Raw genomic sequence first — 69,013 nt, forward strand, 5'->3', positions numbered from 1 at the left:
TTAAAAAAACTATTTTTAAACATTTCGCTCTATCATTCTGATAGAATGATCTTGCAGGAAAAATGTAAGGCCAGAATATATTTTGCCATAATTTTGGCTATCAAAATTAATAATATATTCCAATGTATTGCGTGATAATAAACAGAACACATTGTCGAAATTTCGAATAAATGCATTTATCACGAACACTCTCGACATAAATTGTAAAAATTGATTGTGTAAGATTTAATCATAGCATTTCTTTAGGCCCTCTAAGATTCTGTTGTAATTCTTCTTCCCTTTTTCATAAACAAAATGCACAAACATTTTCACTTCAGCTATATGTATATAACAAGGCGCAACATTATTTAAAAGCTGTCAAATTGACATGATATTTTTTCTGAAGTATTCATTGCAGCATAATGCAATATAATGGTGTTACGATCAATTCGAAGAATAAATAACATGTAGACATAATAACGAATTTTCAAAAAAATGGGATTGACAAAACTTATATTTTGTTTTAGTGTCAAAGAAACTAAACATAGACTCATATATTTTATTCCAGGCAGATTATAATACATATCGTAAACATTAGGTCTCAACAGAGTTGCGTATGTCCCTTGTTTTACAGCAGTTTGGGTTTTTACATTTTGTCAGTTAATAATTTGTATTTTAGGAAAATATTCCAAACATTTATAGATTCTTTTTTTTTCATTTTCATACTGATATAAACATGATGTATCTTTTCTTTTTTTAAATTGTAATCCTTCTGTATTTTTTCTTACTACACTTCATTTCACAATTAACATTAATTTAACTTATAAATTGTTATACCATTTAGTATGTACAATGTCTAGCATTATATGAATATAAGATTATAATCCACACACTAATTAACAATTAACACATACTTCAGGACTTTTATAGACAATGATAATCGGTGGGGGATTTTATATGTAAAATAAGGAAGACAATATTCGCAGGAGAAATTCGGAGTGTTATCATTTTCTCCATTTATGCTAATTCCTTTCATTTTGTGTACAGTTAATATTCCTCTATAGCATTTCCTACAATCTGTTAATATCACTGAAATAAAATGTGTATCCCGTTAGGATCGACAGAAGTCACAATTAATATACGTACATAAACAAATCCCTAGACAATCCGATCTTTGATTAAGTTCAAACATAGATTTGACTTTAACACGAAAGAACGTTATCATTTTATAAACCCGTTGCTCTTCGAATTGTCATTATCTAGTTTGTGCAAATTTCCAACATTGCTGGTGAATAAAGAATATTTCACAAAAAAATAAAAGTTTTAGATATCTGTATTTAAAAGAGGCATCTTACCTAGCCGGTGCTAGGGAGCATGAGAGACGTTGCACCCTCTATTATCTCTCATTAAACATTCAATAAAACACTACAACTTTGCACTAAATTTTGTTTATAATGCTCTGGAGAGACTTTCTTGTTTTTTAATTGTTTATCTAATTAAGAACAATTTCTTCAGCCGTTGCTTTCAATTTTAAGCGTGCACAATCTTACAATTCAACATGACTTTGTGCGTAAAGACGATTTTAAATTGTCAAATATCTGAATTGACCAGTCATATTTAAACTATTAGGAACATTTGTAAACCAATTAACGATGCAAATAACAGTTCTTTTTTTTACATTTCTTCAACATGTCTTATGTGATATTATTATTTGAATATCTTGAAAAAGGGATCCCTTATTAAAATCAGCCAAATAAATGAAAATGGCAGTCTCGGTTCGAAGTTGATTGTTTTTCATTTAAGGATGTTATAAGGGATTGATTTATATAACATTTGTTTACAGTTTGGCGTATGTTTGTAAGCCAGAGGATAATATAAGCGCAAATGTATTGTAAATTTAGAATTTAGCCACAATGTAAATACACAACACCACGTTCATAGTAATGCAATTCTAAAATATAGTCCATTGTAATTTTATAATAATATTTTGTTATATTATTAAATTTAATACATAATGATAATTTGTCCTTGGTTAGAATAATAGTTTTTTTTTCATTATAATTTCTTAATATGTTTACTGCAAATTTGTTACATATACCATACAACTGACATGCAATATTTCCTTCAAAAAGCACTTTTTCGCAACCTAAATATTGCAACGTTCAAACTTGTAAATTTTCAAAAGGACTCATAACAGCAAATTCATGTTTGCCTTTACAATTGTTTATAACGGGTGAATAAACACACAACCACTCGCCCCATTAAAGCAAAAAGGTACCAAGCGACATGTTGGCCAAAAATGACTTTTTAACATTTTTCATTATGTTTTAATGTTATCTTTAATCTGTAGAAATATCTCTATAGTATCATGTTTATTTACAGACATATAAGGTTATGTAAAAAGGTACTATGTCAATATTTTCCCATTTAGTAATGCAAAAAGGTACCATATGCATATCAGTTTGAGCAAAAAAGGTACCAAGTGTCACATAGTACCTTTTTGCATTATATGACTATATATTTTTTGAGCATTTATTTTAATGCAAAAAGGAACCATGTGTCACATGGTCCCTTTCTGCACACAAAGAATTTACGACACTTAAGATTATTGTATATATTAAATTGTTTGCTTGGTGCCTTTTAGCTTTTTAATTAAAACACAATCTGTTGCTAAGGACATCAAATATAACAATAAATCCCAGAGTATTGTTTCTGTTTTAAATTGAGGAATGATAACAGTGTGAAGATAATGATAGTGTATAAATGACTTCTTCACAAAAATGTGGACGTAAAAAGAAAAGTAATTGACTGTACTCTTGCCAACAAGATACATGGGTTATATGGAAGGAGAAGCATAACAGGGAAGTGTACATCTGCAAATAAACTAGATTATGATACAGTTAAATTGGTGAAACAGCATAAAGAGTAATTTCCTAAAATGAAATCTCATTATACAAGGAAAAAAAACTGAAAGAAACAATACCTATCTCATGACTATGACTTAAACATTAAAAAGATGTGGAAACTGTAAACTATTGAAAGTGAATAGAAGGAAATAAAACCTGTTAAGCAACATACATATAGGAAGGCAGTAGGCACACTAGATGGCACGATCAAGGAACAATATATTGAACATAAAAAAAACAGAAAGAAAATTCACAAGAAGAAAAGATTTAAAATAAAGTTGGAGCAAAAGGTGACACATGCGTTTATGTTGCATGTTTTGATCTCAAAGCCGTTGTAACAACCCCTTGCTCATTAGTGAGTGAGCTTTACTATTTAAGAAAACTCTGTTGCTACACAACTTGACAGTATATTCCTTATGAGACAAAAATGTTGCAGTAATGTATGGGATAAAACCAACTGCAAAGAGAAGCATGTGAAATAGCTTCCTGTTTAATAAAAAACCCTTTTCTACTTGCCAAAGTGGTTATGTCAAATAAGTCATATATTTTTCAGATTCATACGGGGGACAAAACAGAAATTGATTCATAGCTGCGTCTCCTCTTTTATATTATCACAAGTTCCAAGTTTAAGATTGATCACAAATTTCTTGTATCGGGTCACTCACAGATGGAGTGACAACTTGACTCTTGAAGGGGCAAGGAAAATAATTCCTGTATAATAATGTATCATTTAGTTGTGTTCTCTTATATCACTGGCCTGAAAATCACAGCCATACATTGCTGTGCCAATGAAATATAACCATGTTTTTGATTTCAAATATTGTACTTCATTAAAAAACAGTGTCCGAGACTCAAAACATCCATTGACGGACAAAGAGTAAACTGGCTACAAGTGGAATGGATACAGGTACCAAAGGAAAGCCCAAAGTCAGTATTTGTAAATTAGAGCTTTAATGCTGAAGATATTATGGAAAAAGAAGTTCAGAATACAGAATCTAAAGTATTATTGGACAAATGGTGAACAATATATGAAGTTATGATACCAAACCTCCAGTTTCTATTCAAAAGAAAAATAACTTGGTTACTTTGTGTGCAAAGAAAATTATCCAAAAAGAGTTCCATAATTATAATGCCACTTAACCAACATAAAGGAAAGAAAAGGATTATGTCACAATGGAATCGGATGAGAATGATTCTGATTTTGACTAGCAATGTAAGAGATTTTGACAAAGGCATTGAGATTGATCACAGAACATGCAGTGTGATAGTTGTATCAGACATTTACTGAAAACACAAGAATTTCATTTTACTATTTGTATCATTGTAGAATAAAAGTGTAACCAAATGATGCTTTTTGTTAATATTGTTGGACAAAAAAGGTGCCAACTGCCATATGGTACCTTTTTTGATATCTTCGACAGCAAATGTTAAAAATCATACAATGCAAAAAGGGCCAAGCGTTCGTATGGTACCTTTTTCATTTGTCGGTCAAAATATTTATTAGTGCAAAAAGGAACCATTTCCTTTAATTGATTAATTATCACTAATTAGTAATATATAAGCTTTCAAACTTTTTGAGCATGTACATTCAAATATTATCTAAATATATGTGAAGTTTCTTTGCCATGTTGTAAAAACCTGATTTGATATGGAACTTCAAATCTTTAAACGCGATTTTCTCGAAAACATGAAAATGTCACTTGGTACCTTTTTGCTTTAATGGGGCGCACTTACAAAGTGAATCTAATTTTATCAATTGAGAAAAAACAAGTATACCAGGGAAATAAAGAACGTTTATGTTGTTTCGTGTTTACATACCTAACAGAATATAATAATAGATCATTTATGTTAAAGAAGATGATATTAGTCGCTTACCAGTATAGACTTTCCAGCTAATATCCCTTCTTTAGTTTTAAAGCAATCAAATGAATAAATGCATAACTGCATAAATAAAGTTTAATGAAAACTCCCCAGTCATGAAATACTTAGTGTTGCGCAAGCTTATTTCATTGCAAGTAATATATTATACCGATCATGAGTTTGTTATACTGAAATACTGTGAACTCGTTACATATTTCGTACCAAATTGTATGTTATTAGTTTGAAGGTGTAATACTTAAAAGCAATTATATTATTCGTGTATACTACGAGTACAAATTTAATTGATTGATATTTTGTGGAAATAGATGTAGTTGACATAATTGCGTTTGATGATTAAGAAATATCTTTCATTCTTGTTGATGTCAGCCTAAGGCTGTTTTTACCGTTTTAAAGGTAGATATACATGTGTTATCATACATAAAATAATGTTAATGACAAATAGGGAAATAGTATTTTAAAAATTATATAGAAACATTCAAAGCCACACTTTTCATATATTAGCAAAAAATAAAAAACATCACACATCATAATTATTTAGTGACAATATTTAAGTTATTGGCAATGAAATATTTTTGAAAAGTAGCAGCTAAAACGTGCATGTCTGGCATCTGTTATCAACAAATTAAATCAAATAGAACCTGCAATTTTCTCTGCTTTAATTCCTTTGTATTGCTTTCAAGGGATCTTCCCTTTAACAGCTTTTTCGTTATATATTCTAAATACAATCTTGAGGCAAATCAATGCCATGCATTTCAACACATCTATGGATATTAAACATTATTTAAGACCTCATTAATATGAAAAATTATCCATAAAGTGTTTCCCTTTCTAGTTACATATTCCGAATCCAGCAATAATTATCAAGTAAACACTTATGATTTCTCATTCTTTATTCATATTTTGACATTGATTTACATAAATCGCTTATTTCTGTTCCTTGTCTCGTAATGAGCATAAATAAAATCAACACTTAGATACAAAATTAATGAAGATCTAATCTTTTAAATACAAAAATGTATCTTCACATAAGTCATAGTTAAATACATTACTTTGACTTGACAGGTTTAACACCCATGTGAAGAAAATAAATGTGTAATAAACAATTGAGCATATTGTCTGAAAACTTTATGACAATATCAAATATCTCAAAATCATTTGTTTGTTTTATTGCACTGTATATTCTGTACATTATAGTATTCTAGAAAGAATATATCCAAGGACCTAGTTGGTATTAAGCCTTCGGGCTTTCAATAGCAATCTAAGGTTATTGCACAGTACTTGACGCATGCTTTTGTCCACATAATTCAAATTTCATTCTTCTTAAAAAAAAATTACTAGATTTTTAAATTGAAATCTGTATAAAAATTATATTTAGGAACTTGGTTTAATTAGGAAGAACTTACTTTCTAGTAGAAACATTTTTATAATATATAATTATTGCTTGGAAATAATAAATTGCGTGGACTGCGGCTCCACTGTCCATATCTTTATATTTGCGTACATGTTTTTACAAGAGACAAAATTGGAACATATCCTTAATTTAAAAAGACGAAATCAATAACAAATTTGCGAAAATAACAAATAACAATGGGTACGCAAACCGGCGCACGCTCATAATACAACGAAATAACGTTTATGGCGTCGCAATATAAATGAAAAAAAAAATGTCACCAACATCATTGTTTTTGAAAGCTCTCTCTTGAGTTTTCAATGTCTCCGGATCATGTAATCATATCTAGTTTTCTGTTTGTAATGATGAAGCGAATTGAAAGCAGTCATCTATTCGCTCCTTTCTCCACACAAAGGTCCAATGCAAGAGCAAGCCATTATCCGCTTTTTATTTGGATAATTGAGAAATTTCGACACTTAATGGATAATATTATCTAGTGAGTTCATTTGATGATTGAAAGTATCAAAGACATTTATTCATTGAAAATACCGATATATATATATATTCTGATGAATTTAAAAAAAATGTTTTTATTTCTATTGATTGGTCAGAATTGAATGTGTTGAACCGACGGAAATTATACATACCTTTGCAATTGACGTTATTAACGTCGCCCTTGCAATTGACGTTACTAACGTCCTGACAATTCGCCGCTTTCTCCCTCGCCCATTTCTGTCTGTGATCGTGTATTTATCGTCTTTAAATCGCTTGTGCCATCTGAAACCGAGTGACTTGCTTGGACCTTTCCAGTATTTAGGGTTTGGTGTAAATTGGCTAACATGTTATCCATTTGCTACACTGAGATAATATATAGTCACTGGTTGATCTAGTTTGCACAAAAGAACACATGGCTATGTTTGTGATACTGTTTGTGAGCACTTGACATAGCGATGAATGGAAAAGATGTGGCTAAATGTTCCGCTACGAAAAACCGGAAGGGTCCATTACCCTATCAAGTACATAATATTTTACTGGTTTAGTAAGTGATAAGCTATAAGGGCATCATTCATTGTTCAAAATCGTGATTTGTTTTTGCCTTTTAAATTCGTTCCAATTAACGACTCTTATCGTTTTATTTTTGTATTGAGATTTTATCTCTTTGAAGCCATCGTTTAATATATTTATCAGTAAATAAAGAAACGCACTGTTTTATAATTTCCCTTGAGCAATTACAATTGACTGTTAATAATGATTTATGTTTACAAGTCTAACAACCGATTGTTCGAAATATGGAGTACGTAATAAATTCTGCTCTGACAATTTTAGCAAAACATATTATCGTTTATGAAAGATATGGCACAATAAGCTATTATTCAGATGGTGTTATCATTTCAAACCTGAAGACTTAAAAGAAAAAGAAATTATTTATTTGGTTAATAATAAGAGGTTGAAATGATATTTGTGGTTAAACATTGATTTTTTACAATTACTACTAGTATCATTTCAAACTCGGTTACAATTACTTTTATTATTATTCCAATTCTTTCTGAATTAATGTACCTTTAATATTATTGTTACTAATACATGCAATACAAAATGTATAACAAAATAAATGTTTTCAATATTCATGAAAAATGATCAATTTTATTATTGTTGTTTTGTATATTTTAATAATAATAATAATAAATAATAATAAATAATAATAATAATAATAATGATGATTAAAATGATTATAACAATAACAATCCCATGAGTGTTATGGTATACAATCAATACTTATACTCAATACATAATTTCTCCTTTTATAGATTTAATAACTAGAGTGCGATATATTTGCTTATTAGAATGTGTCATACAATCAGGTATGAGTTATTCAGGAACATCAACAAATTCGCAGTTTTACAAAACTATAAATAACATCTCACTTTAAACGAATCTGATTAAATCAGATCAACAAAATTCAAGTTATACAAAGTCATATATCTGAAATGTTGCTTTTACCAAACCTTAACCTATCAGAACCCATAAACAATTTGTCTGATAATATATTTTAAATAATATACTCAGGGGAGATATAAAGAACACAAACAATGTGAAGATGAATAATCAAATAGAAAATCATTGTACAAATATTGTCTCTTGGGGACTAATTTATCATTTACATCTGATACACAGTTTTAAATAGACGTAGATTATCTTTCTATACTGAATGATTATGGTAACATTTGTTAACTGCTTCATAATGAGACTATATGAGTATATTTTATTTATTGTTACCGATTTCATAAGTTTTGAAAATGTATCACTAATCAAGATGGTGCCTTTGGAGAATTTCCGCATTGTATACTATACCTTAGGAACATGTAAATCAAATAAGTGTTTATTTTTTCTTCAATGGGTGTTCTTTCAACGCTATTCATAAATCCCTCTTATCTAAAATGTTTAAATTTTTTTTTATTAAATAAATGACATCTGTCAAATGACAACCATGATTAATGTTCATGTGAATGAAACATTTGATAGCAAATTTGTCTAAAATACTCAATTATATTAGGGTTGATATATAAGAATTACCATAACTATACAACAATAGCACGAACGTATTAAATATGAATGTTCTTGAAGAATAAAACACGTTTTTGAAATAGTTACAATTTATCTTTACACTTGCAAATGGGAAGTTGTTTCATTACATATTATTGCAGGTAATATGGCCGACATATCCACCTAAATGTACGCGGACCAATTAATTACGGTAATGGCTTAATTTTGTATTACTGCTTAATTATAAAAACTAACAATTACTATCAAGTTGTATTTCTACAAGGCTGAAATGTCGATAGTCACATATCAAGTCTATAGGGATTACTCATTTTAAGAAATCGTATTTTTTCCAAATTTGTAAAAACCCTTATTGCATCCGTATATCTTAATTTCCCTTTAAAATATATGCTTATGACCGACACCAATAGGAGTCAATATATATAGGCTTCAATAAATCATTTCTTTTTCAATCTTATTTGCTTGTATCAATGTTTCTGAATTTACTCCTTAAGAGCTGGAACAGTCACAACAGGTGGTAAAAGATACAGAAAAGTTAATCTAATATATTCCTTTAAGCAATTAACATTGGTTGTCATAAATAAAGTGGAAACATTTGTCTAAAGGAAAATAAAACTAATGAAACAAACCTGAATGGAAATAGTACTCGTAAATAAATAAAATAAACATTTACCTCAATTACCAATATCGTGTTGAGTGTTGAGATACTTTTGAAACATTAACAGTATTCAGTGTGTATTTTTCATATGCAGTAAATAAATTCATTAGTAATTTTAAGAACATAAACAATAAAAAAGAAATTAATAAATTTCAAAATTGTATCAAAAAGTGTTTCTGTTATACACGAAACATATTGTTATGATGTTTAAGATATTTTTCAATAGTGAATTATAGGCAATAAAATATAAATATTATAACAAGCCAGAGAAAATAAAACATTAAAATGTACACGCCCAACGGGGGACTCGAACCCACGACCCTCAGATATCAGAGGTTCTTCAGCCTTAAAAGTCTGATGATCTACCGACTGAGCTAGCCGGGCGCTTAATACCACACACATCCCTATAATTTATCATTAATATATATCAAAAAGTTAATCTGATAACCACGTGTGTACTTTGTGATACTATCAAGTTACTGTCAAGGCAAGTTAAATGTTAACATTCGTTTATAATTATAACTGTTATTTAACTTTTAACGAATATGAAGTTTTATCTGATATATGTACAACATAATATTTAAAAAATTTAATTTTTTAACTTTGCTATGCAAATACTAGTAGTAAAAAGTGTGACAGTATAACATACACTTTTAACTATTTGAATTAGAAATTATTTGCACAAATCATTACAAAAGTGACATTTAAGAAAATGAATTCTCTTCCTGAATGATATTATTCAGTGCATGTATATTGCTCGAATTTCCATTGTCACTTATTCGTTATAAACTCGGAGAAAATATAAAATTTGTAAAGTGACTATGATGTGTTTACATGATCAGAAAATGCTGCTGACTTTGTGATATTAAAATGCATTTAACATTGTACGACAATATTATTCATTTCATCAATTATAAGATACTTTACAACAGTATCACCAAATGTGTTGCCAAATTAGTTTGCTAAAATATTCAATGAAGTAACTTTTTGAAAAAGACGCCATCGTTTCTTCGTTTACAGCTAAACGTATGTCAATGTGATACTTCAGATAAACATTTTTCAAATAAATCAGTTCAATAAGGATGAAACATTATGTTAAAGCTAAGTTGTCAATGTTCAAAATTAAAACATAAAAAGACTAATAAAACGTTTCGCTCAATTTGCACATTTCAGGCATTTTCTGACAGAACGATATAGCAGACTGAGCTCATCTAAAACTACTTTGTCTATTTGCAAAATAAAAACGAACAAATAAGTCGTTTTGAAATCATAATTATATGTTCAAAGATTCTACTCCATTATTCTGATAGAATGATCCCGCAGCAATAATCCTTTAAAATTACATTATCTTTGTGCAAACGAAATACGAATAAATAGGTAGCTTTGAAATCATAATAACATTTTTACAAAATTTCACTCTATTATTCTGAAGCAAGAATGCATTTAAAGCTATACTGTCTATGTGCCAACTAAATACGATAAAAAGTCGCTTTGAAATCATAATATTATTTCTACAAAAATTCACTCTATTATTCTCATAGACTGATATTGCTGCAAGAATGTAAGCCCAGACTTTCTTTTGTTTAACAAAATATTATAAAATGTACCAATTATTGCCTGATGTTAAACAGAACACATTTTCGAAATCTCTGATAAATGCATTTATCACGAACACCCTTGAGTGTCATTAACTACACATAAATTGTAACAATTGATTATGAAAGAGTAAATCATAGCATTTCTTTAGTCCCTCGAGGATTCTGTCATTATTATTTTTTCCCTTTTCAAACACAGATGAGAATGTACAAAACCGTTCACTTCTGCACCTATGTATATATGCAATAACATTTAAGTTGTACGGGGACTGTCCAGAATGTTTGTAGATAAGGCTCAACATTAATTATAAGCAGTTAAATTAATATGATATTTAAATATTGCTAAATTATTTATTTCCTACATAATGCTGCATATTTCTAAATCAAAAACATGTTAACAGAATTCATAGTTGCTTTAATTGCCTTCAACGCAAACTTTGTTAACTTGTCATCACATGATATCATTGCATAACATTCATAGTTGCAGTCATGACGCCGAATGCAAGTAAACAACTTAGTCAAGACGGTTTGACACGTTCGAACCAGTTGTGTTGCAAAACTGACGGAGATCTGAATATTATCAAACTTGATGGCAAGCCTTATATGACACCGACTAAGATTAGATTGATTCGAGCTTAAAAGCCAAACAAATTAAGACGGATAAAGCTAGCTAGTAAAGTACTGTAATATCAACAAAATAATTTATACTATTGAAGTATGTACATTTTCTAGCATTAAATTAATCTTAAATTATATTTCACACACAATTAACTTTTTAATAAGCTTGTTTCCATGACTTTTATAGACAAGAACAATCAGTTGGGGATTTTGAATGTAAAATAAGCAGGACGATATTCGCAGGAGAAATATAGAGTGTTATCATTTTCTTCGTTTATGCTAATTCCAGTCATTTTATGGGCAGTTAATATTCCTCCATAATATTTCCTTCAATCTGTTAAATATCAATGAAATAAAATGTTTTACTCATTAGAATCGATAGAAGTCACAGCTTATATACGTACATAAACAAATCCCTGGGGACAATTCGAGATTAGGTTCAAAAATAGATATCAACTAAAGAAAGGTATCGATTTCTAAAGACATTGCTCTTCCAATTAATTGTCATTATTGTACGCGTGTTCAAAATATTAATTCCAACTTCGCTGGTAAATAAAGAATATTTCACAAAAAGTAAACATATCAGGTATCTGAATTAATCACCTGTATATAAAAAAGGAAACTATATGGTATATCAATAGCGATGAACATTTACAAACTATAAGCGGTTCTCTACTGCAAATAAGCCGTGTTCTACAGCATGAAACAAACACAAGAGACCTAATGATTTGCATGTATTCTTGTTTTTATATTGATTTGCATGAATTGCTTATTTTGTCTCACGTTTTATAATTAGCATGAACTAATATACTTTTAGATACAAATTAATGAAGATCTCGTCTTTTAAATACAAAAAAAAATGTTTAAACACATAAGTCGAAGTTAAAAACACACGTTTGACTTGCTCAAATGTGAAATAAACAATTTAGTGTATTGTCTGAAAACTTTATGCAATATCAAATTTCTCAAAATCATTGTTTTCCTTTAATGCACTGTATATTCTGTACATGCTAGTATTCTAGAAAGAATATGCCCAAGAAACCACTTAAAACTAAGCCTTAGGGCCTTCAAGAATAATCAAAAATTATTGCACAGTACTTGACATATGCTTTTGCCCACATAAATCCAATTTCATTCTTTTTTAATATATTTTGTTAGATTGAAAAATTAAACAATATACTAGGAAGAACGTACTCTCCTTGTAGAAGCATTTTTTAAAATATATAATTATTGCTTAGAAAAAATATACAAAGGATCGTGGACTGCGGTTCTATTGTCCATACTTTTTTAATTGAATACTCGATTTTACAAATGGCCAAAATTGGAACATATCCTTAATTTATAAAGACGAAATCGATAACAAATCTGTGAAAATAACAAATAACAATGGGTATGCTCTTAATACAACAAAATAACGTTAATGACGTCGCAATATAAAAGAGAAAATGTCACCAGCATCGTTGTTTTTGAAAGCGCTTTTTTGAGTTTTCAATGTCTCCGGATCATGTAACCATAACTAGTTTTCTGTTTGTAATGATGAAGCGAATTGAAAGCAGTCATCTATTCGCTCCCTTCTCCGCACAAAGGTCCAATACAAGAGCAAGCCACAATCCGCTCTTTATTTGAATAATTTAGAAATTTCGACACTTAACGGACAATATTATCTAGTGAATTTAATTGATAATTTATAGTATCAATTAAATTTATCAATTGAAAATACCGATATATTCTGATGAATTAAGTAAAATATCTTTTTATTCAATTGGTTGGTCAGAATGGAATGTGTTGAACCGGTGCAGAAATAAAACATTATTTTGCTTTTGATGTTACTAACGTCGGTTTTGCTACGGTAAGTATCTTCCCCTTTGCCCCTAGTTTTATTTTTTTCTATTTATTCCCCCCCCCTCCCCGGGTCTCGTGTCCCCCTCCCCTGTGCCTGTTGACTTCATGGGCCTAGTGTTCAATCATTTATTTGTTTTCTTTTAGTTCCTTATCCGTTTCTAATTATTTATTCTTAGGTAGTGGTTTGCCTGCCCGTACTCTGCCTTGTGCCCTTTCCTGTTTTTGTTTGGGGTCAACCTGGGCTCCTTGACACTGGCTCTTGTTACTTGGTCGGGTGGGGGCTGCGTTCATTGAACGCCGCCTTTCCTTGTTGATCTTGTTAATCATATTTTTTGCAATTGACGTTACTAACGTCCTGAAAATTTGCCGCTTTCTCCCACGCCCATTTCTTTCTGTGTTCTTGTATTTATCGTACATGTATTTAAATCGCTTGTACCATCTGAAACCGAGTGACTTACTGCCGATTCATTTCCCAATCAAGTACATAATATTTTATTGGTTTAGTAAGTGATTAGCTATTATGGCATCATTCATTGTTCATAATCGTAATTTATTTCCAAATATTCTTGCATTCATTTATATTAATTTGCCTTTCAAATTCCATTCCAATTAACGACTCTTATCGTTTTATTTTTGTATTGAGATTTTATCTCTTTTGAAGTCATCATTTAATATATTTATCAGTAAATAACGAAACACACTGTTTTATAATTTCCCTTGAGAAATTACAATTGACTGTTAATAATGGTTTATGTTTACATGTCTAACAACCGATTGTTCGAAATATGGAGCACGTGATAAATTCTTCTCTGACAATTTATGCAAAACATATTATCGTTTATTAAAAATATGGCACAATAAGTTATTATTCAGACGGTGATATCATTTCAAAACTGAAGACTAAAAAGAAAGAGAAATTATCTATTTGGTTAATAATTAGAGGTTGAAATAATATTTCGGGTTAAACATTGATTTTTTACTATTACTATTAGTATCATTTCAAACATTGTTACAACTACTTTTATTATTATTCCAATTCTTTATGAATTTTTGTTTGTTTGTTTGTTTGTTTGTTTCATTTCACGCCTTTTCCCAATAGTATTTCAGTCATATAGTCGGGTTTCCTACCCATCGTTCCTGGAGAGTTGCACCTCTTTATGAATTAATGTACCTTTAATATTATTGTTACTAATACAAAATGTATAACAAAATAAATGCTTTCAATATTGAAATAATGAAAAATGATCAATTTTATTATTGTTGTTTTGTATATTTTAATAATAATAATAATAATAATAATAATAATAATAAATAATAATAATAATGATAATAATAATAACAACAATAACAAAAGGTTCAAACTTATGAGTGTAATGGCATACAATCTTTAATTTTACTCAATACATAATTTCTCATTTTTATATATTTAATGTCTAGAGTGCGATATATTCGCTACTTTCCGACCGAAATTTGACAAAACCAGTGTTTCTCACAGTATCAACTTCTCTACGGTCCGAGGTGGACCTTGAAACATTTCATACACATTAAACAATTCTAAAGGATAATCTATTAGTACAATACGCAATCGTGTCCTCCGAATTCAGCGCAAGACCACTTTACATGAACAAAACATGACTGGAGCAAACATAATAATGATGTATATAAGTCATGTTTGAAACTTATTTATATATATCAGAACTGATTATACTCTATTGTATTGATTGCACCAACAAACGTCTACACAATCACTCGCTAACATAACGATTAAATTGCGTGTTGTCGGGAAAATATTAATATTGTATTGTGTAAGAAAAGTGGCTCGAAAACACAAGAAACTGTGTAAGTAAGAGATTATTTTTGTATAAATATATTTCAATTACTTACGCCGTGGTTGCATACTAAATATACCCACAGGGTAAATAACGAAAATATTTGACTATTGTTTTGGGAAAAAAATAGTTTCAGGCTTCTGTCAATATAAATGGATTGCTTTATTGGGCAATATTAAAATATGTGCAAAGAACTAAACTAAGTGTAAAAGGGTTGCTTGATTTATAATATCAAGAAACGAATACTTTAATGCCAACAAAATGTTTTCGATTTTTAAACCGACATTAAGCCGTGTGAAACTTTTAATGGTCGTTTTGTCCATTTGCTCTGTTATGAAGTCAGCATTACAGTGTCTGAAAGAGATATTGGATATCATAAATAAACAAAAACATCTGTGAAGAGGAATGCGAAAAACAATTATTCATTTTGGTACATGAGTTGTGCCATGCTTCTTGACAGTATAAGATCTGATACGGGAATGTTTTGTGATAAACACATTAAATCATCTGCACATTGATACAGAAATAGCAGAAAGAGTGGAAACATCATACTTATCCATGTTATTAGGGAATAATTGTTCATGTTATTTCTTATAGGTGAAGAAGACAATTGGCATTTTTAGTAAAAGCTCGCTAATGATAAGTCTCAGATATCAATGTCATTTATATTATATAAATGGTAATTCTGAACTATTTCTTTTTCGAAAACTCCTGGAATGTATATCAATCTGTTAAATACGTATATGCAGCAGATAATAAAAACCTTTACCCTTTTCCACTTATTTATTTCAGGATCTAATGTACATTCTTTTCATATATTAACCATGAAAAGTAAGTCATTGCTTTGAGACTATGTTTACTGTCGGTAAGATATCATCCACCTTAATTAGAGTACCTTCATCATTTTAATTGCTCGGAATATCACACGTTCAAACTTCAGAAAAGACAGAATCACTTCTTTAGTACGTGTTATGAGACAAACGATACGATGACGTTTATAGAATTTGAATCATAGAATCGCAGCCGCCTATTTACATCAAAATCTTACGTTATCATGATTTGGGATTTTTGGTATGTTTTGCTTTATAGTCAATAACTCGATTATCAGTTATCTAAATTACATAAACGTTGTCTATTATTAAATGAATATTAATTCATACTCTACAAGACAAGGGCAACGTGGCAGATTATTATCAATGTCTTAATTAAAGACAATCTATAGGCGGTAGCAAGATTGGAATTTGCCATTGATTCAGCAGCGCACGATTATAATAATGGGGGAATTTGTTATGTAATAACAAAAGAATATTTATGTATCGCAGGAAGAGTTCGGAGTGTATATTCTTACGAATATTGCTGAATCATTAGACTCGATTTTGCGGCAGTTGAGGAACTCTCTCCATAGTATTTCTTACAGGATGTGTTTATATCAGTGAATGCGAGAGAATAGCTTCTCATGGTGGGGGACTGATAAAAGTGTGACGAAATGTAATAATGTACAGGTATACAAGCGTCCAAGGGGCTGGAATATTCTCGGTGGCCATAGAGGGGGCAAATCAAGATTGATACAGTGTAGGAAATGTTCACATAGAGCACTGCATAATAAAATTCCCGTATTTCCATTTCAGTGTTGTATTTTCTGGTGTTTTCTTGATTAGTGATTATTTAGCTGTTTAGACCGTGCTAGGGAGCATTAGAGACGTTGCACTTTTATTATCTCGATACATATCAATTTCACTTTTAAATTTTGTTTCGAATGCTCTGAAATACTCTCATCGTTTTCAATATGTTTTTACTTAAGAGAATTTTGTTATTTCCATCCGCGTGCTTTTTAATTTTTAGCGTGCAAAAAATCTGGACTGTACTTTATCTTATCTGTCAATAATACATGTGTTAGTCTGTAACTATAGGTGAATCAAATAATTAGATTTTTAGTATATAGAATACAGTATTATTAACTGGGACAACTCAATAAAATATTAATAAGTGAAACATTAATTTGTAATAGCTTTAAACTAAATTTAATCCTAAGAAACGTCACACAATCATGTCAAGGAAAGTCAAGCCCTTATGTCTACTTACGTCTTTGAAGGTGTTTGGACATCTGTAGATAGTAATTATAGATAACAATCTGTATCTCTGCAAGTCACTGCCTACATTATAAGAGTAAGGTCAGTAAAATTAATCCAAACATTTGATATTAATCATCAACTTTGCATTTTATATCATGGCTACTCACTGAACCAATATAACTGTTTTCTTTAGAAAATAAAATTAACTCCTGCGTATTCACCAAATTAAGAATTGATTCTATCCAATTCATATTCTTACGAATCAGACTCATTTTTAGCCAGAACACTTCAAGATGGGGGTTCTACACATAATAACACTAAGAAATAAAAGTATAACATCTTGTTGTGCGACTCCTATACGCAGACTATTCCGCTTCCATGTAGAAGTGTGTATACTGAGGTTGAGATACATCGTTCTCTTAGAGATTCATCTCTTAGATAAGTTCTAAGTACAATGTTGAGACAACTAGTGTCATTTACTATTAATCTGGACCACAATGCCATAAAATTGTGAGAAATCTAATTTTTTTTCCTAGCATTGATATTAAGCAAGTTATGAGCAGCTAGTAAAGATTGTAGAAGGGTCACATGTATAGGCCATTTCTATGAGGGGTAACAATAGAGTATCATTACCAAGTGCGCGAATTAATTGTTTTTTGAACTAGCAGTAAGCTCGGATAAGGGCCATATTTTAAGAGAGTGTCGAGCCCCAAAGCCCAATAATTAATGTGCTATTTATTATTAACACGCAAAAATCTAATAGCCCCATAAGTGGCATATTTTTGGGCACATAGCTAAAAGATGCAACGTATATTGTCTAATAGCATAACAAGCCATGAAGGAATGATTTATTCTTGGTCTACAAGACAGGAAGGCATTATTTTTTCTGGACATCTATTCTATGAATAAGTGGTGAATAGCATTTATTTGTGAGCACAAGCATATATATCTATATTTATTCTACGACCGCTTAAGTTAGTTGTCGCGAATAACACACCGAGAAAAATCAAATGTATTCCCTTAAACCCATAGTTAGTAATCAAGTAACGGACGTGTATAATAGTACGAGAAACCATTTACCAGCACTAACAAAGTGAGATCTTAAACCAGTTTATTATATCTTATCGTTATGAAAAAAAGAGAGAGAGAGATCACTAACCGATTACTCGGGGGAGAATTCAAATTAAGAAAATCCTTAGTGTTGTATTGTGTTTGCATTAGGATATATGTGATAATCACTCTTAGGCTTTGATGTTATTATGTCCAATTAGGGTCATAGTTTTTGTGAAAAATGTGGAAATACTTGTAGAAGATTATTTTTCAAATATTAAGTGAGATATTGGAAGCGAGATTAATTCTCAATTAATTAAAGTGATATACGTTGAAAGGTGTGAAGGGGATTGTGCACACTGGATGAGGACAATTTCATCAATAAACTATTAAGCTTATCAATAGAAAGAACCGTCATGTCTTGGCATCTCTCGAGTGACGTAAGATAAGGGAACTTCGCAATTCTTCTCTGATTGTAAATTCATTTTATATTGCTTTTAAGGGGATCTGCCTTGTAAGCACTTTCTAATATTATATTATAATTCACAGAAGCAAATCAATAACATATGGCCTAATGCAAGGGGCAAATCTGGTGTAATCATGACAGTAAGATTAAAGACGTCTGCATTAGGCGTGAAGTCTTAATCTGGCATTAGAAAGCTTGGTGCTCCGCTTTTCAGCTTTCCTTGAGTGTTTATTTTCCAAAGGACCAGGCAATAATATATTTAAGTATACCAAGGGGCCTAATGATTTGCACGTATTCGTTATGTGAGGCATTCATAGATGCTGTATTTCTGGCCAAAGTCTCGTCGGATAAAGCATAAATAATGCTCACTAACGCATTGGACGGACAACATTGATGCAATCTAGTAGTTTTAGGATAAACATGTTGTTCTAACACATAACTTTGCATTAAATACACAGGTTTGACAGTACATCAGTTTTTTTACACTCATGGTCAAATAAACAATTAAGTATAGTTTGTGTATACTTTATGACAATATCAAATTTTATTGCACTGTATATTTTTATTATTCTAGTAAGAATAAGGACACAGTTGAAACTAAGTCTTCGGGCTGTCGATGGTAATATATAAATATTGAACATATCACCTTATTTCACCTTAAATATACCATTTATTCTGGTTGCCTGTTTTATATACAAAAACGGAATGTAAAATAAAGGAATTATGTTAAAGATGGGGTTATGGTCAAATAGCATTTCGTCGTTTATTAAATCATGCAGCGAGTTTGTGACACAGTGTGTGATCGTCAATTGAAACAAAATCCCACAACACTGATTGATTTGATATTAATAAAGCAACGTTGATTTGAATGAAACAACGTAACAGGTAATCAGGTGCGTAATAAATCGGACAAAAATGTTATGATAAATAATCAAATGTTATCGTAATTCGTGGATAAATGTACTAATTTCTTTTTGGATAAACAGTTTTTGATCGATCGATCCAGTTTAAGAAAAAATACTATACTATGTGTATAATTTAAACTTTGTATTTCAACTTTATCATAAATATATCTGAATTCTTCTATAATTCTGCAACGTTTATTATTTGCGTATGAGAGTCTGTAAGAAAATGTTAACATGTTTTACAATTGTTATAAAATTTATTCCGCTAATTGTATTCTCTATTAGCTGAACTAACAGTATCCTTATAGATTCTCATTTTCTACACTGTAGACGTAATTTCGTAGCTTTTAAAGAAAAAAATCGGACAAAAATCTATTTTCCCCGGACTTTCAAAAGAACTGGAGCTTGATAACTTGAATCTATTATCAAGTACATAATATGTTACTGGTTAAGTATGTGATGAGACAATATGCTATCATTCGTTGTTCATCGTCGTGAAATGTTTTGGCATTCATTATCTTAATTTGCCTTTCAAATTCGTTCCAATTAACGACTCTTATCGTTTTATTTTTGTATTGAGATTTTATCTTTTTATCTCTTTTGAAGCCGTCATTTAATATATTATCAGTAAATAAAGAAACCAACTCTTTATAATTCCCCTTGAGAAATTACAGTTGACTGTTAATAATGATTTATGTTTTGTACAAATGTTTTTAAGTCTAACAACCAGTTCTGCGAAATATGGAGTGCGGGATAAATTTTCTCTGACATATGAAAATAGACAAATAATCGTTTATCAAAATGTGGCACTCTCATATTGCCCCAATAAGTTATTATTCAGATGTGTGCTTATTTCAAAACTGAAGACTAGAGAACTTTAAATTCGATTAATACGAGAGCTGAATAAAAGACTGAAATGATATTTCGGAAATATTGCTTTTTACAATTACTACTAGTATCATTGCAAACAGGTTTACAATTACTTTTCAATACCATACCAATTACTGTACCTTTAATTTTATTGTTACTAATACACAATGTATAACAAAAAGTGTTTTCGATATTCATGAAAAATGGTAAATAATTAAGTATGAGTTACAAGGAATAGTATGTTACTGTTAGTGTGGCGGAAAATATTTCTATTTGCCCTGATCTCTTTTGTTGGCTTCAAACTCAGCCTTACACTGAATATTTTCTGAGAGGGTGTTAAGGATTAAACAAGTATAATTGATGATAAAATTGTTTAATAATTCCAAGCAGAACTTCATAAGACAAAATTCAGACATTTTCCAATGAATTATTTTAACAATAAATCCGAACATTAGTAAATATCCAAAATAGAAAATTATATATTACTAAACAGTATTTACCAGAACTCTGCTCCAAAGTAATTTGTAACATCTTTTATAGCAAAATTGATTCCCGCCAAATAACACTTCCTGTATATTTAAATGTAGGAAAATCATTAAAAAAGAAATTGCCTGGAAATTGTGCATATATAATTCGGAGCATACGTTTATAGTAAATTTTGGAGTATTAAGAAACATTATTTTACCGGGGCAACTTTAACAATAAGAATATCTGCGGAGTAATATTACAATAAAACAAACATAGCATCATTATTCGCGATCTTCGCGAAAGTTAGAAATACTAATTAATAGTTATTAGTGAAAAATAATTAATTGATGAATATCGAGAGGACGATGCTATTATTGTTTTGTATATCTTATTAATAATAATAAAAATAATAACTTTTTTCACAAAATGTTACAAACCCTTGAGTGTCATGGTATACAATAAATACTTGTACTCAATACATAATTTCTTCTTTTATATATTGATACATAATTTCCCCTTTGAATAACTAGAGTATGATATATTCATTATTTAGAATGTGTCGTACAGTCAGGTATAATTTATTCAGGACGGTCAACAAATGTCCAATTTTACAAAACTATAAAATAGCATCGTGCTTTAAACGAATCTCATTCGATCAGATCAACAAAATTTACGTTATCCAAAGACATATATGAAATCTTGCTTTGATCAAATCTCGTCTTATCAGAACTCAAGTACGATTTATCTGATAATATAGATTATGTAAGATACTCTGGGGTGAAATAACTACACAAACAGTGTGAGATAAATAATCAAATAGAAAATCATTGCATAGTTATTGTCTCTTGCGGACTAATTTATCATATACGCGGTTTTGAATAGACCTACATTATCTTTCTATACTAAATGACAGATAGAACGTTTGCCACATTTGTTTATTGTTTCGTAATGAGAATATATCGTATTTCATGCTTTCCAGTGTTTTATCTTAATATATCAGATGATGATAATCTGATAAACCACAAGTGAAATAATAAAATATAACTTTCACTGAAGCCGAACTATATCTGAATGCGGATGAAATGAATATCATAACGAAATTGAATAACTAAAAAACGAATTATTAATTACTATCAAGTATTTATCCTACAATGCTGTAATGTCATAAGTCACATAGGAATATTCATAGGAATTACTCATTTCAAGAACTCGAATTTTCCCCGAATTTGTAAAAACCTTTTTCGCATCCATTTATCGTAGTTACCATTTCAAATACATGCTCATCACTGATACTTAAAAGGCTTTAAAATGTCATTTCTCTTTCAATCGTATTTTATTGTATCAATACTACTGAAATAACTCCTAACGACCCTCAGATATCAGAGGTTCTTCACAGCCTTAAAAGTCTGATGCTCTACCGACTGAGCTAGCCGGGCGCTTGATATCAAATATTATCATATAAATTACGCTGTTTAAATTATGTCAAAGAGATACTTCAGATAAACAAAACAGTTTAATCTCTTTCAGCTAGATTAATAATTACCTGACCGTTAAATAGAATTAGAACTACATCTATTATTGGACAAATAATTCAGTTCAATAATTTCCATCATATATTCAGGATTTTATCAATTATTTTCAATTTATAGGGGATGAAACATTTATTAAAGCTAAATTGTCAATGTTCAAAATTAAAATATAAATAGTTTGTTAAAACGCACATTTCATGTATTTTCGGACAAAATGATACTGCAGCAATAATGCATGTAAAACTACATTCTCTATGTGCAAACTAAATACGAATAAATAAGCCGGTTTGAAGTCATTGAAATATGTTGAAACATTTCGCTCTTTTATTCTGATGGAATGACCCTGCAGCAATAATGCATGTAAAACTACATTCTCTATATCATACTATTATTGTTAGATATTTTAGCTCTTTCATATTGATAGAATGATTCTGCAGCAAGTATACATGTAAAACTATATTGTCTATATGCAAACTAAATACGAATAAAGTCACTTTAAAGTCATAGAGGATATTTGTTTAGTTCAGTGAATGATTGGAATATATTGCACCGAGTGAGCTCCAGCAGGTATATTTCACGAGTGGTTCAGCCACACGTGATATATGAACATTTGGTGTTCACAATGTGAAATATAATATAATATAAGAATACATTTAAAACTATATTGTCTATATGCAAACTAAATACAAATAAATAAGTGGCTTAGAAATCATAAAAAATAGTTTTAAACATTTCGCACTATCATTCTGATAGAATGATCTTGCAGGAAAAATGTAAGCCCAGAATATCTTTTGGCTATCAAAATTTAATAATATATTCCAATGTATTGCCTGATAATAAACAGAACACATTGTCTAAATTTCTAATAAATGCATTTATCACGAACACTCTCGAGTCTCATTAACTACACATAAATTGTAAAATTTGATTGTGTTAGATTAAATCATAGCATTTCTTTAGTCCCTCGAGGATTATGTCGTAATTCTTCTTTGCCTTTTCATAAACAAAATGCACAAACATTTTCACTTCAGCTATATATATATAACAAGGCTCAACATTATTTAAAAGCTGTCAAATTAACATGATATTTTTTCTGAAGTATTCATTGCAGCATTATGCCATACAAGGGTGTGTACGATCAATTCGAAGAATAAATAACATGTACACATAATAACGTACTTTTTTAATGGATTTGACAAAACTTGATTTTGTTTTAGTGTCAAAGAAACTAAACATAGACTCATATATTTTATTCCAGGCAGATTATATTACATATCGTAAATATTAGGTCTCAACAGAGTCGCGTGTGTCCCTTGTTTTACAGCAGTTTGGATTTTTACATTTTGTCAGTTACTAATTTGTATTTTAGGAAAATATTTCAAACATTTATTTTTTTTTTCATTTTCATACTGATATAAAACATGATGTATCTTTTCTTTTTTTTTAAATTGTAATCCTTCTGTATTTTTTCTTACTACACTTCATTTCACAATTAACATTAATTTAACTTATAAATTTTTATACCACTGAGTATGTACATTGTCTAGCATTAAATGAATCTTAAATTATGATTTCCACACACAAATTAACATTTAACACATACTGCAGGACTTTTATAGCCAAGGTTAATCAGTCGGGGATTTTTGTATGTAAAATAAGGTAGACAATATTCGCAGGAGAAATTCGGAGTGTTATCATTTTCTCCATTTATGCTAATTCCTGTCATTTTGTGTACAGTTAATATGCCTCCATAGCATTTCCTTCAATCTGTTTAATATCAGTGAAATAAAATGTCTTTTCCAGTAGGATCGAAAGAAGTCACAATTTATATACGTACATAAACAAATCCGTGGGTCATATCCGGTCAAAACCTAGGTCACATGAGCTAAAAATAGAAAAAGCTTGTTAACACTCTAGTGGCTGCAGTTTCCATCCAAATATTCTGGAAATTTGTCAGGAAGGTTGTTTTGATGATATCTAGGTCAAGTTCGAAGATGGGTCATCTCCGGTCAAAAATTAGGTCACAGGAGCTAAAAATAGAAAAAGCTTGTTAACACTCTAGAGGCTGCAGTTTTCATCCAAATATTCTGGAAATTTGTCAGGAATGTTGTTTTGATGATATCTAGGACAAGTTCGAAGATGGGTCATCTCCGGTCGAAAACTAGGTCACAGGAGCTAAAAATAGAAAAAGCTTGTTAACACTCTAGTGGCTGCAGTTTTCATCCAAAAATTCTGGAAATTTGTCAGGAAGGTTGTTTTGATTATTACTAGGTCAAGTTCAAAGATGGGTCATCTCCGGTCAAAAACTAAGTCACAGAAGCTAAAAATAGAAAAAGCTTTTAAACACTCTAGTGGCTGCAGTATTGATTCAAATATTCTGGAAATTTGTCAGGAAGGTTGTTTTGATGATATCTGGGTCAAGTTCGAAGATGGGTCATCTCAGGTCAAAAACTAGGTCCAAGGAGCTAAAAATAGAAAACGCTTGTTAACACTCTAGGGGCTGCAGTTTTCATCCAAATATTCTGGAAATTTGTCAGGAAGGTTGTTTTGATGATTTCTAGGTCAAGTTCGAAGATGGGTCATCTCCGGTCAAAAACTAGGTCACAGGAGCTAAAAATAGAAAAAGCTTGTTAACACTCTTGGTTGTTAACAGTCTAGCAGTCACAGTTTTGATTGGGTCACCATCAAACTTTGTCAGAATGTTTGTCTAATGAAATACAGATCGAGTTTGAAGATGGGTTATCTCGGATCAAAAACTAGGTCACAAGAGCTAAAAATAGAAAAAGTTTGTTAACACTCTAGTGGCTGCAGTTTTCATCCAAATATTCTGGAAATTTGTCAGAAAGGTTGTTTTGATGATATCTAGGTCAAGTTCGAAGATGGGTCATCACCGGTCAAAAACTAGGTCACAGGAACTAAAAATAGAAAAAGCTTTTAAACACTCTAGTGGCTGCAGTATTAATTCAAATATTCTGGAAATTTGTCAGGAAGGTTGTTTTGATGATTTCTAGGTCAAGTTCGAAGATGGGTCATCTCCGGTCGAAAACTAGGTCACAGGAGCTAAAATAGAAAAAGCTTGTTAACACTCTTGGTTGTTAACAGTCCAGCAGTCACAGTTTTGATTGGATCATCATCAAACTTTGTCAGAATGTTTGTCTCAATGAAATACAGATCGAGTTTGAAGATGGGTTATCTCGGAATAAAAAACTAGGTCACAGGAGCTAAAAATAGAAAAAGCTTGTTAACACTCTGGGTTGTTAACAGTCTAGCAGTCACAGTTTTGATTGGATCATCATCAAACTTTGTCAGAATGTTTGTCTCAATGAAATACAGATCGAGTTTGAAGATGGGTTATCTTGGATCAAAAACTAGGTCACAGGAGCTAAAAATAGAAAAAGCTTGTTAACACTCTAGTGGCTGCAGTTTTCATCCAAATATTCTGGAAATTTGTCAGGAAGGTTGTTTTGATGATATCTAGGTCAAGTTCGAAGATGGGTCATCTCCGGTCAAAAACTAGGTCACAGGAGCTAAAAATAGAAAAAGCTTTTAAACACTCTAGTGGCTGCAGTATTAATTCAAATATTCTGGAAATTTGTCAGGAAGTTTGTTTTGATGATTTCTGGGTCAAGTTCGAAGATGGGTCATCTTCGGTCAAAAACTAGGTCACAGGAGCTAAAAATAGAAAAAGCTTGTTAACACTCTAGTGGCTACAGTTTTCATCCAAATATTCTGGAAAATAGTCATGAAGGTTGTGTTGATGATATATCTAGGACAAGTTCGAAGATGGGTCATCTCCGGTCAAAAACTAGGTCACAGGAGCTAAAAATAGAAAAAGCTTGTTAACACTCTAGAGGCTGCAGTTGTCATCCAAATATTCTGGAAATTTGTCAGGAAGGTTGTTTTGATGATATCTAGGTCAAGTTCGAAGATGGGTCATCTCCGGTCGAAAACTAGGTCACAAGAGCTAAAAATAGAAAAAGCTTGTTAACACTCTAGTGGCTGCAGTTTTCATCCAAATATTCTGGAAATTTGTCAGGAACGTTGCGTTGATGATTTCTAGGTCAAGTTCGAAGATGGGTCATCTTCGGTCAAAAACTAGGTCACAGGAGCTAAAAATAGAAAAAAGCTTGTTTACACTCTAGGGGCTGCAGTTTTCATCAAAATATTCTGGAAATTTGTCAGGAAAGTTGTTTTGATGATTTCTAGGTCAAGTCCGAAGATGGGTCATATCCGGTCAAAAACTAGGTCACAGGAGCTAAAAATAGAAAAAGCTTGTTAACACTCTAGGGGCTGCAGTTTTCATCCAAATATTCTGGAAATTTGTCAGGAAAGTTGTTTTGATGATTTCTAGGTAAAGTTCGAAGATGTGTCATGTTTTCTGATTTAAATGTTTTTCGACAGAGATGGTTCTGGAAGAGAAAATACTTGTTTTGCCCTGTTAATGTTTTTTGTGCTTCCTGCAACTCAGTAGTTACAGCATGAAATTTGCTGTCATGGGGCAACACATGGGATCACTGATAGCTCTTGTTTTAGGGAAGCAGTTTGTGTCTTTTTAGTTTTAGTTTTATAGTTGTTATGCAGAGGTGATGCATATATATTTCATGTTTGTAATTTAAAGGGGCACATTTTGTTTGTTTTGTAAATTGTCAGAGGATATTTACATTTGAGAGCAAAAGGTAAAATATGCACATGACTGCCTTCAAAGAAGAATTGGAAAAGCTAAAAAGCTCTTGGTGAGCATTTTAGTAAGTTTTGCAAGCAGTATCATGCCTTGAATAGTGGATATATGACCGACAAAGTATTTTCATCTGTGTAATGTATGGTTAGCAGATACTTTCCCATTGCTCTAAATTGTTTTATTTAGTTGTGCCCTTAACTTGAGGTCAAGTTTAAAATAATGGTTTAAGTCTTCATCTTTCAATAGCTGTTATTGTTGCTTTTTTACTTTATTTTACAAGTCTGCACTTGAAGTGTATTAAACATGATTAATTCAGTAGCTTATTGTCTGATACAATTGTAACTTAATAAAAGTTTTAGTAATCTTGTTCAAGTAGGTATAGTAATTTTCAACATTTTGTTTAATGATTGTCATTTTGGTGATCAGATGAGCCTTTGGTTCTAGTCAAATTTGTTTTTTGTTACAATAATTCATATAAGTATATGATTTTTTAGCTCACCTGAGCATAAAGTTCTGATTGTATTAATAAAATATCAGACGAGTTCGAACATACGTAATGTGAGGTCTAAACTTGGGTCACAAGGCCAAACAATGGAAAAAAATTTGTGAATTTTGTTGATTTTAAGATCTGGCCAATCTAAGTAATCTTTTGAAACCAGATTTTTTTCTTACATGTAGACGCTGATATGTTTTAATGGTACTCAGTTGAGAGGAATTGGGCCTTCATGGCCTTCTTATTTAACTCATGCATTGTTGAATTTATTTGTTTATAGTTTATGAATAAATTTATAAAAATAAAGAAAACTGCAATTGATTTGTCATGAATTTCTCTAGTCCATCTTCTAGCTAAAAAATTCTGAATTTACTTTTCTTTAAAAAATGTGAAAAACAGCCTTTTTTGCTTAAGTTTAGTTTTTGATTCCAATGATATTTCATTAGGGACACTTTTTAAAAGCAGAAAGCCTCCAGATTTATGCTTATTTAATGAAAAATTTGAAAAGTATTTAAAAGTATTGTATTGTATAGTAACCAAAAGGAAGCAGCTTACACATTATCGATGGCACTTACAACACACAGTAAATTAGAAAAAGAGGTAAAAATATGAAAAAAATGCCCTTACTGCGTTAGTAACGCAGTAGAAATATAGTCTTAAATAATGAAGTATTAGCAATTAGTCAATTATAATATGACATTTTTACTTGAATCTTGAATCTTTCTACTTTCCCTAATGTCTAGTACATTTTTCTCAAGTTTAAATTCATTGAAATATGTTGGCTCATCTGAAGGCATGCTGCTTTAAAGCCAAGTTCCTGGGCAGTACCAGTACAAGACCATACATATGCATGTCTGAAGCTTTCAAACTTGATAAAATGTTGTTGGCGGGGTTAAAATTCTAAACCTTGGAAAATTTGAGCACAAATGATACATGACTGTGTAGTAGGTTAGGCTAATCAAGAACAAAAAGAGTTTACACATGCATTCTTTATTTCCCTGACAAATATTAATATGAGTCACTAATATTTGTAACAATCACATTCAACTTTCCAGCAAGTGCGTCACGCTTTGCGATGCCAGCATATTCACTGTTTACTTGATTATTGTTACGGAATTGTTCTGTGCATGAACATTAGCATTATGGTCATCATCAAAGTAGTCTTGCATTTCATCTCCATTAATAATGCAAATGTTATGTACAATAGTACAGACCACTGTTGTATCTACAGCTGTCTTTAATTCTCTAGTATTGATATACTGATGTCTACAGAAACGACCTTTGAGCAATCCAAAGGCTCGTTCCACTGATGCCCATTATCTCGATATGGGGTGATGATTAACCAAGTTCGTAAAGGATATGCATCATCTCCTAATAGATGACCATTGCCGCACAAATTAAACCCGTTCTCCCATAAATCACTGTTTCTCAGGACCCTTGCATCATGACAACTTCCAGGCCAGCCGGCTAACACATGGGTAAAACGAAGATCTTCTCTACAGACTCCTTGCAGTACTATTGAATGATATCCTTTCCGAGTTATATACACATCTGTGTGTTCTTTTGGTGCTCTTATCTTAATGTGGGTTCCATCGATTGCTCCCAATACATCAGGAAAATTAGCTTTGTGACGAAATGCATCGATAACCTCTTGCCTGATATTGTTGCTAGGCCAAATAATAAATTGCTGCTTCAGATGAGTTAGAAACACACTAAATATTCTATCCCTGCACCTGACAACTGAGGATTCTGTAACATTGAACCTGTCTGCAATGCTATGTGTAGTGTCTTGTGTTGCAATATACCACAGTGTAATTAAGAGTTGTTTTTCTATATTTATATGGTCTCTTCCTCCTGTCCAACTGGGTAGCAGCTCTTGAAACTCACCAAGATTTTCACAAATTATTTCGAATGTTGTCCTAGTCATTCTAAAAAATCTTTTAAAGTCGTCTAAGTAGTACATTGGAATTGTTCCCTCAACATATCTTTCAACTTTTTGTCTCTCTCTGCGGACACGGAAATAAATTGAAATACATCATATAATTAAGTAGCCATATTGGATGACTTACAAACTAAAGATTTATCCCAAGTAAACTACTTATTCACTAACGTCCATTATATTTCTGTGTCATTAATGCTATCATCAGTTACCTTGAATGACAGAAAATCAGCAAATGTATGCATATGATATAGTGTATACTTACATACTTCTACACAAAGGCTACTGTGAACCATGCATTTAAAATTGTTTTTAAATGCTGCTCAAATAAATGTATCATCTATAATATCATATTTAACTTACAACTTTGCCGCCATAATTAGAATGAGCATTGCAGACTCATCAGTGTCAATCTCCATCCCCTCTTCACTATAAAATCATCTCCTCCATTAGCACAGAAAGGACTGCAGCTCTTGCAATAGCCATTTTTGATACTGATTAGAGCAGTGTTCCGAAATTGCTCCATTCAGAACACAATTCTAGAACAGTGTCCATGTTCTGAAATATTCCTTTGATTGCAACATAATTCTAGCACAGTACGCTTGTTCTGAAATATTCCTTTCTTACATTTGAGAAGAGCATTCCGGAACACAGAACAGTAAGCCAGAACATGTGAATGGAATACGCCCATTATTATTATAATTATTAATGTTATTAATGTTGTTGTTGTTGTTGTTGTTGATGTTATTGTTGTTGTTATTATTCCATTTTTATAATAAATTGTTTGCGAAGCTTCTTTTATAATATTTATATTCTACCAATATGTCATATGTGGCTGCAAAAAACAATTTATATTCATCAACAAATTATAATATTATTATTATTTTATTTAACAATGTATTTCTATACACTATCATAGACGAAAGACAGATATATCTAGGAATGCATTCATTTATCGTAATGTATATATGTTTCCCTACAATAGGATTTGTGTTTAATGAAGATACTTTTAAGAATAAATCAACACATAATAATTAAAAATTATGAAACACACCGATTTGCTTGTATTGTCCGAATGATCCCTGTATTTCTGAGCTATAGCATAGAAGAACTGACAGATATATTTATAATCGCATTTATTTATCTTAAAGAATGCATGTGTCCCTACAATATGGAATATGTTTTAAAAAGGCATCTTAACAAATAAAGTCAAACTTGATTATCGAATATTATGAAATACACCGATTTTGTCTGAATTGTCCGACTTTTCTAAAATTTATGAACGGACAGAGTTGTTTCAGCATAAATTTCTGATTCTTGAAATACTGGTATACATTCGTCCCTAAAATAAAGTAAATATCTGCGTATACTGGAAAATGTTTTTTTTTTTTTTTAAATCCTGGCAATTATCGTGGCTTCGAAAAATAGAAATTTCCTAAGCTATTCTTTTGAATACCTTTTTTACACATGATTTTCCTTTCACTTTTGTTTGCCTTAGATTTTTGAAAAGAAATATGTTTCGAAATTCAGCGTATATTGCCTGATTCAGTACGGGTAAAGTTAAAGATTCGGCCACCCGACCAATCGACCCATTACAATTCGTCAAACTTGGGATATTGGCGATTAAGCCAGAGCATGGAGCTAAATATAGGCATCTGTGGCCGAAAAACACCAAAAAAAAACCGAAGAACACCAAACAAAATACCAAAAAACTCTTAAAATACAAATAAATATTAAGGCTGTAATATAAACAATTTTTGATGGTTATTTGATTTAATGGGTTCAATAATATCAGTTTAAAATCGATAATATATCATAAAACACGCTGATGAAAGTGTTCGCTGAGCCTGCGTCGCACATAGAAAAGCCGAAAAAGACATGCCACGGGCAAAAAAAATGCTAATTTCCATTTTGATCACTAGAGTAATTGTTTTTCACACTTTCGATCAATAAATGTATCAATTGTCAGCATTATATCGAAAAGAACACACCGTAAAAATGTTTTTGGAAACTCAACGGGTAAGTTCAAAAACATAGATAAGCCGAAAAACACTTTTTACGGCGATACAATTGGTATAATTCCAACAAAATTAGTATTATCTACTTTTTTCTACCCTTTAAATGATTAAAATATGATAAACAAGATCGACAAGGAAAGGCGGCATTCAATGAACGCAGCCCCCATCCGACCCAGCAACAAGCGTCAGCGGCAAGGAGCCCAGGAGGACTCCAAACAAAAACAGGACAGGGCACAAGGCAGAGTACGGGCAGGCAAACCACTACATCAGAATACATAATTAGTAACTTATAAGGAACTAAAACAAAACAAATAAATGATTTAATATAAGGCCCATTATGTCAAAAGGCACAGGGGAAGGGGACATGAGACACGGGGAAGGGGGGGGGGGGAATAAAATAAATAAAAACTAGGGACAAGGGAAGATACTTACCGTAGACGAGAAACAACAAGAGACACGAGCAAAAGTGTCACCAAATCAGTATAAAACAACATAGACATACATCTGAGGAACACCGAGGGGCGCCGCCTTGGAACGGTCAGCAGCATAATAATGACTATTGGGGAGTTTAAACCGGTTAATGGTTTAAATAAATTAGAGAATGATTCTATTGTGTATTTTATGCGATATGAAAGTGTTTTTCGGCAACGTAACAATCTAGCGTCAAAAACATGGAAATGCCGAAAAACACATTTTTTACGGGCGATAAAATAGTCGTAGTCAAAACAAAAGCCGATATTAATTTTTTTTCAACCTTTTGAATGAATAACTATTACTTTTTTGTTACCAATGGAAAATGTCAGTGAAATTATTTTTATATATACAGTATGAAAGTGTTTTTCGGCTATGTAACAGTCTAGCGTCAAAAACATGGAAAAGCCAAAAAACACATTTTACGGGCGATGAAATGGACACATTCAAAATAAGAACTATAAAATTAACAACAAACAAACAAACACATTTTACTTGCGATAAAATGGATATATTTAAAAAAGTGCTGCTAAATACATTTTTTCAACCGTTTAAATGAATAACTTTGTAAAATGTCAGTTATTTTTTGTAATAAATACAGTATGAAAAACAAACTTGTGTTTTTCGGCTTTGTTACAGTCAGCGTTAAAAACAGCGTTAAAAACATGGGAAAGCCGAAAACCACATTGGACGCGCGAAAAGAAAGGTATATGAATAAAAATAACAATACCAATAAATTAGACTTTTCAATCGTTTAAATTATTAAACTTTTTATAGTAAAAAATAATCTAGCAGTCGTTTTATATTAATATGCTATATGAATGTGCGCAGTTTCAATAGAGTAAAGAACATATATAGAAAAGCAACAATTTATTATTATATATATTATATATTATGATATAATGGCTACACATCATCATTAATCATTATGCAGTATTTATTTTTATTATCTTATTATTTATTTCAGCGGTGTAACTTATAGGTTGGCTCAGAGTGAGCTTTAAAAATTGTTGGATGTCGGTCATTCATCTTATGTCAACTGTGGTCTGTCCACATTTTGCATCGTCGGATACCCACGGCCGAACTATGTACATTTGTTAATGCGTTTATTTAAGGTCGCCGCCGAAAAGCCCAATAACACCCTAGAGCGCCCCGCCGATATTTTTTCTAGCTTTAATTGGTGGAGGAAGACCCCAGGTGGGTGCCCCTCCGGGCATTATTTCAGGCACGAGTGGGCACCTGGGTAGAACCACCGACCTTCCGTAAGCCAGCTGGATGGCTTCCTCTCATGAAAGATTTCGACCTGAGTAAAGATCGAACCTACAGCGGTGGGGGACCTGTGATCTCAAGTCAGCGACCTTAACCACTCGGCCACGGAGGCCCCGTGCATTTACATTAATCAGTTAATGTTAATCAACCATGTGTATCCGACGATGACATTTAGTTGTTAACACTCTACTGGTCATTTAGTTTGTTAACACAGTACTGGTCACACATTTGCCCCAATTGTCACACAACATCGTAAGAATATGTGTGACAGGTTTTGCTCGAGTTTGAACATTGATGACCTTGGTTGAAAATTAGAAGTACGTCACATTAGCCAAAAAAAAAAAAAATGATTTAGCTCAATATCGTGAATGGTTCATCTAAAGTTAAGCCTGATTATGGGAAAAAAACTTGAATTTCTTGGAAAGGTTGTATATGAAGACTATATGTAACAATTAATGAATAATGAAACTATTACAGTACATTTGAATTGTTTTGATTATAGATTTCATTTTTATTAATAAACGATAAAGTAATGCATTTGAAAATTAATGTGTAAAGATGAATACAACACACCAGAATATATGTATTAATGCATCAAAGTACAGTACATAGATCTGTAACATGGCAAGCTATACAAAAGGATGTACTATAATTTGGTAATTAAGTCTTGTAGGATGATTCAATTAATTGACTTTGTATAGAGTTCAAGCCAGGTGATGTTTTTTATTAAATAGCATCACTTAAGACTCAATATTACTGTTTCAATATTCTATACTGCAGTCCATTTAACGGGTGTTTCAAAAAATGATTTCTTTTTTGCTCACCTATCAGCTTGCCTAGCAATACACAGATGAAACATCACATCTTCCTTGTCTCATAAATAACTTTGGAAGAAAAAAGCCTTGGTGTGAGTCACTTGATAGGGACATTAACCTTGGTCAGAAGATGACCCCTATTGTTTTTGAGGTCAGTAGGTTAAACTCAACATGGACTTGATGACAAAAATGGATTATAGTATCAGTCATATATGTGTAGAAACTAATACGGACAAATGAAGAAGAAATAACTTTGAATGCATTGTATATATTTCCCTACAATATGAGATATTTTCAGAACTCTTGCTATGCCAAAACACAAGATCTCAGCGATACCCGTTTGTTATCGGTAATTAGCAGACGAATTGTTAGCGACTTTAATGATTATTGATATATTTAAGGAATAATGCTAGCAGACGATATTTTTACCACAATGAATCCACGTTGCAATGTTATTTAGTAAGTTAAAGATATTAACATAATCAATGCCATGTTTTGTTTATTCTTATGCAAAATTTCAAGTATAATGGCTTTAAAATTATTTACGTCTATGAAAACGCGCAGATAAATATTGTCGTGCACGGAAAGTAATAAATGAAAACATACTAATATATAAAATATATAATATATTTATTTATTTCTTTCTATTTATTTATCTATTTATTTATTTATTTCTATTTATTTATTTCTATTTATTTATTTATTATCAATTAATTAATCTCGATTTCCCAACTTAAGCTATGATTTCGTGTATTGCCTATCTTGTAGGTATAATTTCTTATATTATGATCTATTTTAACCAAGAAAATCTTATAAAAATAACCTCATACTTAATTCTTAAGTTGTTGTGAAGTTAATGTGAAATTCTTCTTTTTTGCCTGTTCTGGCCATTTTCCCCTAAAAATACATGTAATTATACGTCTTGAACCAGTCTGACATATTAAAAAATTACTTTGTTTGCCTAAAATTCAACGTTGTCCCCTGTCATTCAGTGAAATCACAATACGAATATCTACAGAAATGAAATTTTGTTGCGCGTTTTACTTTTATATCGCCATATATACATGCACTCTTCCGCGGATTTCCGATGAAAGATATTAAAGAATATATTTATTTCCCTAAATGAATTATTGATTCCCTACTCTATGATCATTCTTTTCTATATGTACTTTAACAAATAAATTTAGCTTTAAATATGTAATTATTGCGAAAATCACTCGTGTGCACTTTGCACTGGTTGAGTGGATCTGTTCATTTAAGAGTTTGTTTGTTTATCTGAATGTATACATGTTTTACTACAGAATAGAACAGATCTCTATTATTTTCTCCCAAAGTACATGGCATTACAACACGGGATTGTACTTTATACAGATACAATATGATATTAAACAAACTTCCGGTAGCACTTTATCATCCGATGAATAGAGGTTTGTTTCAGATAGCATAAGGATCTAGTGAAATTTGATGATTAAGATGTTTTTTTTGTTTTATTCTTCACTTTTTAACTTTTTTAATAATTTAATTCCCAATTAAAATACCAGTTTATACATTAAAAGTATATGTTGTTGCATATATCACAATAATAAATGTTACAACATTTAATAATACAGCACAGAAACATGTGAACTAAGTGAGCTTATCATGTGATAAAAAAAACGTGAAATTATTACAGCATGGAATCATGTGAATTAAGTTAGCTTATCATGTGGAAAAAAAAACACATGAAAATAAGTCAAACATACAAATCAAATAAAAAACCCAGTCTATTTCAATAAACTGATTCCCATCAAATGCTACGTCAAATATATCAACTTGACCATTGTTTTATATTGTAGATTAATATTCTACTTCAAAATTTTTTGAATGCTTTATATCAACAACACAACTATCTAAATCTTATAATCTTTTTATGAAATCTATAATAGGCAAAATTATTTTGTCTCGGTATAAATTCTATGGCCGATAGAATGCCTTTGTTATTTAACAGACATTGTGATTGTATGTCAACAGAATAAAGTGTTAATAGAATGAAATGTTATGGAACAAAATATTATTCTGCAATTTTAAGTACAGTTTTTACCATTAAGCAATGATTTCGATGTGCTATTCGCTCTAATTAAATACACTTATGTTTTTTGGTTTCTTTCTTACAGGTATTTTCTTTAGAAATGCAAAATGCCAACAATTGTTTTATAAACTAAAGGCAGCGGATATATAGCTTAATATACTTAAAATATAGACAAAAATGCCTGTCTATGCTAAATGAAATATCACATAATCCAAAGGTTTTCTTTAAAAATATGAATACAATGTGGCTTTATTTTTTGATAAATGAAACATTTTAGATCATGAGTTTAATATGATCTAATAAACGTTATGATGAATTCAACTCTCCTACAAGATAACAATAAATTAGTAATAACACCATCAAACAATGAACAGGTTTCCATGGAAAAATATGTCTCAAATAAACAATGTTCACATTTTAAATTGTTATTTGATTTAAACATATTTTATTGCCAAAAATAAGACATATACATACATGTAGACAGTTACAATATAATAACATGACATATTTGGCAAAAGGGTTGACCCACAAGTTCTCTCAACATTAGCAACGGGTCTTCCCTGATGCAACAAATTACAATAACATATTTTACAAGAAAGACTATCAGTTAGATAGAAGTAACAAAACTCACACATATATAGTACTTGGCTTTAAAAATGATTTTAGGTAAGAAAGAACAATAAAAATGATTGGGTGTACATGTTCTCTAGCTTAAATAGTATTTAACGATGTTAACTGATTTTTATATATTTGCGTTACAATGAATAAGAAAACATGTACATTTGCCAAATATAACCAAACCAAACAGAATGTGCAAATAGATTTTGAGAAAATGAAATATAAAAGGAAAAAAGAAGAAGAAAGGAAAGAATCTTGTCTGTTGTTTTGCAAAAATGAAAAATACATTAATATTCGTTGGGATTGTGCTGGTTTGATTTCAAAATCAAAAGCGTTTGCTTACTTTTATGAAATGCTGAACAGTCAAAAATATTTTATTATTATTTTCTAAAGACAACACTTTGTTACCAACTAAAAGTAATTGGACATTTAAAGGGTGAAATTGCCTTAATTCGTTAAAAAGATCAATTCTCTCATTTCGATATTTCGGACAAGTAAACAAAAAATGGTTAACATCTTCTATCTCATAACCGCATGAACAATTCGCATCCTGTGACAAATGATTGCAGAATAAGTGGAAATTTAAGTTACTGCATGCATTTCTCAGTCTGCAGTGTAAAACTAAGAGTTTCCTTTCACCTGTAAGGTACCATTTTGGAGTGTCTGTAGATCGAAAGGTTGATTTCTTTAATAGAGATTTAAAATGTGACAGAGTTTCTACAGATCGTGTTTCAGGTTGCAAGTTGTTCCATAGCATTACGGACGAAGGCACACAAGAAGAAGAAAATATATGAGTTCGTCTGTTTAAAGTTGCAAAGTCTTCTAAGTTTCTAAGATTGTATGGTGTTGTATTATGAACTCTTTCTGAATAAATATTACTTAAATAATCAGGAACGTCTCCATTATGAATTCTATATGTTAAAATAATTTTTAGTACGTTCTTTTATCAGATAGTGAGAGCCAATTAATTTTTTTATATAAATTTTGGAGAGAAACTGAACGGGTTAGACCGCTTACGATTCTGGCTGCCTCATGCTGTATTTTATCTAACGTATCTTTTTCATAATTTGTACACCCATCCCAGACAACAGAAGCATATTCTAAAAGAGGTCTAAGAAATGAAATATTAATTTGGTTTAGGGTTTCCCTATTAAGAGAATATTTCAGTTTTCTCATTGTACCTAGTAATTTAGAAGCCGATAATGTTATACTTTTAATATGATCGTGCCATTTTCCATTAGAACTAAAAGTTAAGCCTAAATGTTTATGACTTTCAACAAATTTTACTGGTATGCCATCAAATTGTAATTTTGGTTTGTTAACGTTGGATTGTAAAGTAAACACAATCGCCTTTGTTTTATTAGGATTAAATCTACAAGCCATTTTTATCAAAGCTAAATCATGATTAATAATTCCTTCTAGATCGAATATTGATGATGTTGTACAAGTCAAAGAGGTGTCGTCTGCAAATAAACGAGTTATACATAGCAAATTTTCTACAATATCATTAACGTAAACAAGGAAGAATAGTGGCCCAAGCACCGAGCCTTGGGGGACCCCTGCGTTTACAGTCAGTGGTTGTGATAAAGAAGACCCTACAAAGACCTTTTGACTTCTATTAATTAGATACTTTCTATCCATTTCAACAAGTTGCCCTTGATACCATTTTTCTGAAGTTTCATAAGTAAACCCTTGTGCCATACTCTGTCAATGCTTTAGATATGTCACAAAACACTACACAAGTAAATGTTCTATCATCTAAAGATTTAACTATTTGGTGGTATATATCTAATATTAATTGAAAAAACTTTCGTTGAAAATGACCTTGAAGGAACCCTGACTAATTTCGAATGAAATCAAATTAATGGCTATTAAATGATTGTATATATGTTTATAAACAATTCTCTATACAACTTAATAATGAAATCGGGCGATCATTTGAAGTTAAATTTGTATCACCTTTCTTAAAAAGAAGGCATTACAATCGCGGATTTCTGTATGGAAGGAAATATGCACTCTGCTAGTGACCTATTTAGTTAATAAACATAGGGGTTTCCACAGTACTACATATATTTTTGAGCAATTTATGCACTAATAAGATCTTTCACCGACTGCCTTATTAATATCTAAATTCCTTATAATATCAATTATTTCATTTTCGGTTATAGCTATTTCAGAAATAATAGAATGTGTGTAATCAATCTAAAGTGGGAAGGGTCTTATCCGTATCGTTTAAATGAGAAATGGACGCAAATATTGGTTTAAGCACTGGCCTTCTCTAAGTCTGAGAAATATAATGATTCTGTTCCATCGTTATTTGTAGTCTTCAAAGGCGGAATAGTTTCTGACATCTTTCTGTTTTTATGAACTGGCGTATTAACTTCCAATATTGTTTTAGGATTATTTGCATTTAATTTCTATTAAAGCGTTTTTCTAAATTAGAATAAAACTTTTCTTTGGCATTTTTCTTTAGATTGTTTACTTTGTTCCTTAAATGTTTACTACATTGGCCAATGGTTAGTATTTTTTGTAGAAATTGCTATTGATTTTTGTCTATCCCTTTTTCTTGAATATAATCTAATTTTTTAGAGTCGTACCATGGATTATCATACGACCCGAATTGTTACTTCTTTATGTGGAATAAATTTCTCAGACAATTTCGATCAACTTTTCTGTAAATAGAACAGCACAAGTGTGCTACCGTTAATATTCATATTATTAATAAAATTCCCCAATTTGTATTTCATATACAGTTATTCAAACTATTAAAATCAGCTTTATTGTATAACCAAACTTTTCTTTTTATTGTTTTATGACATCTTTAAAGGAGATTTTTAAAAAATATATCTGTTGCTTTATGGTCGCTAATGTTAGAAGGAACTGGTAACACGTCACTATGTAAACATATTTAAACCATCAGATATGAGTATAGGGTCTATAAGTGTAGATGTTGAATTTGTTACTTCTAGTTGGTGTCGAAACAACATTTGTAAAAATTGTATAAAATCATGATTTGTGTAAAATGGTATTGTCCTATTAGTTGGTTCTCATTTATGTCACCTACAATTGCTATGTTTTTCATATTTTATCTAAAGCATTGTCAATCATTATTTCCAAAATCATTTCAGAAAGCTACGGGTTTACTGGGAGCTCTATATACACAACAAAGTAAAAAGGAAATTGCACGAAACTTAATTTCTAAACATATTGCGTCCACAGAATGCATTTCATACTCTACTTTTCTACATGTAAGTAAATTTTCAAATACATAAATCAAAATTTCACTAGAGTGAGCAGTTACATCTCTACGATAAACACAGGTGTGTGAACTCATTAGTAATAACACATTGATTCCTATACTGTCTGTAAAGTGTGTTTCAGTAAAACAAAGAATATCGTAGTCTAACAAGTTTTCTTTTATAAAATCAAGTTTGTTTCTAATAGACCTAATGTTAAGATGTAGAATTGATATGCTTAATTCATCAGAAGTTTGAACTAGAGGACCCGGATTCATTTCAACGTCTCCTGAATTTATCAATAATATCATTTAAAAAAATACAAATTCTAGATTTAAGACGCAAGTTAAAATTTTCCGTAAAAACATACTGAAATATAACTTGAGAGTAATAAGTAAAGCAAAGAAATTTTCAGTCGAAATATAAGGGAATAATTGAGATAAAAATAATTCATTCTTCTGAAGCTTTTGAATTCTACAGTTAAAAAGTCCAATGCTCGATCTGTATGAAGCTAAATTTGTTACCCATTAGGTAATAAAACTAAGCATAGATTTTGAACATGCGACCATGGACTACAAGTAACAGCACAATCATATATAGAATAACAGTCAAGAAAAAAGGAAGCATCGAACTTACAAACAGAACAATATGAAAAAGTATAACTAAACGAACACAAAACAAATACGGAAGAAAAAAAAGAAACATTATATTAAATTGTTATACATCTACGTGTATAATACACAGCCTATGCAGATTGAAAATAACAATCAGTTATTGGCATACATAATTAAACATTAAATATTTCCTCGTTCAAAGGTTATTAAATACAATGCATAAAGGGAAGAAAATGATCTATGATCATAAAAAAAATTATTTCAAAAAATAAGGATACCAGGAAATTTATTACTTAATTTTGTATGACTAAGCGAATAAGTTTGATTAAAATTTATAACAAGTTTGTCATGTTAAATAACAATATGATAATCAGGAAAATATTTGGTTACTTCCCTGTTATGAGTGTTGTGGTAGCCGATATATTGACCTCTGATAATTTAATCATTTTGTATGTATCTGAGAGAGCACCACCAATATGTTTGCAAAATCTAACGCTCCCACAAAAATCCTGTTTTTTTTTTACAAACGTCATATTTCTACATTTAAGGCTATGACAATTGCTGTTCAAAACTTGATAATTTAGCCATTTCATGTCTGAATGATGTTAAATTTGCACATCGTGTCACATAAATATAATAAACGTGTTTGTGTAATATATGGAAAAAAATGAATAAATTAGAATTATAACTTTTTTTGTTGCGCCTGGTGCGTGTTACCATGGCTTTTAATATCGCACGGAACACGCATTTAGCACACTAATTTAATAAACTTCTGCTTAAATTGTAGAAAACATGTTACGATCGCTGCCAAATAAAAATATATTTTGAATTGAATGGAATATGAAGATGCAAGACTCTTAGTCCTATTACTTTCTGAACAGACCTCGTATTCCCTCCTTATTACTCAGACAATGGTATGACTGTTATTCTTGTGATGATTAATGTATAAATATAATCTTCCTTGTATGATATCAAACTTTTGATTACAGTATCAGATATAATAGAGATTTTTATCTATCAAAATTGTTGGAAAAGTTGCACATCAATGTTTAAGTTGACAGATCTGTGGCACTATCAAATATTTTCAAAATGATGAGAGATATTTACATTAAATCTTAACCAAAACAAGACAAAACGATTAAGTGTTGTGATATGTAATTTACTAGAAGTACAAAACAAATATATATTTTTTACATGAAAATACAGGGAAAAAACTTGAGGAAATATGCTCTTTAATGATTTTTTACTAAAACCTCACAATAAAATTAGGCTGATCTTTAAAGCCACTAATTCTCTCATACAATATTTACCAGATATAACAATCATGACATACTGATGATCTAGAATTTGATTCCCTGTCTAAAACAAAATAAGTCAGCATTATCAGCTAGCCATTTGCTGGAATAAACCAAAAATACATCTATAATTATTCAACTCAAAAATTACATTTCATTCTCAAAGCCACCTATACCTTGAACTACTGACCTTCAAATGATTTTTTCCAGCTTACAGCTTACTTAAACAATACTCTTTCTATAGACTACAATATGGCTACAATATGGCAAGCACATGTAACATGATTTTTGAGGTATGGTTTGGTTAAAATAAAGTTGCCTGACTAAACAACTGACCATCTGTAGGTTGATTTAACTGCAACCAGCAAAACATTACACCAAATTTAAATTAATAGAGTGGCTTACATATCATCAACAAATTAACAGGAAAGTGTGCAAAAATTACAAGGATATAATATAAATGAGGACAATATAAACTTGAAAGTAATGAAATAAGATCAAAAATGTGTAACATAAAATGGTTATATATTAAACCTCAATATTTTCAATGACAAAAAAAGGATTTCAAAGATTTAAAGATGTCTCCCATCTTGCATGGTGCTATATAAATTTTCACATTATGACTCAGTTTAAAGCAAATTAAAGGTATGATATGAAACAGGTACTGTCAATTTCCTTTCTGTCTGTTATGGAAAAACATTTACATACACCAAGTGTGATCTTAGCAACAAAAGTGATGCAACCAAGAGTATTTCTAAAAATGCACAAAGTGGGTTTTTAATTTTAAATTTTTCATAAAAAAAAAATAATTTTATAATTTTTAAAGGGCCCCCTGCTTCAAAAACCTTTTTCCCCTTTAAACCCCTCTTTTTCCCTTTTCAAAGCTGTCCCCTAAAAATTCCCAAAATTTAAATTTGTGATGTAAGATAACCTTACAGGTTACACATATAGCTAAATGTAAAATTTCATAAAGGAAATCACATAAAATACTGTAGTTTTTTACTCAATTGAATATGGAATGCTATACAGTTTTTGATAAACAGACATTTCTTAATTACAATTTTGATTTTATAATAATAAAAAATAATCTAAATATACAATATTAAACTTATATAAAGTCAAATACCAAAATGGACAAATATCTTAACAAGCATTTTATTAAATTATTTAGTGATTTAACACTAGAAAAATCATTCTATTTTCGAAAAAAATATCATCAAATCAATTGTACCCCTTTATAATTTAAATTATGTTTTAAAAAACTATTTAATTTTAAGCATGTTCCACTGTAAAGATATAAGTATGTCTCTAAATATGGGTCCACAATGTGTTTTCCTTATCAATTTGTCGCAACCTCTGACTTCAAATAAGAATGACCATCTATTTTCTGTTTATCAAATATGACAACACTTAAAAGACCACAATCAAATTAAACTTTCCACCTGACACTATGTTCAGATACATGCATATTAGAGTGAGCGTCTAAACCCTAGCAGAGTAATAAGCTGAAAGTCTTTATGATTAAGATGTTTATTTTTAGTAATCCTTAATCGCACAATATACATCTGATGATATAGTTCTAATATATTTATAAGTTTAAAGGAAAGACTAAACTTTCTTGACATACTATGGAAATAAAAGCTTAAAGTTAAGGTATATATCATATTATTTTCCGATGGTATTGTTTGTTAAAAAGAAAATAAATAATAGCACAATAGAGTGTCTCCATTTAATATTTTCACGCTAAATACCCTTTGAAAATAACATTTTAAAATGTACAGTAAAACATAAAATACATGCATTTGAATAATATTATATACAAAAGATAACACTCTTAATATGATCAGAAATATATAAAGAGGTTTTAAAAGAATAAAAAAAATAATTATTACCTTGTGACTAGTCATGACAAGTAGAAAACCCTTATTAATTTTTTGTTCACTGGGTCAGAAGTCATGCATAATAACCTGATCACATGATTAACTGGCTGTCGATAGGGGGCATACATGCTTTACAAACATATCTTGTTTAATAATATATTTTGGAATGTTCTGTTTATTGTATTTTATCCGTTGCCACATGAATGCATCTGCGTTTATAATAGACAAATCAAAAATGACACGTGTGAAAATTGTTTAAATTGTTATGACCTTTTGGCAAGTCAATCTCGATATTGTTTATTTTATAGGTGCAAACAGATAACAAGGAAGTTTTACGCCCAATTTTCATTTATCTTCCAGTCAGAGGTCCTTAAGGAGGATAGTGAACACACACAACAAAATAGTTTAAAAGAATTTGCTATTATTCCATTAAATAAGTAATTTTCCGGCTCATCACAATTGATGAAAAAGATTAAATCCCCTTATTGTTTATTCAATTTTATTTCAGATTTGCACTAAATACGAACAAATCACTATAAATTGTTATACTATACATTACCATATATGTATATATTCTAACTATGATGCATAGTATATATATATTTGAATCAAATTATGATATTCTTTTTTATGTAAGATCACAATATTATGACTACATTATCTAAATGTTATCCAATATATATCACATATAAGACAATTCATTAACGTCCTGAAATAAAATATTTTATCAATAGAAATTGAGAAATATATTAATTAATATTTATAATATCAATACATATTATTTGTAATAGTGTCATCTTTAAAATACGTCTTATCAAGCATCTCTCGACCTCGCCTAGAATAGCACTAACAGCTATTTGACACTTAATTGACATCTTCAATGTTTTTCCTTCTTTATCTAACTGGTCAGCAGTTTTCGATAACGCTTCTTTATTTAAACTGGTTAGCAGTTTCTTATATAAATTATTAAATATATAATCAGCTAATTCGTCAGCAGTTTAGTATTACATCAAATCGGCCCCTGTGCAAAAATCGGCTCTAACACGTTTCGGCCCATATTTTGTCTTTATTTACTCCGGAAAGTGCATAAAACTACCTTAAATATAAATATATATTAACTTCCATTGGATTAATTTCCATTCCTTTTAAATTGGAATAAATTTCAACAAGAAAATGCATACAAACACATATTAAGCATGTGTTTATGTATTTCGACAACTTCATAAAAAATGAAATTCCCGTTGGAATAAATAAAAATCTTTGAAAAAAAATTCCAATTGGAATTTAAATGATCCGCCAGGACAGCATAATTCCGGGCGGAATACATGAAATTCCGCCCGGACAATTTTTTTTTAAATAATTTTTTTGATAAGAACAATTTTTAAAATAGCGTTAAATGAAGTCAATTATTTATAATTAACGTGAAATCTATCAGATGAAATGATTTTTAAGTGTTTAGGGCAGGTATAAATGGTAGTGAAGTTTGCCACTTTCCCGGTGGTGCAAAGATTTTCCGGTAGCTGTTTAATAAAAAAATTATTGCTTAGAAACACTATACGAGGGATGTTCAAAATGTCGTGGACTGTGGCTGTTCTGTCCATATCTTTTAATTTGCGTACATGATTTTACACAAGACAATAACAATTTGTGAAATAACAATGGACAGGCAAAAAAAAGCAGTAATCCATTCGCTCCCTTCTCCGCATGAAGGTCAAATGCAAGAGCAAGTCACTATCTGCTCTTTATTTAAACAATTGACAAATTTCAACATTTAACGTGCAATATAATCTTGTCAATTAAATTGATAATTTATAGTATCAATTAAATTTTCATATTGCAAATACCGATATATCCAAATGAATTAAATGAAATATTTTTGTATTCAATTGTTTTGTTAGAATTGAATGTGTTGAGCTGGTGCAGGGATTACTAGTAAACATTCTTTCGCAATTGACGTTACTAACGTCGCTTAAAAATAGATTTGGATACGCATGGGAGGAACAGGTTGTAGTCAATCCTAAATTATTTATAGTGCAATATGAACAGCGTCTAAAAGACCAGTCTATGCAAATTTGTCAATTAAAGTGTCTAGAAAATGTAAAATTAAATCATTACGTTATGTTTAAGAGTACTTTTAAAACTAAAAATATATATCTGTTATAGATATTGACAAGTATAGAAAGTGCTTTGCTAGTTTTAGAAGCTCTTCATTTGCTAGTTTTAGACGCTCTTCACTTTGTTTAATGGTTGAAAAGGGTAGACATTTCAATATTGATAGAGAACGTTGTGATTGTAAACTATGTATTGTGAATCAATGTTAGTGGACGAATATCTCTTTCTTATTGTGTGTTCTTTATAATGTAAATTTACGTTCATATTTTATACCATTGTATTATTATCAATATCCGAATGTTGATAAGTTCTACTCTTTGATGGCAGCTGGAGACGAGTCATTGATACGTAATGTTGCTATGTATATGTATTACGTAATGAAAGAAAGAGACAATTTCCTCAAATGTTTTGAATAATTTATATTCAGATTGTACTTTATAATTATTTTAGTAATTTGACCATTACTATTTCTCCAGCAATGCTAATTTGTATTTTATATTGTATGCACTGTGTATGGGCCGGAGGCCTTTTGTACAATAAACCTATTGAATTGAATTTGCAATTGACGTTACTAACGTCGCTTTTGCAATTGACGTTAGTGAATTTTGAAACCGAGTGACTTGCTGGCCGATTCATTGCCACATGAAGTACATAATATTTTACTGGTTTAGTAAGTGATAAAATGTCGTGGTATCATTCTTAGTTCATTATTGCCAAATATTGTTGCATTCATTTATCTTAATTTGCCTTTCAATTCATTCCAGTTAACGGCTCATATCGTTGTAATTTGGTGTTGAGATTTTATCTCTCTTGATGTCATCATTTGATATAATTATCAGTAAATAAAGAAACACACTATTTTATAATTTCCCTTAAGAAATTAGAACTGACTTATTAATGATGATTTATGTTTACAAGTCTAACAACCGATTGTTCGAAATATGGAGTATGTGATCAATTATTCTCTTACAATTTAAACAAAACATATAATCATTTACCAAAAAGATGACACAATAAGCTATTATTCAGATGGTGTGATCATTTCAAAGCTGAAGACTTAAAAGAAGGAGAAATTATTTATTCGATTAATACTTAGAGGTTTAAATGATATTTCGGGTTGAATATTGATTTTTTCAATTACTATTGTTTTACATGTGTTATAGTATGTGTTTATATGATTTGTAAATGCTGACTTTGTGATATTGATATTATAATATTTTATCAGTATAAATGACGATACATAAGGTAATTTACCGCAGTATTGAAAAATGTGTCGCAAAATTAGATTGCTAAAACTTTCAATGAAGTAACATCTAGACTAGGTGATCTTGTTCCTTTCTACAAAAAGAGGCCGTCTGTTATACGTTTACAACTGATGTCAATGTGATACTTCAGATGACATTTCTTTTCATCGTATGCAACATGTGTTCAAAAACTTTGTTGTAGTTATATTTATAACACTTTGAAAGTTTATGCGGTTGATTTATATTTATAAATGAGACTTATCTACAATTATCGCCATTACTAAGTACAAAATAGAATAAAAACCTAACGGGAGCAAACATTAGAATGATGTATATAAGTCATGTTTGAAACTTATTGTATATACATGTATACCAGCAAACTGAGTGTACTCCACAGTCATGATTGCACTCACAAGCTTCTACACGATCACTCGCCAACATAACCATTTATTGCGTGTTGTCGAGAAAATATGAATATTTAATCGATAAGTAGCTTGAAAACACTAGCAACTTTGCAAGAAAGAGCTTATTGTGTTATAAATAAATGGCAACCACTAACGCCGTAGTAACATGCATAATATAACCAGAAGGGTAAATAACAAAAACACTTGACTATTGCTTTTTTTTAAACTAGTTCTAGAATTCCGTCAATATAGATGGATTGCTTTATTTGGCAATATTATTAAAAATCTGTGCAAAGAACTAATGTTAAATTGGCTATTTGACTTATAATATAAAGAAAGAAATACAATAAAGTCAACAAATGTTTTCGATTTTCAAACCGACATCAAGCCATGTAAATCGTTTAATGGTAGTCTGTCGCTTTGCTCTTTGATGACGCCAGCTTCTTGGCAGTATAAGTTCTGAACCAGGAACATGTATCAGCGTTGTTTGTGTCGTGTGGAGGCTGTAAAAAGTAGCCCCGTTCATTCAATCAGAGATGTTATATTTCCGATCATTAAAGATCATTCAGCAAGACATTTTTGTTGTGCCTGTGGTAATTTAGTTCTTTCTTTTCGGCTTTTTTCTTGTTGGGTGGTTCCAGTATTCCTTACTTAAATACTGTTGAATCACCCTTAGGATATGTTGTCTGCCTTTTAAATTTGTCTTTTGACGTATTATCTGTGATATGCAGGCTTTATAACCTCTGATATTTATTTCTTTTTAGAGCTGATACCCTTTCAAAATTCCATTTTGTTTAGTTTCGCCAATTGTTTTCTCGTTTGGGGCATGCTTTTACTTGGGGACCATATGCCGCATTTCATGGAATGGCACTTGCGTGTCACATTGAAGGTTCCATATAACCGCCATATAAACACATCTGCGGATGTTTCAAAATTCCAAATTGTACCATTTCATGTTAAATGTTGAATTCTGCTTTAGCCGTGGCTAGAGGGCCTGGACGGTAGTTTGCACAACTCCAATTGCCAGTGAATCTCGCACAAAGGATTGTGAGTCAGGATTTGAGAATGTTTTATTTTTAGAGCTTATTATCCCTCTGTAATAAATGTCTCTGACATTACATAACGAATAACAAAAATGCCGTTCGCTATTAATTTATACAGTGTAAATATCATGCAAGATTGGTCCTTAAAACAAAATAGCCGTTTTATATGAATAAAGAGAATATATGTTATCTGCAGAGCTGAGTACAACTACTCTAATTATAAAAAAATATCTCAGAATCTAGACTTGGCTCGTCGATACATTTAACTATACTCAAGACATGTCATACGGAATATAATTTTGATGATTGTAAAGGTATTTAACATATTGCTCAAACAATTAATCAAGTAAATTATTTAACATGTTGCTTAAACAATTAATCAAGTACATTATAAACATACAGTATAGTTATATTCAGATGAACAGCACTTTTCAGATAAGGAATTAACTTATCAAATTATGGACAAAACACAATACATGTACATGAAAATGTGTGCAAAAATCCTCACTTCAGTAAAGTCAGAGTTTTTCAATGATCCACTATAATGTGAAACTCGGAATGTCTCAAAGAGTGGTAAAGGTCATAAATGAAAAAATGAGAAAGTGAACCAATAAATTATTTTGTTAAATCTGGCGTGTATTCAAAATAACAATTAGAGAAACCAGCAATCCTATATGTAAAAGAAATATGTCTTCTCAGTCCAAAATCATGGCCACCAAGACTATAATTCTATTTTCTCTATTGATGACTTAATGTATTCGATCAAAACTGCAAAAGACAGTGCTGTATCTGGTAAAGTTCCCAACACTTCGCCTAACTCTAAAAGTGTCCTATGTCCATTTTTGCAAAATTTGAGATAAATGAACCATTTTTTTTACCTTACATTGCTCTATCTTTTAAGCTTTGGGTTCAAGGTTATGATGACCTAGAAACGGAGTTACCGAGTATGAACTTTGCTCTATGTCCACATTTCGCATGATTGTTATATCCTTATAGTAGGGTATGTACGTTACTTAGGACAATTTAATAGTGAAACCTGAAATAAGCTAATCAAAACACGAACTGATGGTCAGGTGACCTTGGTCCTTTTCGCAATGATAGTGCGCTAAGTCAAAACTTCCGGTTTTTCTTGCCAATATTTTTTTGTAATGCCATTGATTGTGTTTCCAGGCAAGATAAAGTAATAATATGTGAGTATATTAAAATAAAATCTCTGTACGTGAAACTACAATTTGCTTTTTTAATGTCGAATGCACTGTAATCTCAGAATTTTAAGAAGTTTTGCAAAACCTAGTAAATATATTTTGGGTAAACAATATTTCGGATACATAAATAAGTAAATTAAAGTTTACCTTTTCATTTTTATCATGAGCTATGCTAAAGTCACTGATATTATAATCTACTTAAATTTAAATATCATTACAGGTTAAACTTCGTGTTGTTGCCCGACGGCGTCCTCATACACATTTTGGGCTATATCGGCATTCAAGATCTGTTGACAAAAGTTAACACAGTTTGTAGAAAATTGGTAAGCAATTGTCAAGACTTTGGTGTGTTTTTGAGATTGCTTATCCTATTGTGGCACTGCTCTCTGGACAAAGTTGAATAAAATGTTATATGGACGAGGATCTAATCAACTTGCTAGTGCTGTAATTGTTATTTTAGAAAACGCTTTGAAGGCTCATCTTCATGTTAAAATAACGTTGTGGTCTGATAGTTGTGTACCACAAAACCGGAACAGCATGATGACCACTACTTTATAACTATTTCAACAAAATTATCCTGAGGTGGTTGAAATTTTTCAGAAATTTTGTACTCCTGACATTCCAGTATTCAGGAAATTGATAACATTCACTCACATACAGAGAAAAAGCTGAACGTTTCAAGTTTTAAGTCTACTTAGAAAACTTAAGCAAGTCCGTCCGGATAAAACCGTAATCATACAACTAAAAATGACGTGATTTTTGACTATCGAGCGGTTGCAGAGAAATTCACATTAACTCTGTCCCATTTACAAGAGTTAAAGCATTGAAATATGTGAACGGATTGCCGTTTCAAGTGTTTTTTAAAGAGTCATTTGATGTCCAGTACACAGAGGCGACAATTCTAAGGACAAAAAGGTTATCTTGTAAAGCAGACCTATTTCCTTTGCCTAAAATTCTAAAATGTGGAAAGGGTTTGTTTGATGACAAGAAAAAAGATTTAGAAACCATGCTACGATTTATGCCGACAGAGGATTGCATGTTCATGAAAAGTCTGTGCAAACCTTTATAAGTGCAAGTGCTATAGTATTACGCAAACAGACATCATATGAATTTGATCATGGTATTATTCTATAACACAATTTATCAAATACTCATCTACATCTACAGATGATTAATATTATGTTTGAGAAATTTACTAAATTCAATGTTATGATGAGACTTTGGAATATATTTTCTGTTTTGATGTTGTAATTTGGCATCATGTTATTGTTGCATTTATGTTTAAAACTGCAAGCCACATGAATAGCTGATTTACGTTTAATATTAATGACTACTACATGGCAAATTTGATGAAGTATCTTGGCAACAGGTTTTCTTACACTGTTAAAGAAAGTAAATAACATTTTAATAATGTTACCCTTAGTCCATTGAAAAATGTTAGATAATAGAAAATTAAAATCTTTCATGAATTTTTTTTCACGGTATGACGAGACGCTGTTTTATGTTTTTGTTTAATACAGACATTTTGCATTAATGTCAGTTGTATAATTATGTTAATATAATATAACATGCTGTATATGCAAATATAAAGACAATTTTATACCTTTTATATGATGTATATCTATATTTGTCTATTATTAAGATATACGCAATTCATGATCAGTATTTATGTTTAAAATATCAATTTCTATTTGTCATGACAAGAAGTCATATTTATTAATGTTACAAAAGTGATGATAAACAGTTATACATTGTTTAATTTGTTGTGACTAAATATCTTGGGGCCAATATCATAAAGTCTTAACACTTTAGGTTTGATGCATTACGTTACGTTTAGGTCGGTTTTCTGAATTTATTTTCCCATAACTTATTTAGCAAGTTTTATACCATTATACAATAAAACATCCAGTCGCTCATTTGCGTTGGAAAATTATTGCGACGGCTTGTAATGTTTTACAATAAAATCTAATTGCACATACGGACAAGCATAATAAGTGCATTTTAAAGGTTAAAACAGCCTGTGTATGTAATAATTTCTACCATTAAAGTATCGTATCTCTGGCTCCTTCATTTAATTTTGGTATACAACTAGAACTTCATCTAATAGCAAAAATCCAGCTAAAAAAATTATTTTCAATCCAAGTTATACTGAAAACTTTGTCAACAAACCAAAGGGAATTAAACCATTACGCCTTCGTTTAAAAGATGATTTAGATAAACTTAAAATTAATCAAGACAGTATCGTTCAAAATGACGAAGAGGATGTTCCACCTTGGACTTATAATTCCCCGTAAATTAATATTAACCTTTCAAATTGAAAAAAGTCTTCAAATTCACCTGAACATTTCAAATAGAAGTTTCTAGAAATAAGGAAGAACATGAATATTTTATACAATTTTATACGGACGGTTCAAAAGAAGGTTGCAAAGTATGTGCAGCTGTGTTTGGAAATAATTTTACATCTAATATTAGATTACCAGATACTGCATCATTTTATTTTTTCCGAAGAAACAAAAGCTATAGATTTAGCATTGTCATACATAGTACAGCATACCCATGATAAATTTGTGATATTTTCTGACTCGCTTTCTGTTTTAATATCCATTAAAAATAAAAAATCTGACAATATCATGATTTAGAAACTTCTTTTACGTTTTCATGATGTACTTAAAACAAAATCTGTTAAATTATATTGGATTCCAAGTCATGTAGGTATACGAGGAAATAAAAAAGTAGATGCATTAGCTAAACAATCATTAAATTTACAACAAACTGACTCATTGTTACCTGCTTGTGATTTTAGACCGGCTATAAACAAACTCATATCTTCTGAATGAAATGCAAATTGGAACAATGCCATATTTAATAACCTTAACGATATAAAACCATCTCTTGATGTGTCACCGTCTCTATCTCTGTCCAACCGCCATGATCAAATAGTTCTTCTTCGATGCCGAATTGGACTCACTAAATATACCCACTCTTATCTCCTCACGAATGACAATGCTCCTTTCTGTGTAGATTGTAAAGAAAATTTTACTGTCAAACATTTTCTTCTTGAATGTCAATATTTTCACAGGCCCGTAATAGATTTTATCGTGTAAACTCACTCAATGAACTCTTTAATACAATTCCATCAAAACATCATTGATTATTTGAAAAAATAAACTTGTACACTAGGATCTAATTGAGTCATTTTATTACCATTTACAAAACATTACATAACATTGTAAGCCTATTATAGCATTCGGCACAATATGGCCAGCTATGTGTTGACGTGCCGTAAAAAAACAAAAAAAAACAACATAATCATGGCCACCAACAAGGAAAGAGGTACAAAATAAATCTTAGTATACAGCCTGTATTAACATCTGCATGTATAAATATAATCAGAAAATAATAAAAATGCACTTTTAAGATATCAATGTCATAAAACATCTTAAGGTAATGTTTAAATAATTTTAATTTATAACTGTTACTACGAGTCTGCCTTGATTTGCAATTTCGAAATACTTAAAACAAAGTATGGGGTATAAAAATAATTCTGTTAATTTAAACAGTACTCGACATGCATATATCGGTACTGTTACACTTATCTTAAGTAGAATATTGTACTTATGTTAAATAGAATATTTCAAAATTGTTTGGTCATTGTTTATCTAAATACAAGTAGAAAAAAATATGCCCGTTATCAATAACACTAACATAAATACTTTTTAAAGAGTCATTTTATAGACCAATGCATATCTGTCGTATTACCAATAGGTTTTGTACCCGCATTTACAAGTGTGTTTTTCCATAAACTTACTCCTTAACGACATGAATTTGTCACTTATAAACATCAAACATTTATAAAGTGTCACTTTTAAATTTATGGATTCCTTAATTTACTTTAAGTTTCAGGTAGATAAGCAGAAACATATAAATAGTGTGGTACAAATGAGCTAAATAAAAGGAAATAGGTGGTTTTGTAAGCTTGTGATTGTACAATCATTTATCAAGTGCATTCGGCATAAATGGGTTGGCGCAGGGCAAATAAGGTACGCCAATATCAAGCTTTCAATGGATTTCGATAATTTACGTGTTGAATCTAAACCTAAAACTTATCTACCTATATCAACCTCAAAAAACATGTAATATTATTTTAATGCATAAAATCATTTGTAATGCACCTACACGACAGGATGGTTGATACGGGGACGTGTATCAAAGCGAAATGTTATAAAGTCTAACTTCTTATTGAGCTCTTTGATACAATTTTAATGCATAATACTATAAGTACTTATTCAACCAACCGGCAACTACACATTGCAACATACTTCTTCATACTTTGGACAACATAATAATACACAAATTACTATAGACTTTTTTCTTTCAAATACGATCGTTTCATGTATTATTCGATATTAAAAATAAATTCAGCCGTTATTTATGTGGTAGACATCTATTTCCTTTTGGTCTTTGAATTACCGGTCCAGTATGCTTACCACAACACTGCAGCGGTCGTTGCGTTTTCTTGATTCTGACTGACATCATCAGTTATTTTAACTTTATTGTGACATCATCAACATTATTACCATTCACAGCTACTTTCTACCGCTGTTGGATGAATCAATGAAGTGTTTTTGTAGTAAGTATCGTATAGCAAACCGTTGTTATGAAAGAAAGAAAGTCATGAGCGGGAAATTAATTCGTCGAAAATGTGCTTATTGATATATAAACATGATATGAAAATTCTCAATTAACTTGCTTAGCTATTCGCATACATTTAAAGGAATGGATATGTGTATAATATTTACACTACAAGTACAAATGTTGTTGCAAAGCAGCAATTGAGAAGCTCCACCTCCACGCCAAAATGCGTTCATTACAGATACCTTACCAAAATATTCCTACGCACAGGTCATGTTATATTCAGATTAAGTACTATTGTAGATTTTTCCGAATGTTTTGTAAACCATTTTTTGCATAATTATACTTATCTTATACACTGTCCATTAAAAAAGGGGCCAGATATTTAATTTGAAAAAAATGCTTTCACTGATGCCGATATGGTAAGGAAAGGAATTCCATTGAATACAAACAAGACTTACAAGACTTGTAAATGTTATGTGACATGACTGTACTGCGTTCTGTTTTTGTCACTACTGTAGTCAGTAACATAAGATGATAAAAATATAAAAGTCTGTTTTAATTATTATTGTAATTGTAACAAATATACAAATAGTTACAAAAGGGACTTATATTATAATATAGTAATATCACATGCATTTTTTTATGTCAAATTAAAAAAAAATGGTTCCTAGAAGATTGATACCTGAACTTTAGGCAGGTATGAGGAAATTCACTATGCGATTCAAAGATATAAAAGCTACTTGACATTGGTGATATATAAAAAGCTATTGTTAATTGATTTATTGGGAATAAAACCATTCATAAAAAACAATACACCTCGTGTTGAATCTGCATATCAAAGTTTCTGATCTATCTATCTATAGTCTATGCTCAATGAGGGTCCTTCCGCCCGTACGGGCACAAAATGCAGCTTTCGCTGTCGAGTGCGGACCCCGGACATGTCACCAGTCATGCCCTTAAAGATTTTGAAGCACAGTGTGTTGATAATTTACCTCCGTGCAAGGCGTGCATTACCAATGTTACTACAGAAATGTAACCTTATATACTAAAGTTATAATTATTTTCAAAACAACCAATATATCAACATGTTATTATTAAACATTTAGTTTTATAAATATAAATTAAGAATAATTATCAAAAGCAAAATATGATTAAAGTCTTATGCCTGAAATCTTCTTTATATTGACAAATTCAATCACTAATAGTATACTTGATATGCTGTGTGTAAATGTAATTCAAAATGTAACAAATTATAATTTCATGTACTACTAAAAAAGGGAAATGACAAATTTGTTAATAAGTGTCAAAAATCAGAACATTAATAGCTATTTATAGCTTTCGAATTCATGTACAGCAGAACTGCTTTCCGGTTCTCATTAATTAATATGACACGCTGCGAATAACCGAAGGGGGGGACCAATATAATAATCGAAAGGAGTTATTAAGTCCGAATTTAGTTTTAGCTGTTAATCGAAGGGATTAATTGTTAAAATCCGGGCCCATGGACAACAAAAATAGTAAACACAAATAGGTGTGCGCCTGTGGGCGCGAGCAATTAAAGGGTGGCGGCAAAAATAAATAAGACACATTTTATGAACGGGCAATCTCTTTATGTTCGGTTTCGTTTAAACTGTACGCATAGTTTATAATGGGACTCCTTAAATAAGATGGACAATTTAATTTAAATGCATCACAAAGCGGTTTTCAAAAACATATTAGTTCTATTATGACATCTCTTCTGCTAAGGGAATATATGTACATGTACCGTTGTCTTGAAAACAAGTCTCCGTTCTTGATGCTATACGTTGCTCGATCGGATTTATGTAAAATTGTTTACCGGTTAAATTGATCAAAATGTGTATTCAAAGTAATCATGTCATTTTCGAGCATTTTTAATAGCTGGATGAAATCCAAATGCTACATATCGAACTATGTATCAAGACGTAAGTCAAGGCCATTGCCTGAGTACTTTTTTCACTATAATAGATTAATGGGTGAAGTAAAAATAGTCAATATTGCTTAAAAAATAGGTATCCAAAAATGTGAATGTCCCACTTTCGCTGATACCAAACGCAGACTAGATACACTTATGAACATGTGTTATTAGAAACTCTGTGTGGTAAAAAATTTGACTCGATTCTTTCTAATCCATCCTATTTGTGAACCATGCATTATCTTGCATTTCAACGATAGTCCTATATCAAGAACCACTGTATTATATTGTATGTATACAGGCGAAAGACATATTTAATGAAATATGTCGTGCTCATGGAAACAATGAACTTTATTTTTTATCTGTCACACGTTGGTGTCAGAAATTTTAAAGGGACTCCACTGAGGTTTTTTGACATGATGGGACTGAAAATATTTTTTCCAGATAAATGTACCATTTGATGTAGGTTTAGACCACTAATCCTTCTGCAAAATTTCAGATCATTCGCGGACTTCGTTTTACAGAATAATTATTCAAATTGTAAAAAATGACCTAATATGAAAAGTGTTTTAACACTTTTCACTCAAATCAGGCTAAGAAAAGCATAACAAATATGATTTTTAATTTTTTTCAAAGTATATTTCTTAACTATCTTTGCATATATTTCTGTTCAAAGTGCCCCAGCTCATTTATGTAAGAAATTCAAATGTTATGTTTTTAGGCTTTTAAATCTCAGTGGAGTCCCTTTAAAAATGGTGTGGGTTCAGTAAAAGGTGGACCTCATGCACACATTCCGAAAACTGCAGCTTCGCCAAAAATGGTTAAAAAGTACAGGATTTGATTACTACTGAAAGAAGATTTACAACTAGATTAATAGTAAATTGCGTTGGTATATCTGTAGGAGCCGCTCATACAATTCTCTGACGTGATTTAAAAATGAAAAGGGTAAGTGTCATGCGGATACCCTATCTCCTTACAAAAGAGCAAAAACTTGCTCGGATAAGAATCTCCAAACAATTGTTGAAACAGTTCCCCGAAAACAACAATCGATCTTTCGCAAATATTAGCCATGAGACATGTGTTCACTTTTATGAGCCCAAGCGAATGATACATAACAACATATGGGCATCAAAAGGGTAGTCAAAGCCCTTGCATAGCAAAACGCACCATGAGTGTCAAAAATTCTGGAAACAAAGTGATCCCTCGGAAGCATTAATCACAACAAAATAACATAAGAATTGCAGACTCGGTTTGATTGAGTCTGTACATGAGGGATAATGAATAAGTGCAACATCCCTCACGCCCCCTAGCACCGGCTTGAGCGGTACTCAATTCTCAACACTTTATAGTGCTGGCATCAATGATCCCGAAGGACAAGAAAGTATAACAACACTGAAGTGAAGTACGGGGCAACTTTTTACGGCTGCCACACAGCACTTGACACCTGCTGTTGTGAAGTGCAAAATTCTGGAAACAAAGTGATCCCTCGGAAGCATTAATCACAACAAAATAACATAAGAATTGCAGACTCGGTTTGATTGAGTCTGTACATGAGGGATAATGAATAAGTGCAACATCCCTCACGCCCCCTAGCACCGGCTTGAGCGGTACTCAATTCTCAACACTTTATAGTGCTGGCATCAATGATCCCGAAGGACCAGAAAATATAACAACACTGAAGTGAAGTACGGGGCAACTTTTTACGGCTGCCACACAGCACTTGACACCTGCTGTTGTGAAGTGCAAAATTCTGAAAACAAAGTGATCCCTCGGAAGCATTAATCACAACAAAATAACATAAGAATTGCAGACTCGGTTTGATTGAGTCTGTACATGAGGGATAATGAATAAGTGCAACATCCTTCACGCCCCCTAGCACCGGCTTGAGCGGTACTCAATTCTCAACACTTTATAGTGCTGGCATCAATGATCCCGAAGGACCAGAAAATATGACAACACTGAAGTGAAGTACGGGGCAACTTTTTACGGCTGCCACACAGCACTTGACACCTGCTGTTGTGAAGTGCAAAATTCTGGAAACAAAGTGATCCCTCGGAAGCATTAATCACAACATAATAACATAAGAATTGTAGACTCGGTTTGATTGAGTCTGTACATGAGGGATAATGAATAAGTGCAACATCCCTCACGCCCCCGAGCACCGGCTTGAGCGGTACTCAATTCTCAACACTTTATAGTGCTGGCATCAATGATCCCGAAGGACCAGAAAATATAACAACACTGAAGTGAAGTACGGGGCAACTTTTTACGGCTGCCACACAGCACTTGACACCTGCTGTTGTGAAGTGCAAAATTCTGGAAACAAAGTGATCCCTCGGAAGCATTAATCACAACAAAATAACATAAGAATTGCAGACTCGGTTTGATTGAGTCTGTACATGAGGGATAATGAATAAGTGCAACATCCCTCACGCCCCGTAGCACCGGCTTGAGCGGTACTCAATTCTCAACACTTTATAGTGCTGGCATCAATGATCCCGAAGGACCAGAAAATATAACAACACTGAAGTGAAGTACGGGGCAACTTTTTACGGCTGCCACACAGCACTTTGACACCTGCTGTTTGTGAAGTGCAAAATTCTGAAAACAAAGTGATCCCTCGGAAGCATTAATCACAACAAAATAACATAAGAATTGCAGACTCGGTTTGATTGAGTCTGTACATGAGGGATAATGAATAAGTGCAACATCCCTCACGCCCCCTAGCACCGGCTTGAGCGGTACTCAATTCTCAACACTTTATAGTGCTGGCATCAATGATCCCGAAGGACAAGAAAGTATAACAACACTGAAGTGAAGTACGGGGCAACTTTTTACGGCTGCCACACAGCACTTGACACCTGCTGTTGTGAAGTGCAAAATTCTGGAAACAAAGTGATCCCTCGGAAGCATTAATCACAACAAAATAACATAAGAATTGCAGACTCGGTTTGATTGAGTCTGTACATGAGGGATAATGAATAAGTGCAACATCCCTCACGCCCCCTAGCACCGGCTTGAGCGGTACTCAATTCTCAACACTTTATAGTGCTGGCATCAATGATCCCGAAGGACAAGAAAAGTATAACAACACTGAAGTGAAGTACGGGGCAACTTTTTACGGCTGCCACACAGCACTTGACACCTGCTGTTGTGAAGTGCAAAATTCTGGAAACAAAGTGATCCCTCGGAAGCATTAATCACAACAAATAACATAAGAATTGCAGACTCGGTTTGATTGAGTCTGTACATGAGGGATAATGAATAAGTGCAACATCCCTCACGCCCCCTAGCACCGGCTTGAGCGGTACTCAATTCTCAACACTTTATAGTGCTGGCATCAATGATCCCGAAGGACCAGAAAATATAACAACACTGAAGTGAAGTAACGGGCAACTTTTTACGGCTGCCACACAGCACTTGACACCTGCTGTTGTGAAGTGCAAAATTCTGGAAACAAAGTGATCCCTCGGAAGCATTAATCACAACAAAATAACATAAGAATTGCAGACTCGGTTTGATTGAGTCTGTACATGAGGGATAATGAATAAGTGCAACATCCTCACCCCCTAGCACCCGGCTTGAGCGGTACTCAATTCTCAACACTTTATAGTGCTGGCATCAATGATCCCGAAGGACCAGAAAATATAACAACACTGAAGTGAAGTACGGGGCAACTTTTTACGGCTGCCACACAGCACTTGACACCTGCTGTTGTGAAGTGCAAAATTTGAAAACAAAGTGATCCCTCGGAAGCATTAATCACAACAAAATAACATAAGAATTGCAGACTCGGTTTGATTGAGTCTGTACATGAGGGATAATGAATAAGTGCAACATCCCTCACGCCCCCTAGCACCGGCTTGAGCGGTACTCAATTCTCAACACTTTATAGTGCTGGCATCAATGATCCCGAAGGACCAGAAAATATAACAACACTGAAGTGAAGTACGGGGCAACTTTTTACGGCTGCCACACAGCACTTGACACCTGCTGTTGTGAAGTGCAAAATTCTGGAAACAAAGTGATCCCTCGGAAGCATTAATCACAACAAAATAACATAAGAATTGCAGACTCGGTTTGATTGAGTCTGTACATGAGGGATAATGAATAAGTGCAACATCCCTCACGCCCCCTAGCACCGGCTTGAGCGGTACTCAATTCTCAACACTTTATAGTGCTGGCATCAATGATCCCGAAGGACCAGAAAATATAACAACACTGAAGTGAAGTACGGGGCAACTTTTTACGGCTGCCACACAGCACTTGACACCTGCTGTTGTGAAGTGCAAAATTCTGGAAACAAAGTGATCCCTCGGAAGCATTAATCACAACAAAATAACATAAGAATTGCAGACTCGGTTTGATTGAGTCTGTACATGAGGGATAAATAATAACATAAGAATTGCAGACTCGGTTTGATTGAGTCTGTACATGAGGGATAATGAATAAGTGCAACATCCCTCACGCCCCCTAGCACCGGCTTGAGCGGTACTCAATTCTCAACACTTTATAGTGCTGGCATCAATGATCCCGAAGGACCAGAAAATATAACAACACTGAAGTGAAGTACGGGGCAACTTTTTACGGCTGCCACACAGCACTTGACACCTGCTGTTGTGAAGTGCAAAATTCTGGAAACAAAGTGATCCCTCGGAAGCATTAATCACAACAAAATAACATAAGAATTGCAGACTCGGTTTGATTGAGTCTGTACATGAGGGATAATGAAAAAATGCAACATCCCTCATGCCCCCTAGCACCGACTTGAGCGTTACTCATTTCTCAACACTTAAAAGTGCTGGACTCGATGATCCCGAAGGACCAGAAAAATATATAATAACTCTAAGGTGAAGTATGGGGCAACTTTTTACGGCTGCCACACAGCACTTGATACCTGCTGTTGTGAAGTGCAAAATTCTGGAAGCAAAGTGATCCCTCGGAAGCATTAATCACAACATAATAACATAAGAATTGCAGACCCGGTTTGATTGAGTCTGTACATGAGGGATAATGAATAAGTGCAACATCCCTCACGCCCCCTAGCACCGGCTTGAGCGGTACTCAATTCTCAACACTTTATAGTGCTGGCATCAATGATCCCGAAGGACCAGAAAATATAACAACTATGAGGTGAAGTACTGGGCAACTTTTTACGGCTACCACACAGCACTTGACACCTGCTGTTGTGAAGTGCAAAATTCTGGAAACAAGTCATGAAACAAGGTCATGTGTGTAATTTTCTTAACCAATCAAGGTCCTACTATTCAAATTGCCGTACCAAAGTTTTAATCTGTAAATGCCAAAATCTGGAAACAAAGTGATCCCTCGGAAGCATTAATCACAACGATACTGCATAAGTGCAAACTCCCTCAAGCCCCCTAGCACCGGTCCAAGTTTTACAAATACAAGGTCCTTCATAAATTAAAGAAATATTTCAAACACCGTCGACCATTAACTGGTCTCTGTGCTGTCAGGTTGTTTCATGACAATGCTTCATCACACAAAGAGGCCGTTGTACGAGAATACGTGAAACAGGAGAAGGTTATCGAGCTTCCACACCCTCATTATTCGCCAGATCTTGCCACTCGTGACCTTTTCCTATTTCCGAGGCTAAACAAATACCTTTCTGAAAGAAAAGATTAAATGCGAAACAATCTCGGTTCGGCTATTTTCCAGTGTCCTAAATGTATACCTCGAAAAAATTATAAAAATGCTTTTAAAAATTGGATTAAAAGACTGAATTTTGAATATCGCATTGTGGTGAGTATTTTGAAGGATTGAGTTAATCTCTTGGCACTGTTTTTTAAGCACTTTCGAAAATTGATCCAGTTGCATTCATGTTAAACATCTCTCGTATTGTTTTCAAATATGACTTTTTATGTTAAGTTAGTATATACCTTACCTTAGTATATATTGTTTCTAAGAAATAGTATCGGTTCTAGCGTTGTTTAACGGCAATTTAACACCGGTTTTTGGTTTTGATGCGTAGTTGAATGATATGGAGATAACTGATTTTTTTATTTTCCATCCTTGAAAATATTTAACTGATAAACGTTGAAACGGTAAGACTTTTGATATTAGTCATTAATTTAATAAATGCATTCGCCTTTTTATACGCCCGTTTGAAGAACGGGACGTATTATGGGAACGCCCCTGGCGGGCGGGCGGGCGGCGTCCAATTTTGTCCGGAGCATATCTCCTAAATGTATGGAGGGATTTTAATGAAACTTCATAGAAATGTTCACCACTATGAGGAGCAGTGTCGCGCACATGAACCAGGTCTCTAGGTCAAAGGTCAAGGTCACAGAGCTCATTGAAAAATGCTTGTCCGGAGCAAAACTTCCACATGTATAGAGGGATTTCAATATTACTTGGCACAGATGTTCACCATTGTGAGGTGGAGTGTCGCGCGCAAGATTCAGGTTCTTGCGGCCAAGGTCAAGGTCACACATAGAGGTCAAAGTTTAGATAAAAAATATGAAGATGTGTATAGGGACGATTTAATTATCATTTATTGAGGGATTGTAAAACAAATGGTCATTATCATGACTACGGCTGTGACACATGTACTTTAGGTCAATATATGCAAGGTCAAGGTCACTAAAGATGGTGAAATATCCAGATTTTGTCTGGAGCATATCTCCTACATGTATGGAAGAATTTTTATAATACTTTATGGAAATGTTCACCACCATGATATGTATTGCTCCATGCATGATCCAGGTCTCCAGGTCAAAGGTCAAGGTCACACTTAGAGCTCATTGAAAAACGCTTGTCCGGAGGAAAACTTCTACATTCATAGGGTGATTTCAATATAACTTGGCACAAATGTTCACCGTTGTGAGGCCGAGTGTCGCACGCAAAATTCAGATCCCTCCGACCAAAGTCAAGGTTACATATAGAGGTCAAAGTTCAGATAAAAATTTGAAGATGTGTATAGGGACCATTTAGTCATCATTTATTGATGGATTGTAGCACAAATGGTTTTGTTTGTTTGTTTGTTTCATTTTACGCCTTTTTCAACAGTATTTCAGTCATATAGGCGGGTAGTTTCCTAACCATCGTTCCTGGAGAGTTACACCAGTACTAGACTACCTTCCTCCGCGCTAAACTACCAAAGCATCTCCCGGGGATCGAACCCACGCCAGAGAGGTAACTGGATTAGAAGTCATCAACTCTAACCCCTCGACCACGGAGACGGTTTAGCACAAATGGTAACTTTCATGACTACAGGTGTGACACATTTAATTTAGGTTAATATTTGCAAGGTCAAGGTCACTGGAGATGATTAGATATCCAGATGTTGTCCGGAGCATATTTTCTACATGCATGGAGGAATTTTAATGTTACTTTATAGAATTGTTCACCACCATTAGACGTAGTGCCCTGCACATGAACCAAGTCTTTAGGTCAAAGGTGAAGGTCACAGTTAGAGCTCATAGAAAAACGCTTGTCTGGAGCAAAACTTCTACATGCATAGAGGGATTTCAATATAATTTGGCACAAATGTTCATCATTGTGAGGCTGAGTGCCGTGCATAAAATTCAGTTCCCTGCGACCAAGGTCAAGGTCACACATCCTGTGCATATCTTCCCTACTGATTTGTTTTAAGGTTCATTTAACAACACAGTGCCAAGAATAAAAACTTGCTTGCTAGATAACACTTATCCATAATGCCCCCATCTCGATCTAAAGCTTTCGTAAACGGGCGTATTTTGTTACTATGGCACCCTTGTTCTTATTAATATGACCCTTGGCTGTATAATTACATATTATTACGTGCGGCATGAGCTCGAAAGGGCATTTACAGAAAACCCTGTTTAATTCATATGTAAATTCTAGATAACTATATATATATAGTCTTGTATTTCAGAGAAGCATCTATAATTTTAAAGGTAGTGTTCTAACTCTTTTTTGATATCCCAATTTGTTTCCTCTTTACTTTATAAAAACCTATATATGAGTCGAATTTTTATGTGCCGAATTTTTTGATGTGTCCAAGTTTTATCGTGGTCCATATAGAAAAACAATCGAGTACAATTTACCATAAATAAGTCGAAGTCCTTCGATTATTTTGACACCTTCAATCTCGAGAAAGAGTACGAATCAGTTTCGTTTGCGAAATTCCGTGGCCCGGTGTCCGGTGATAATCACACGCGATGTATTTACTTTAAGCTGGTTTAGTTATCGTCCTTTTATTTTGGTGCGCCTTCTGTTACTCGCTTGTAAACGTCGAAAGCTCAAAACAAAAAAAACATTAAATTGAGACCGATTCATGAGCCAAGTTTCTATGTGTCGAAGTTTTTACACAAGTCTCTTCAACTTCAACTTACCGAAGTTCAACTGTATGTTTATATTGCCTATATAAGGCCTATGTTTTTGTTTTATTCGGATTGGCTTTTTTATTAGTTTAGTGTATAAGGAGGCTAATCTCGATAAATGTCATCTAGTGTTGAATACATATCTATTTTGCTACTCTTCTTTATATTACAGTTATTTTGCAAGTCATCCATATGTGCTCATATAGTATTTTATATCCACTCGGCTTGACTTCTATTTCTGTTCAGCTTGTCTTCTCATATACCTTATCTACTTCATCTATGTGCTTGCCATTTATATCTTTTCAGATAGTGTTTAAAATTTATTTGTTTAGTCTTCTTAATCTATAAAACATGAAAAACAAGATCAACAAGGAAAGGCGGCGTTCAATGAACGCAACCAGTCATAGCTAGGTAGTAGTTTATTTATTTTTGCTCCTTTTTGTATTTATTTTGTTAGGCTTTTACACTACTAGTATTAATTTATCTACCCTTCGATATATATATAAATACACTTTTTTCTTTTATTGTCGTAACTAGCAATAATTGTGTTGTTAATGAATGGATTGAATTCACATTGAGACACAATACTCTTTAAGATAAGACCTTTTTATATATCAAATTCAAATATAAAAAAATGTTGGCTCATTTTTAACATTCACTTTGAAGGTTTAATTATTGAATTTTCACTGATGTCTACTATAGTTGAGACTGAAACTTGGTAAATTAAAAAAAAGGTTTTCTTCACTCCTGGGCCAAAAACCTTTGACAAGACCTTCTAAAAAGTTGAAAATGTATGGACTTGAATTATATGTGGACAATAAAACACTTGTGACAAAACGGACATGTTTAATAATTAAGATGTGATATTGACTTTTAAATGACGTTGATGATTGAATTTTACTTATATTGTCTTAACGTTGTCATTTATTTATGGAAATGATTCACACCGGAACAAAGCAAAAAGTATGGCCAGACAGAAAAACCTCAATTTCATTCCTTTAATTTCTTTTAAAATATTTGATTAAATGATTTATTTGTTGCTTTTAGTAAAAGGAAATAAAAAGGCGAGCGTTGGCCTTGCATGGCGGTGGATCTTGTTATCTATTTTATAAAATTAATTTTAAACTTGAATATTTGTTCAAGTTTAACACACAGTAACTTGAAATTTTCAAAACAAACTGTCATGATTCTGTAAGTACTGTACTTACATTTTTTTTTATACAATTGTTGTGTTAATTAGTGGGTAATGATAAAGTGTGATCCACCGGAAGCATATATTAAACAATACGTTCAGATTGAGCGGTACTCAATTTTAAACACTTAAAGGTGTTGGAATCAATGATCCCAAAGGCTAAGAAAAATATTACAACACTGAAATGAAAAACTTAGCAACATGTTACAGCTTCAACACGGTTTCGTACTGCAGCGGTATAATAAAACACTAAAGCGTTATTACAATGTAAAAGGTTTTGTTTGTTGAGGTCAAAATGTATATATTGCTTTTATGGCCTCACATGATTATTCATGATTTCATTTTGTACGCTATTCGGGTCAAACTGTATCTCCATCGAATCTTTAGCTCGTGGGTTCTCTATACAAGGTTGAACAAAACACAAAGAAGTGTCGGAACAAGGTCGAGTTAACGTGAAACATACTCTGTGTTAATACATAAATTTAAGCATTTATTTTAACTATACATGTATATACGAGTGAAATGTTCGTATACATAGCAAACCCTGCATTAGCGTATTCGTAGAATGTTTGCTTTATATCTAGGGCTGCCATTCTTTATTTTTAGCTCACCTGAGCATGCTCAGGGTGAGCTTTTAGGATCGATGATTGTCCGTCGTCCGTCCGTCGTCCGTCCGTCGTCCGTCCGTTCACATTTTGTTGTTAACACTCTAGCGGTCGCATTTTTGCCTCAATCATCATCAAACTTGATCAGGATGCTTATCTAGTTGATAGCTCAGATGAGTTCGAACATGAGTCATCTCGGATGAAAAACTAGGTCACAAGAGCTAAAAATAGAAAAACCTTGTTAACAATCTAGAAGTCACATTTTTGCCTCAATCATCATCACAATTGGTCAGGATGTTTGTCTAGGTGATAGCTCGGATGAGTTCGAACATGGGTCATCTCGGATGAAAAAGTAGGTCACCGGAGCTAAAAATAGAAAAACCTTGTTAACACTCTAGCGGTCACATTTTTGCCTCAATCATCATCAAACTTGGTCAGGATGTTTGTCTAGGTGATAGCTCGGATGAGTTCGAACATGGGTCATCTCGGATGAAAAAGTAGGTCACCGTAGCTAAAAATAGAAAAACCTTGTTAACACTCTAGCGGTCACAATTTTGCCTTAATCATCATCAAACTTGGTCAGGATGTTTGTCTAGGTAATAGCTTAGATGAGTTCGAAAATGGGTCATCTCGGATGAAAAAGTAGGTCACCGGAGCTAAAAATAGAAAAACCTTGTTAACACACTCTAGCGGTCACATTTTTGCATCAATCATCATCAAACTTTGTCAGGAAGCTTGTCTAAGTGATAGCTCGGATGAGTTCGAACATGGATCATCTCGGATGAAAATGTAGGTCACTGGAGCTAAAAGTAGAAAAACCTTGTTAACACTCTAGCGGTCACAATTTTGCCTTAATCATCATTAAACTTGGTCAGGATGTTTGTCTAGGTAATAGCTTAGATGAGTTCGAAAATGGGTCATCTCGGATGAAAAAGTAGGTCACCGGAGCTAAAAATAGAAAAACCTTGTTAACACTCTAGCGGTCACATTTTTGCATCAATCATCATCAAACTTTGTCAGGAAGCTTGTCTAAGTGATAGCTCGGATGAGTTCGAACATGGATCATCTCGGATGAAAATGTAGGTCACTGGAGCTAAAAGTAGAAAAACCTTGTTAACACTCTAGCGGTCACATTTTTGCCTCAATCATTATCAAACTTGGTCAGGGTGCTTATCTAGGTGATAGCTTGGATGAGTTCGAACATAGGTAATCCTGGATGAAAAACTTGGTCACCTGAGCTAAAAATAGAAAAACCTTGTTAACACTCTAGAGGTCACAATTTTGCCTCAATCATCATCAAACTTGGTCAAGAAGTTTTTCTAGGTGATAGCTTGGATGATTTCGAACATTGGTCATCTCGGATGAAAAACTAGGTGCAGGAGCTAAAAATAGAAAAATCTTGTGAACACTCTAGTGGCTACTGTTTTGATCCAAATATCCTATAAATTGGTCTGATAGTTTGTTTTGATGATTTCTAAGTCAAGTTCGAACATGGGTCATCTTGGATGAAAAACTAGGTCACACCACCCAAATATGGAAAAACATTGTTAACATTCTAGTGGTCACATTTTCTACTCAATTATCATCAAACTTGGTCAGGATGCTTGTCTAGGTAATTGCTCGGATGAGTTCGAAATCGCATGTGAAACTAGGTCACCGGAGCTAAAACTAGAAAAATCTTGTTAACACTCTAGTTGCCACTGTTTTGATCCAAGTATCCTGGAAATTGGTCTGAAAGTTTGTTTTGATGATTTCTAGGTCAAGTTTGAATATGGGTCACCTGGGTAAAAAACTAGGTCACACTGCTCAAATATGGATAATCCTTGTTAACACTGTAGTGGTCACATTTTTGACTCACCTGTCATGAGACTTGGTCAGAATGCTTGTCTAGGTAATTGTTTGGATGAGTTTGATGGGTCAGGTGAGCGATCTAGGGCCATCATGGCCCTCTTGTTTATTGAAACTATTTCGTGTCAAATTGCATATATGTTTTAGAATAAATACTTCTTCGGAATTATGTTGTTGACATTGTGTTCAAAATGACAGACGGTTGTATTTCGAGTATGAACCGTACTAATTGAATTACTGTAGGTTTAAGTTTGCTTTGTCTTGATTTTGTTTTTTATTGACTTTACATGTACAAAATCAATGCTATGTATTATGTTTCATCATAAACAGTAAATAGAGGGATCTATATATTATGGGAGCATAATATCTTATTGAGAAATTACATTTGACGCTGTATGTGTGACAATAAATATTTTATCATAAGTTGGTATTTGACTCTGAGATCCTTTGACTG

At 32.1% G+C, this 69,013-nt stretch overlaps 1 non-coding gene and 1 pseudogene across 1 annotated transcript; both read right to left on the reverse strand.

The window, feature by feature from the left end:
- Positions 1-9,668: 9,668 nt before the first annotated feature.
- Trnak-uuu (transfer RNA lysine (anticodon UUU)) lies at positions 9,669-9,760 on the reverse strand. The gene is given in 2 exon segments: positions 9,669-9,704; positions 9,724-9,760. It is a non-coding gene; the product is annotated as a tRNA-Lys (tRNA).
- Positions 9,761-28,885: 19,125 nt separating this feature from the next.
- Positions 28,886-30,149, reverse strand: LOC132748943 (uncharacterized; annotated as a pseudogene).
- Positions 30,150-69,013: the final 38,864 nt, after the last annotated feature.

The sequence above is a fragment of the Ruditapes philippinarum genome, unplaced genomic scaffold (genome assembly GCF_026571515.1).
Source record: "Ruditapes philippinarum isolate M1 unplaced genomic scaffold, ASM2657151v2 ctg1772_1_1_1_1, whole genome shotgun sequence".
Classification (NCBI taxonomy): domain Eukaryota; kingdom Metazoa; phylum Mollusca; class Bivalvia; order Venerida; family Veneridae; genus Ruditapes; species Ruditapes philippinarum.